The sequence below is a fragment of the Haliaeetus leucocephalus genome, unplaced genomic scaffold, assembly GCF_000737465.1.
Source record: "Haliaeetus leucocephalus isolate CR32 unplaced genomic scaffold, Haliaeetus_leucocephalus-4.0 Scaffold439, whole genome shotgun sequence".
NCBI lineage: Eukaryota > Metazoa > Chordata > Aves > Accipitriformes > Accipitridae > Haliaeetus > Haliaeetus leucocephalus.
The window spans coordinates 4230608-4302696 of NW_010972875.1; the positions used below are offsets into that span (position 1 = coordinate 4230608).

Consider the following 72089-nt stretch of genomic DNA (forward strand, 5'->3'; position numbering starts at 1 on the left):
CCCCTTCATGTCATCACTTATGGTTGAATTGCAGCAAATACCCTTTCTCTTTAATGGTTTCTTTTGTGCGTATGGAACAGTAGGAAAAACGTCCTCTAAACATGCTGATCAAGTTTCCCTTTTTCAGCTGCTCCGGTATCACCAAAGCTTAGGAAACAACAGTGCTCCTCTTGTGCCATATGTTTATTGTAGTGTTTTATGAGTCGTAATCAGTAAGTTGACTGAGCTGCGTTCAGTTGATTTTTCTGGGCTTTTGTCACATTAGCAACAACTAATAGTTAGTAAGAGCTTATCTGACTTTTTTTGGTGAAACTGGTCTTCTGTAAGGTTCGGTTCGCTACATGCACAGGTGCAGATGCTTCGGTACTGTAGAGGACTAAAATAAAAGCAAAGCTGTTCAGACTCTTATGGAATACACAGTCTTATAAAATATTTTCATTTTGTGAGAGGTGCGTTATTCATACATGATTAGTCATACTTTGTATGATTTGATTTACCAGCACTGCTTAATTATTTTTTTTAAATTTATTTATTCTTTTAATGAGTGCTTTCCAAAACAGCCAGTTTGCATGTTGCGTTTCTGGTTGGAGGAGTTATATACCCTCTCTACAGAAGTGTTTATGCTGCCTAAAAGAAACTAGTTGCTAATACAGGTTGGCCTGTACTTCGTACAACTCTACTTTTGTCTAGTTTTTGAAATTGAAGATTGCCTACCCAGGGTGATTTCTCAGTAGGCTTTTTACATACTTATCTTGTAATTTGTCTGTGGTAAATGTTGCAAAAATTTAAGATTCTTCTGTATAAAATGTTTTACACAGCAACATGCGCTTTTCTGTGTAATTTCTGGAGCAAGTTGCTCTTAATGCATAATGCACACAGTTCAAATTTTCTTAATTGGTAGGCTGTGGTTTCTACAGAGTATACACAGAGTGAAATGAAATGGCAACACTGCCTAATAGTTCTGTAGTGGTCTGTATTTGTTCTTTTATCAGTACTTGTTTTTTAAAGATTTTGAGGCGGTATGACTAGAACAGGACTTAATGTGTCAGTAAGTCAATCTTATCAAATAGCTTTGTTTTTTGTTTTGTTTTTGTTTTTTTTTACCACGTTAAGATCATCTAGAGGTCTTTGGAAAAAGTGCATACCGGATTGTACGGGGAAAAAACCCTAATGTTAGAATAAAGTTTAAAAGTGGATGTTTGAAGGGAGGCAGTGAAAGCATGCTGTGTACTCCCATTTTGTAATTCCTAAACATGGGTAAAATAAGCATAAAGCAGTACTTAAAAGCTCACTTTCCATAACTTATGCTGGTATAGCTGGACCGCTTTCCCTTCTTTTTCCTTCCAAAATGGTTGCCTGAAATATCTTTTTTTTTTCCTTCCCCTGTTAGGATGGCAAGGTTCAATGAAAAGTGGGAGTCTGTCTTATATTCTGTCATGCAATCGTCTGCCTGTGCAGTTGATGAGTCAAGTGAGAGTTTATACCTCCAATGGTCAGAAAAAAGATCTTGGATCAGAAGATACAAATGGATCAACGCCTGAAGAAACCCTGCATAAAGTTGGAACAGGTAGTACTAAGCTAAAATAAAGAGTATTTATATAAATGTGATAACTTTGTATTTAACAATTGATAACTTTTTTTTGTCCCAATTATGTGCTATTACGGTTGCAGAATTCTTGGTATTTTTTGCTTGTAGGCATCAATATATAAATTTCAAATGCATAAGTAGGGATGGATGCTGAAATTTATTTCTTTGTCATTCCAGTATTTAAAGGATTGAAGTTTAGAGTAATCAAATTTGAAGTGGTGATAATAAAATGTGGATGTCAGAAGGGATTGGGTGACTTAAGGGATAAGAAATGGAACGTATTACTTGTCTTTAACCACTTTGCTTGCTTACTTGGATTCTTTTTGTAGTATTGTAGGTTTGTTGTGTGAAATGAACTAGTGATAAAGATTGAATGAGTGTGAATACTGAGCACTGTGACTTTTCCAGGTCAGGCTATAGATGACTGGTAAAGAAGGTCGAGCTGTTTCACCTGCTAGAGCGTTCTAATCTGACTGGTGCCAGAACTGCAGCATTCGCATTGAACGCTTGATACAATGGACATAACCTGACCCTCCTTGCTGTTCAATTTGATTCAGTCCTGTGCTAGTTAGGTGCTTGTGAAATTCACAACTGTCTTGTCCTTGCTCCGTTGTAGCGTCCTCTATTTTTTCTGCTTATTAAGTGTAGGACTGCACAGACATATGTTTGGAAGACTACCGTGCTTAAGAGGTAACAAATGCATTTTAAAATGCTCTTCCTGTGTGCGTTTGTCTGAAACTAAGTGGTCTACTAAAGAAAATGTCTTTCTCTTAATTGTCAGGTTAGCAGGTATTTGTTCGTTCTTTAGTAACTTTTAAATTCCTGAGGCTTATAGCAGTCTTTAAAAGCTGGTAACTATGGCCAGCTAAGAGTATTACTTTTCTGATGTTTTGAAGTACAAAAGTGGATCTTAAATGTTGTTCTGAGTGTAACGATTAGATATTGTTTCTTAAGTCTGTGATTGGATTTTAGAAGAGGATAATACTTAAGACCATTTATGTTTCTAGGAAAGTCTTAAGGTGAAGATGGTTGCTAGAGGGTAAGATTCTTGCAGAAGAATGTGTGCTTGAATACGGTGAAAGACTGTAGAGCCAGTTTTAGTTGTTGGTGTTTTCTGGGTTCTTAATGTGCAGTTACTGGTGTTAAACAACAGACATGTGAAAACAGTCTAGTACTACTGCTTTCATGATTGCCTTAAGTTTATATAATTGTTGACTGTTATCAGAAGGGGTGTTTCTGCCTTCTCCTACCCCTGTCTGATTATTCCCTCTCTGGTGCTGGCATTAATTATGTTTAGGCCTGTTTTGTCAAAAAACTAATTGCTTGTTTTGCAGAAGTAGGGTAGAGGTAGGATGGATCAGTAAGCTGATCCTGCTCACTGTCTCTAGAATGGCTGGAGGAGAGATGCTGCCCTCTGTGGCAGTGCAGCCTTGAGTCATAGTAAGCCTTGAGTGGAACTGCGCTATGTGGGCACCATGAGACTTACCTTTTGTTGAGAGTGGGGTCTCACATATGCAAGTGTATATGGAAACTGCAGCCTAGAGATATTGTGCATAGATGAACAATCACTTTGAAGTTTATTTTGCAATTCATGTTGTTATATGCATGCTTCATAAGGGGGGGTATTTTCTGGGGCCTGGTGGGTAGAATGTTCTTATGCATTATGGACATATTACTATTGTTTATTTAAAAAAGCATGAGATTTTGATAGAATTCTGAACAGGTAACATACTACTTGTAAAGATTGCCATACTTTTCCAGAAACTTAAATATTTAGCAAATAACGGATATCTTTTGGACCTCCATTTCTTTGTCAGTAAACTTGGGAAATGCTGTTGTGATATTGAAAATATTAACGTATTCGTCTTGAAAGTTCTATCATATCAACTGCTGCTAGTCTGAAAAACAGTAATTGTGAATTCAAGTATTCTGTATTTTTTTTCTCACTGATGCACTGTGATTTTGTCCATTCTCTAGGCTGAGGTAGTAAACTTTAAAAGGGTACTTGATGTACATAGATCTCTATTCATATATATAAATTCTGATACATCTGTGCCTTTTTCTCCCCCCTCTGAAATCTTATGACTCAATCTTTTGTTAAATAGTGTTGGTGATTTTTCTTTTAATGACATAAATGGTTGCATGCAGTTTCTGAAAAGCAGCTACTGCTCAGTTTTTGCTAAGCAATCTTAGCTGAAGTTTTTTATCATGACTATTGATAGATTGGCTGCCTGATGTTCTAAACCATGTAATAAAAGAAAGGAAAGGAACAGCAAAGGTTTTTTTTTTTCTCTTCCGTTTTCAAGTCAATAACGGATAGGGGTGACTGTTTCAGGAATGCTAGTTATTTGTGGTCCAGCCTTATTTTTTGTGTAATAAGATCAGTTTCATAAATATATAAGTGTTATTTTTCCAAGAAGGTATACTTGGATTGTTATTAGCCTTAGTCCTCTGTTGCTGTTAGGGCAATAACTAATTGCCTGATGAAAAGACAGTTATGTAGTTCAAGCTTCAAGAATATCTGACCTCTGACTAATTTGAGTAGCATGCTAAGCTAGGAGTATCTCATTAATTAACACAAACCTGCTTGAAAAATCTTCACTTTTTTATGTATCACTTTCAATATGGTCAGTTTTAATTTTGTTAATGACTGTGGATGTGTGGCAAACCTCCCATTTTAGAGAGTGTTAGGGCACAAAAGAGTGGGTGTGTTGGTTTGATGCGTTAGTATCATAAGGTTTTTGTTCTGAAAGCTATGTCGAGATGTGTGAGGTAAGGATGCAGTATTTGTGTTTTCAAGGAGTACTTCTGATTTCTAAGTAGAAATCTCACTGAAATTACTAGAATTTATTATTTTCCAAATATTAAGATTCACTTAACAGTACTGTAAATTGTATTTTATTAGCTTTTTCTTGAGTCATATCCTCAAATTTCAAAACTAGCTAAAATACTTTTTCATTCTAGCTCCAGCTTGTGACACAAGAGTTGTGGATTTTAGTTTAAATATTCTGTGTTTTAAGGAGCTTGCTTTTTGTAAGTGAAAAAGCTTCAGTCCCTTAAAATTGAATTACAGCTTGAAAGCTCTATGAGACTGGGCTGATCAGCAGCCATAAGCTATATAGGATTCATTATATTTACTAATCTAAAATTTTGTATAAGACTTGCCCCACACTGTAAGTGCACTGTTAAAATATTTTTAAAAAATTCAAGATACTTTTTGAAGTATGTTGCAAGTTGGTGCTCTTCTGCTAGGTGCTAGGAGTTTATTGATAAGTGCTATATTAAATGTCTTTTTTTTTTTTTTTTTACTGTTTCTGTCTTTTGAGAGTTTTAAATGTTGGAAATCTAGCAAAAATGTTTTTTTAATTGTTAGGGTGGAAAGCAACATTAAGATATATTCTTAATTTATGTCAACCAAACTCTTTACTAAAAAGAAAAGTAGGTACTTTCATATTTACAGTGAGCTTTATTTTTATTTTACAGGACAAGATACGACCAATGCAGGTCAAAAGCAGTCTTTCCTTAAAGAGCCAATCCAAGTAAAAGGTAAAGAAATACTTCCTGTATTGAAACTCTACTGTTGTCTGCTGCTAGTAGGCAAAAAAGATAGGTGTAAGGAAACTGTGGTTCCTCTTCAATAGTGTAACAAGTTATGTGAATAACATTTTAAAACACACTTGTATGTCAGCTTTGTTTGGTATGCAGTTGAAAATGACTCCCAAAAAATCAAATGTAGCAATGTTCCTTCTAATTACTCACTCCTCTGTGTCTGTTTTTAATTGTTTCATTTAAGCTGATGAGTTTGTCAGGAAAAGACTAATTTGTTTTCTCACCTGTTACCACAGTCTATCCTCCTTGCATGTTTTTAGGCATGTCCATTCACCATCTCAGACTTAATGTGGCTAAGCTGAATACTTGATCTTCCCCTGTTCCTTGTTCTAAGTCTTCATCTGTTCCTTCTTATTGCTAAGTTAATCTAATCAGTGTTGCTTCTAAATATATTGAGACCGCATGAACTGCCTAATCTGAATCCTGTAATGTTCCCATTTGTGCCTGTAGTAATGGTGGGTTGACCTTGGCTGGATGGGACCTCAACTGGGCAGGGGAGAGAAAATATAATGAAAGGCTTGTGGGTAGAGATAAGGACAGGGAGAGATCATTCACCAACTACTATCACAGGCAAAACAGACTCGACTTGGGGAAATTAGTTTAATTCATACCAATCAAATCAGAGTAGGGTAATGAGAAATAAAAACTAAATCTTAAAACACCTTCCCCCACCCCTCCCTTCTTCCCGGGCTTAACTTTGCTCCTGATTTTCTCTACCTCCTCCCCCCCAGCAGCACAGGGGGACGGGGAATGGGGGTTGTGGTCAGTCCATCACACGTTGTCTCTGCTGCTCCTTCCTCCTCAGGGGCAGGACTCATCACACTCTTCCCCTGCTCCAGCGTGGGGTCCGTCCTACAAGAGACAGTTCTCCATGAACTTCTCCAACATGAGTCCTTCCCACAGGCTGCAGTCCTTCACGAACTGCTCCAGCGTGGGTCCCTTCCACGGGGTGCAGTCATTCAGGCACAGACTGCTCCAGCGTGGATCCCCCATGGGGTCACAAGTCCTGCCAGAAAACCTGCTCCAGTGTGGGGTCTCTCCACAGATCCGCAGATCCTGCCATGAGCCTGCTCCAGCACGGGCTTCCCACAGGGTCACAGTCTTCTTTGGGCATCCACCTGCTCTGGTGTGGGGTCTTCCTGGGGCTGCAGGTGGATATCTGCTCCACCATGGGCCTCCATGGGCTGCAGGGGGACAGCCTGCCTCACCATGGTCTTCTTCATGGGCTGCAGGGGAATCTTTGCTCTGGCACCTGGAGCACCTCCTCCCCCTCCTTCTTCCCTGACCTTGGTGTCTGCAGGGTTGTTTCTCTCACATATTTTTACTCCTCTCTCCAGCTGAAGTTTCTGTTGAGCAGCAACTTTTTCCCTTCTTAAATCTGTTATCCCAGAGGTGCTACCACCATCGCTGATGGGCTTGGCCTTGGCCAGCGGCAGGTCCGTCTTGGAGCTGGCTGGCATTGGCTCCATTGGACATGGGGGAAACTTCTAGCAGCTTCTCACAGAAGCCACCCCTGTAGCCCTCCTGCTACCAAAACCTTGCCATGGAAACCCAATACAAGTAAATACATCCTTTTATCTTCAGTTACATTGCTTAAAAACATAAGTGGATAAAATAAGGGCGTAACTTTCTTTCATGTTTTTAATTTATCATGACTTGATTTAATTCCATCTTCACTCTGGTAGTTTCTATTTTGTTATTGTGGGAATTACGCTATTAAAAACTTCTGTGCTTTTGATCACTCCTAGCCTTCTATGTATGGAAAGAACTTTATTAAAATAAAACCTGCCATTTCTCTTTAAAGTCTGTTAAAAAAAAATAAAAAATCTCTGGAGTGAAAGTGACTCAGCAGGCTATAAACTGTATCAAAATTCCTTCGTGTCTTTCCCCAAATTTAAATTTGAAACCTCAAATAATAATACTTATTAGTAACAAGGTGAGATCAGTGTCTCTGTATGTGTATTTTCTGTACACTTTTGTCTACATCCTTTATATCAATTTCTTTGGGTCTGTTGTCATTTAGTGTACCTATGCAGAGGGAACATGAGGTGCATAGGAGAAATCAGATAGACTATGAAATTATTGTAAAAATAGATATATCTTGCCTCTGTAGATTATAGACGCACAAGCACGAATGTTTATATTAAAGAATTTGATAGTGTCTAGAAAGTAAATTTTAGTCTTCAGATGCTGCTGTGACTTATAAACTTATTGATCCAAGTATTACTAAGACAATAACATTTTTAAAGTATCACTAGTCTTAAAAATTTGTGCTATTTAAAGTGTTTTATTTACATCATCTTTTATTGGGCTTTGTCCTTCTCTTGGAAATACTAAATTGATTTTTTTTTTCCCCCTCCACGTTTATTGCCAATTTTATGCAGTTATTTGAACTAAGGGTAGGATTGTTGAGATATTCTGCAACATACAATTGGTTATAGTATTTTATTTTAGTGAAATTTACCTGTGTTTCGGAAAGATGGATTAGTAAGTGTTTGATAAATCACAAGTTATCTTTTACTAAGGTTAATACACTTTGGATATATATCTGTTTTAAATAAGAAAAGATGGGAAACATTCTTCTTGTTTAAAAATGTTCATCCTGTTCTAACTTTAGTAAGTGATAGACTGTTTTTAGGAAAGCTCTAATTTTTTTGTCACCTTCGCTCAGGAGCATTGTGGGATGAATATGATTACTCAAGTACTTAAAAAAATCATTTAAGTTCAGACTGGATGACAGAAATCATATTATGGTAAATATTGGTATCTAGTGTTAGTATCTTTCTGTAAGTATCCTGTGACTTAAGGAGAAGTTCTGGACTAACTATAGAAATCGCATCAATCCTACGGTATGCAGGAAGTTTGTGTGTCTTCATGTGAAGATATAAGTCTTCTCACCTGCAGAATTTGGGCTTTTTGTGTTCAGTTGTGTTGTTGAATGTTATATCCTTCAGCAGTTGTAGCTCTTCTTCCACTAAGCATAATGTTTTTAATGGAAGTGAGTGTGTAGTGACTTACATTTGAAAATAAGATGAAGTTGTGAGTGTATAGACAAGCAGGACATAATGGCATAAATTTAAAATTCCATTTATCCTTTTTCTGAATACATGTGGTATTCTTTTCCTTGTGCATGAAAATCTGATGTGATAGGAGTACGTCTTCTAGACATACAAAACAATGTAAAGAATGCATATTTTTAATAGTTATAGATGCCCAATATTAAGTGTGCTAATTTTGAAAGTAATAGTTGAGAAGAACAAAGTATACAGTCTGTCTCAGTTCTCTGTATGGTCTGCAAAGGTGAAAAATCTTATCTCTAGAAGATGGAATTGGTTAAGTATTGGAAAAAAAAAGAAATGTAAGTTTTCTGTCTCACTGACAAGCATTATTTTTCATATCTCCACTTAGAGGTATCATGATACAACACTAGACTGAATTACCTTTTGAAGTTTCTACTGTAGTCTCCACGAGTGACGTGACTTGCTTATCTATTTCTCTTTTTAAGTGAAAGCAGTCCTTAAAAAAAGAGAGTATGGACCAAAATACACACAGAATAACTTCATCACTGGAGTCAGAGCAATAAATGAGTTTTGTCTTAAATCCAGGTATGATGGGTTTGAGTTGAAATTTAAATTGTGAATATTTGTTTGTTCGTATGTGCTTCAAAAGTAATTGTGATTGTAGAGTAATTTTGCACAGCAACTTTTTCTAAATGCTTTTGTGGTATACATAACCACAAGTGACTGAAGTTCTTATTTACTTAGTGTTACAGTGGATTAGAAACTTGCACTTAGTTTGCATGTTTCTGTAGTTGCTTCTTAAAGTAATTTATTTGTACTTATATGGCCATAAATGTAGTTGGGGGGTGTCCACCTCTAAAGCAGCTAGTTACAGGGGGGAATGACAAATAGCTCTTGTTTCAGCATTTTGGGGTCATGATGGTTTCATGTGAACATCTCTAAAAGATCAGTGGAAGCTTCATGTTATGTAATGTACTGTCTGTTATGTCTGTAATTTGGAATAAAATATAATCTGGTTTGTTGTAACCTAACTATTGTTACTTGATTCATATTTACTGCCATTCACTATGTGCCATGCCTGCCAGCAGGTCTTACTGAGTATCGCTATAGTTGAGGTGTCTGTCAGATTTCACGCATATTATATGTGTGACCCATATTAAATCTAAAGGCTTAGCAGCTTTGTTTATAATTTACTATGCTGTCACTGTACCTCCCCTGTTTTTACATATAGTGTATGTCATCAGACTTGGTCTTTGCTGAAAATCCAGTGACAAATTGTGCTTAGTCCTCTGCCATATTTTTATCATAAGTGGCTTGTCATGCAGAGAAATAACTAGCGAAAGTTTTGCTGGATTGACCAAAAGAGGAGGGGAGGAAGAAAAAAGGACTAGATAATTGGGTGGGCTAAAAATGAAATGTTCTGTTGTATTTTAAAAAATAAAATAAGAAAAAAAAAATAATCCCTGATGCTTCTCAATGTAGATGCCCTAATGTGTAGCTCCGCATAGGAAACTTATCTGTTCCCCCAAATAGTTTTGTTATCTCCAACCTTTTATAGCTTGTGCTGGGTATGTAGGTTTTGAAGTTAAATTTCTTGGTTTTTCATGTCATGTGACTTCTGATTTCTGTTTAGAAATGTTAAGCTGTGAAACCTCTTGTTTAGCACTTGTGCATGTTATTAATTACATGCAGATCATTCATTGGATGTTTTATTATTCAATGTTTTATTACTTTGTCTTCCATCTGTAGTATTTCATGGTGTGAGGATATGATTTGGACTTTTGAGTGTGGAAACCACAGTGGTTTTTCAGTAGCATCCAAGAGAACGCTTGCTTCATGTTGTGTTTATGTTCTGTTTGTCTCAAGTAAACAGCTTCAGTTTTTTGTACTGCAAATTAATAATATTAAAATTGTGGAAGACATACAAGTAAAATTAGAATAATATGAACTGTTTCTTGCACTAAACTGTTTGTCCACTTTCCTTAGTGATTTAGACCAGCTGAGGAAAATTAAACGACGAAGCCCTCATGATGACACTGAGACTTTCACTGTGTACCTGAGATCGGATGTAGAGGCAAAGTAAGAACATTTTTATGAAGGAAAATGTTTGGATCATTTAAAATGGATTATATGGGAGAGAGAGGGAAAAAAAACCCGTTACAATGTGAAAGGTTTACAATGTGAAAGGGCAGTAATGTTTTCCATTTTCTATCTGAACACATTTTATACCCTCATCATTGTAGTAATTACATGGTCTGTATAAAATTGGAGGGTGTTTCATGTGTCCAAAGATTAAGTGCTGTCCTCAGCCCCCTCTTGCCCAGCTTTTTATTCTGTAAAGTAGTCTGCATGGCTTCTTATCAGAAAGAATGATGTGATGTTCTGCTTTTAGGAAAGGCATTTGTAATGTAGTCAAATTGAAAAGAAGTTGCATAAATAGAACCATTGTTGAGTTACTTTTACTCTGTGCAGGTCTCTTGAAGTTTGGGGTAGTCCAGAGGCTCTTGCTAGAGAAAGAAAACGACGTAAAGAGGCAGAGATCAAGTACAGAGAAAGTGAGTATAGAGTTTTCAAATACCTTCAGATGTAGACAACAAAGTATGATTGTTAGAAATCCACTAGATGGTGTGTTACTTCATTGAGAACCTACGAATTTGGAATTGGCAATTACTGATAAGGTTTTATAGCATAATGTTAGAGTAACACATTACTATCTATGCAGATATAGTCTGTTACTATCTTACAGTTTATCATCTATGTGATACAGCAAGAATATACATTCAGTTGAGATCTATAGTCATACTTTGATTTTTGGGGGGGCTTTGAGTTTTTTTTATTAGAATTCACATCTTCAGTGGGTTTGGATTTTTTTTTAATTGAGAATTTTGAAAAGACTTAAAACCAATCCAAACCTTGATACCATACTGTTACTCATTTGTTTTTCCTCTGAGATGAATTCAGCTTACCTTTGTGCTTCAGAAGGGGGGGGGGAGGAGACCCCCAAATTGTCTTTTTGCTGAAAATTATTGTTGTTGTCCTTGCCGGTATTATCAATAACAGGTACAGTCAAATCAGTAGTTTGTAATGGATTTCGATCTGTCTAGTCGGTTGAAATACAGGAGAGGCAATATTCAAGGTACTTATTCCAATTATGCACCTTAAAATTAGAGTGGTGGTGGTTTTTTGTTTTGTTTTGTTTTTTTTTTGAAACAGTTCTGCCACTGGAACACCCTCCTAGTAAAAAGGCTAGAGCTGCAGGCACTTGTTAAGGTACCTGTATTTGTACCGAGAGTGCAGTCAGTAGCTTAAAAACTTTTAGTGAGCAACAGAATAATTCTTGGACATAATCAAAAAAAAGAGATTTAAAAAAATACTGCTCAGTTATAATAGCATACTGAAATGTTGTATACTTGAAGTGGTAACACCCCCCCCCCCCCCTTTTTTTTTCATTCTTGTACTCCACTGACTGTTTTAATCTATTTAAATTATTTTGTACAACGTATTTTGTATAACTTTGTAGGGGAGAGTCTAGCATTACAGCTTCTAGATACTGTAGTATACCAATGTTTATTTTGAAGTTACTGAATATCAGTAGTGGATGGAAAAATACTGACATTAAGAGACTTGCTTTGAAACATCCTTCCCCCTCTCCCTCGTGGTTAAGGGACGGGAGGGAGGCAGTAGAATGCCTGGAATTGGTATGGTGTATTTTAATTTTTTTCCCCTCTGTGTATCATCCTTTTTTGTTAGAAATGGCAATGACGTATAGGATCATAACAGATTGTATTTGGCATTTTGCATGAATATATAACAACATGTGTTTCTGATTAACAATACCAGTAGAGGAGTTTTTCACAAAGAAAGATAGACTATGTAGCTCTTACCAGAAGTTGACTGCTGAATAAAACGCACAGACTTCCGTTCCTGAAACTACTGGTTACTAGTATGTATTCACGATAATGATTTTGTATTGCAGATCTATTTAGAAACCAAAGGCTGTTGTGGGAGTACAAGGAGTTCTTTGGAAATACTAAGGTAAGAGATGTTTTAAAGTTTTTGGCTGGAATAATGCTACAACATGTACTGTGACACCTTTTGAAGGAAAGAGTTGTGAAACAGTTGAATAAGCTTAACTATTATTGGAAGTTTTATTTGCACTGTAACATACCTGATCTGTCTCTGATTGTAATGCAGTGGTAAATGTTATGATGCCAGTTTAAATGGGTTCCTACTGTGGCAATGTAATCCACTGGTAAGGTGTGTGGGTGGTTTTTTTTTGTTTGGTTTTTTGTTTGTTTGTTTTTTTTTTAGTCAATTGCCACTTTATTAACAAAATTTCAGCTGTATTTGTGATTTCATCTATAGCCTATAAACATGTGTAATAAATACATTACTAATATAAAGAAATGAAATAGGTTTCTTTAAGGTAAAAAAAAAACAAAACCAAAACAAAACATTAACACTTTGCTCTGTGCCCTACTGGCTCTTCCTCTTTGCTTAAGCAGACCCATTGCCTAGATCCAGGTGCTCTGCTATGGTAGAATGATTTCTTAATCTTTCTGCTGCGCAGCTGGCTCCTGTCCTTATGGTTGCAGTGGCCCCTGCTGGAGTTTTTGTTAGTTGTTTATTCTTTTTATAGCCATCCATTTGTAGAAATGTGTAAGACCCAACTGCAGTTTTGATGAGCATTCAGTAGTAAATTAGTAGGCTTCAAGGACTGTAGTTTCACTTTTGCAATAACAGGGCAATGCAAACTTTTTATTTAATAATTTGTATGGTAGGTCCTTCATGAGGTCAAGATTTGGTTATTTTATTTTAATAATATCTTATTTCTTTATGTAGCCACGCTCCAGTGCAGCAGCTATGTTTTTCAAGGGACCAGGGAAGGTGGTAATGGTAGCTATTTGCATGTAAGTTTAAAAAAATGTTTTGTTTATGCAAATATAAAACAATTAATTTGTATTATCCTGGAAATGACAACAGTCTGTGTATTCAAGCTAAAGGTATCTGTGTCTCTGTAACTGAAGTTAATATTTATTCATTGTTGATGGGAGAGAGTTTAGGTAAATAAATTCATCAATATATAGAGATCAGGGATAGAATATATCTGATCAGAGATGAGCAAATTTTTTGAAGTTGATCAGGCTAAACAGTTTATTAAAGTAAAAGCTAAAATTTTGAAGGACATGGAGAGGCAGGCATTTAAAGTTGTCCTTTCTTCTTGCTCTTTCTCGAGAGGAAGCTTTTCATATGTTTTGAACAATCTTCCATATAACCAACAGAAAAGAATTCACTTTTCTATTTCTGCTGTTACTCAGCTCTTTATCTTTCTAACTGAGAAGGAGATATTTTAGGAGGTTTTTGCCTTTCACATGTCTTACAAGTTTGAATGAAACAAAACTAAATTAATGATCCTGATTTTTGAAGCAAATGAACACAGAGACTATCTGGCATGACATACACAGAAGCGTGTTAAGTTTCTCTCAGAAGATGACGGCTAAAATTTACTTGCCATAAAATCTGTAATTTTTAAAATAAATTTGATTTTATAAAAGGTATTTATTTGCTAAGACACTATGGATATAAGGGAGCAAAATAGAAACATAGGGAAAATGCTTTTTTGGCACATGAAACAACATTTTGAGCAGGAAGTAACTGAGTTTTTCTACAAAACTATATGCTTTTTGCTTGGGGGGAAAAAACCCACAAAGCTTGTTTGACTGAAAACCTCCCCCTTTCTTTATTGAGTATTCTACTAGTAACTACTCAGAGCTTTCCAAGTTAAAAAACATATAAGAACTGCTAGTATGGATGTTTCTAATGGGAAAAAAAAAAGGGGGGGGGGGGGGGGGGGATGGGGGAAATGTTCTATGGTCACTTCTACCTCCTTCACTTTGTTATAATGATCTAGAGAAAACAGACCTTTCCTCCTGCTTTGTAAATAGGGCATTGCTATAAACATTGCACTCTTTATTTCATAAATAGCATTTGGATGATTAGGTATTTTTATAGATGAATGCCTGGCAGCCAGGCCAGCAGAAGTTTGTAGAGCCTGTTGTATTTCTCAGTCATCTTTTTGTGGAGCTTTTTTAGAAGTTAAAGGATCTTGTGGCCCTCAAATACCTGGTGATTTTTCAGAGATTAAGTCAAGGTCACCATCAGTGCTGCTTTGTTGGTGGCTCTGATTTTGTTGACATCAGCATGATTTTTAATGGCTTGTGGTTTTGGGTCAAGAAAGGCCGGTCTGTCTTAACTTCTCCAGTTGGAATGATTTGGTAGACTTTTCACAAACTTCGGGCACCCCCAGTGAGGATGACATGTGGTTCAGTCAAAAGCAGAGTTCTTCACTATGGATCCACTTGGAGGGTATAGACCAGCTGCACTGGCACAGTTGATGTTGTTAATAGAATTCTGTGTGCGAGGAAAAACTTTGAAGCTCTGTTTGAGAAATACAGGAAGGTAATGGTTTTTTTTTATCAAAAAGGGAATAATCTATTATTAGTAAAACATTCTTCAGAGTCTGGTTGAAGTGATTTCATTGTCATGCTAATGCTTTACCTTTTGAACAATACAAAGTTTGCACAGTATATAATATTTAAAAAAAAGTTATAAGAATATTAGTAATGTTACTGCTTCTTTGGAAATAGATGTGATGAAATGTGTTTAGTTCTCAAATATAGAGCCTAAATAGAAGATTTTTTCCATAGATTCATAATGGATCTGAATAATTTCAGTTTGATTTTTTTTTTAATTTTGACTTTTTTAATGTCCTTTCTTCAAAACCCTGAATATTTTATGTAGGTAGACAGGGATGGTTGTGTAAACCAGACCAGGTCCTTTTAGACTATTATCTTATGCTGTAAGGTAGAGTACAAAAAGGGCGATCACATGATGGCACAATTCCCTATATGTATATTTCTCAATTCCCTGTAATTCCTGTTCCCCATATACATCTTGGGGTTTTGAGGTGGTTATCTTTGAAACAAATTTGGAATGGTAGATATGTAAAAGCAAGTATTAATGTCCTTTAATTTTTTTTCAAGTTTACAGTTCAGTCAGGATAGACTTATTTGAATTTGGTTTAATTGTAATTTAAATAGTTAAGTTAGGAACCTTGATTTGAATAATTGATTTTGATCTACTTTTGCATTTGTGTATTTTTGTGAGGTTCTTTTTTTTGTCAGAGAAAGACTGATTCTGTTCATGTATCAGTACATTTTAAAGTTGCCAATTAAATTTAGACTGTACACTAAAATTGACTTCTGACCGCAAGGAAGATGTATATCTGTTTCAACACCACCAACCCCCCCTTACCTCCCCTGCCCCCATTTGGTTGGTGAATGTCTGCCTCCTATGGGGACTTTGGAATACAGTTATGAACAGTTGTGTTGAATGAAACTGCTTATTTTCTAGGTGCAGAAGAGAGGCTTATTAGAAAATGCTGTATAGTAGGAGCTTTAATAAGCAAGAGAATCGTACCTAATGAATCACAGTGTTGGGGTTTTTTTGGTTGGGTTTTTTTTTTGGTATTTCTTGGCATGATGTCCAAAACATTACAATGAAGTCCTTTTCAGACTTTACCTAGCTTTGGTTGGAGTTCTGTTAAGATTTCCTATTGTTTGAAGTCCATGCAGATAAAAATGAGGTAGCTAAATCAGGCAGTTCAGTTCATTTCAGTACAATAGAGAAAATACTTTCTGAATTGGTGGTCACTGATGTAAAAGATAACTTTGGTTCAAACCGATTCAGAGTATTTTAGCTGTTTTCTCAGAATCTGCTGGTTTTGGATTATTTTTCCTCTGCTGTTTAAAAACTTTGTAGTATCTCTTCAACAGAATTTAGGCTTTCATAGGGCTTATTATTTTCAAATGCAGTGGTGAATTTGTTTTTTATAGCAATACATATTTTACTCGCGGTAAAAATCATGACTTCCCCCCCCAACTGACTTTTATCTATTGTCTTATATTAATGTGAACATCTAGTCAGACAGGAAACACCAAATAGCCTTGACGGCTCTGTAGACTCACAAGGTTTTTTGTAATTTCCTATTTAGCACTCTTCATCTTTCTATCCTATGTCTCCAACTTACTGGACATCTTTAACACATTGGTTTTGCTGGGCCTGACATTTGAAAATCTTAGTATGGGTTTCTTTTTAGATTTCTAGGATGTCAAATCCCCCCACAAATTTGGAATTTGTAGGGGTGAAATAAAATACCAGCTGAGTGCCTGTTGTGTCATCTGAACAGGTGGGGGCCCCACAACTGAATTGTACCTTCAGATAAGCTGTCAACTCCATTAATACAACATTGAGAAGAACAATACAAAAGTCAAGAGACTGTGCTCATGAATCCCACTGTAATTTATTTCATTTTCTTTCTATGCTAAAGATGCACTATGCTGTGAGTTGGAAGAACTTGTAATTAACACAAGGAGTTTAAATTATGGTTTAGTGTTACAACAGCCTTACTTTCTTCTTGGGTTATCCACTAACTTATGCATTTTTTTACTTCACACCTATAAATTATGGTGATGCTTCACCACCTCATGAGGTTATGAGACTAAATTAAAAATTCTAAAGCACGTTCAGGTCCTTGGATGTAAGGAGGTATAGAGAACAGTGCTACCTCTTGCTTGAAGAAGTGGATGTACTCTCACAGAAATTCTTTAAGGATGACCTTGGAAATTAATGTTATTTAATCAACTGTATAATTTGGGGTATGGCAAGGGGCTGGACTTGTGCTTCCTCTAACTTAAATACAATTTCTTGGTTGTTCAAAAATGCAACTACAAGATGTTAATACTTAGTTATAACACTTAATTTCATTTTAATACTTTTAAAAATTGCCAATAAGCTAAACTCAAATATATTAAAAAAAGGTAGAGGAGAATGTTATAATCCTCTAGTCTGATTTTCTTTGCAATATGATTGTAACAATTAATCTACTGATTCTGATAATGAATGTTTGAAGTGAGAATGTAGTCTTGGATTTTAGTGCTGGTAGTTACCGTTCTGTGTACAACATAACACAATGTTTACTGAAGTGAGCTTGTAACCTAAAAAAGACTTGACCAGTCACACTGGACATCTTAATAGAGAAGTTCCATAGATTATTTTTACAGCGTAATCTAATGACAGCCTTGTCTTCCTGTCTGTTGTCTTATGTTCATATCCTACTGGGAATTGCCCAAGCTGAGATTGAAGTGGGGAGCCTTGCACTCCAGTATTAGGAGGGGATTTATAGGAGGCAAAGGATTGAAGAAAGAGAGAAGCAAATCGTTAAGGCTTGTATTTTCCCACTGGTAGGCAATTAGTAGTGAATGTGATGGAAGTTTTCAGGAAGTGCAACTTATTCAGGACTGCTTAGAAGTTAACAATTTTTGAAAAATAAATTGTATATCTCTACATATCAAGGTTAGCTGAAAGGGCTTTTTAACAGTAACCCTGCAGAAAATCTGTATGCCTTATCTGCCTGTACAGGTCTGTAATGATTAAACTGATACTTGGTTTCACCACTTACTGGCAGGTAATGCATGATTATACAGCACTTGTGGTTTTGCTGAAAATATTAGAGGAAATATTCTGTTGTTCTTTAGCTTATTTCTTGTCTTTATTTTCAGAAATGGGTTGAATTTTTTCTTTAAGCTACTTGCTTGGGTTTACACGGGTTCTGCAAGTATGTTTTCAGAAGCCATACATTCTTTAGCAGACACATGTAACCAGGTGAGTGTTTTTTCCATTCTGCTTAAGCTAGCACTTGTAATAATTTTTCAGGAATAAAGACATACTTACAGTAAGTAGTTGTATTACACTTGAAAGCAATAATTCAATCTACTAGTGTTCCTTAGTTTGCCTATACTGTCTAAATAGTAAACACCAGAGAAATGAAAGCAGTATTTTCTTTAGGAGGACTATAGCGCATGGCAAAATACTTTGGTTTTCTTTACAAAGTTTGCTCATAGATAATATTGGCATTGTAGAGAGGCCTAGAAGTTCCAAGTTTATTAGCCACAACTGTTATTAAAAATTACTCTTAGATTCTGCTGTGGTGTGTATTTATAGTGCTTTTCCTGTTCAATACCTGTGATCATTTTTGTACTGTTTTGTATGGTTTACATGCTTCCTGGAATTAACAGTAATATATTCTAGTTGGAAAAGAGCTAGTAGTTCATCTAATGACCATTTAAATAATTTTGAGGCAAAACAGTCTTAAAGGTGTTTTTAAAATAAAGTTTGATCTGGGAGAGGGTGGGGTTTTGTTTCACTTCATTATTAAATAATTTCTGGTTTCAGTCATTCAGATTACAAAGCCTGCGCAGAGTGTGACAAGCTCTGTGTGCATGCAGTGGGAGGAAGATGTACTCTTTTCTGTGTGTTATGTAGTATACATGTGTATTTTTTAGCTTCCCAGAGACAAAAGCAAATCTCGCTTACAAAGTAGTGTTAATATTATATACAGTTTTTATCAAACTGTAGGCAGATGAAGGCATATTTTGTCAGAAATTCACATTAACTTTGGGCTTAGTATTTCTAAAGTGTTTCTGCTGTTCCCCAATCTGAGTGCAAAGCTGTTGTTGCTCTGTTGGAAATTTACTTGACAAAACTAGTGGTTTCAACTAGTGGTTTCTGCAGTTTTATCTAGCTGCTGTCTTATTTTTTTTTATATTGATGCCAGTAATCTGATGGAGGGTTTATAAGCTAACAGTAATATAACTGACCGAGTCTTGAAACCTTAAATGCAGAAGGAATCTAGAAAGAGTCACCTGTAATTATAAATAAAATCTGTTTGAATGGTGTTTGGACTAGTATTTCTGCTAATACACTATTATTTGTAGTACATCTACATTATTTCAGACTGCCTGCCCCAATTAGTTCTGTTCTTTTCTAAACCCTTGTTTTTTCATATAATAGCTTGTTCCATACTTTGGTTGCAATTTATTTTCCCTATAACTATCAAGATGGAAGTGCACCAAAAAAGGTTAAACGGGTTATAATATTAGTCAAATATACAAGCATTAGGAAATAAGTCCCAGGACAGGCTTAATTTTGTTTGTCGCAATGCATATGTGGAATGTGACCAGCCTTATCTTTAGGAAGTGGTGTCAGAAGAAAATCTTAGTAATTTGGGTTACATGCTCCTTCCTCTCTGCCTTGCTCCCTGCCCTTCCTGGACAAGAATGATGTGTCGGTCATCTTAAAGGATTATTGAGTGCCTGTCCAGATAATAAAAAAATTAACATTAGGTGTTTTTAATTTTGTATTAATGTAAGAATGCAACAAGTCAGAATGTAGATTCTGAAGTGTTTTTTAGAAATGAGTTGAAAGAGAGGAGTTCTGGTAAGCAGAACTGTGCTCAGCTACTTCATGGATCATAAATGGGACTGGAAACTAAGATGATGTACGAAGTATACCTCTCTCTTATTTTGGTTAAATGTTAACTTGAAATACTTTTCCTGTCAGTTATTGTAATAGAATGACAGACTTTGTTGTTGCTTTGTCATCTCTCAGTAGAATAATGATGAGAATTTGAGCATCTCTGTTTCTTTTTCTATTCCTAGACTGCCTTAGCAGCCTTGCATAACACAAGTAGCCACATACCTGGCACATTTAGTTTGATAGGTGGGGTGGCAGACTCAGAGCTGGGCATGTAACATTAGTGTGCAGGGACAAAATTAATGTTTTTTCCACTATTTTCTTTAGTGTGCTTGAGGCATACATTACGAGACCTTGTAATTTCCCCTTCTCCCATGTAGAAAGAATTTTTCATGTTGCAGTTTTTGATATAGCAAGGCTTTGCAAACAAAAAAAGTACTTAAAGATGAGTGGCTGAAACCCTCCTGCAGCTCAAGCAGGAGTCCTTGGATAGCTTCTGATTCATACAAAAATGCAAGTCTTGCGCTTCTCCAAATTTGAGGAATGTATGGAACCTTAGAGCAGACTTAATGTCTTAAAAAGCATTTTAACGTAATTTTGGCTACCTTTTTGCTTCAGTTGCATCTAGTATGTTCTCTGTCCAGAAGGACTGAGTTGAGGATTCACATTTTGTTTGCTATTTTTCTGTAAATGGTTTTACACAACCTTTCAGCTGTTCCAGCTGTAAAGTGAAGGTGGGGTGCTACTAAATCAGCTGATAATACTTAAAGAAATTTATGGGGAGGCAGCCTTAAAATGTGTGATTTTCACTTGGCCAAGCATGTCAATTATAGGTGAACCAAGTTTGATAGTGGTATTATCTACCACTTAAAGTGGAAGAGCTATTCTGGTTTTTAAATGTGAAAGTTAAATGTTTCACTGGAAATGCAGGGGGGTTTTGCTCAAATATTTGAGTATGTGGTTTTGGGAAAAACGCAGGAGAAACCTTCCTGCCTCAAAGCAGCTTGCTGCTGTGAAGACTAGTCTGTCTAAATTTTAATACTCGTTATTATGTTTCAATAATTCATAGCCTTAAACCAAAGCATGTGCTTTGCAAAATTGAGGTCTAGATTTATAACTTACTGCATCAATAGTTTAATACATGCCTAATTAAATTTATCCCAAATAGACCATTTAGATAGCAAGAGGTTTTTATTTCTTTCTTCAAAATAATTTTTTTCTTTAGTTTGGAGAATACGAAATTCACTACTGAAAGAAGCTGCAGTGTAAAATTATTGCTTTAAACGTAGTATCCTATCACCATAGTCTCTCTATAATTTCTCTTCAAGAAGGATTTATTTAAATAGTTTTGTTTCCTGAACAAGTTCATTCCTTCACATTGAAGCAGAGCAACAACACTTGTGATTGCACGTAATGTTCGTTTTTGGTTGAAATTCTAAAATTATAATTAACAGTAATTATATATATACACTCACTATATAATTGCCCATATATTTTATATAGGTATAATTAACAATTTGGGGGGGGGGGGCAGTAGATTTAGGCGACAGATTTTGAAGTTTATATTCCAACTCTAACAAAATACCAGGGACAAAGTATATGTGCAGATCAGCAAATTGCATGTGCCTTTATCTTTCAAGTTCAGTTGATGTAGAATGTTTCAAAATATATATTTTTTTTTTAACAAGGGTTTTTTCCTTTTATCCTAAATAGGCATTGCTAGCTTTGGGCATCAGTCAGTCTGCAAGGACGCCTGACCCTAGTCATCCGTAAGCTTTTTGAGTAAATAATGATTTTGGTAATTATATGTAGGAGTAAGCTCACTTCTTGTTTGTGCGTCACCTTGTTCTTTTTAATCTTCTGTGTCATATAGTTTCTGAAATGCATAGTTTCTGATTTTACAATAGATAAAATAAAAGGGTTTTCTTCCAAACTGCAGGAGTTGTAGCTTCAGTGGCTTGATGAATGCTGTATTTCATGATTTTTTTTTTTGTGGTCTGCAGGGTTGTTTCTCTTACATGTTGCCATGCCTCTCTCCAGCTGCTGTTTCTCTACCCCCTGCAACTTTTTTTCCTTCTTAAATATGTTATCACAGAGGCGCTACCACTATCGCTGATTGGCTTGGCCTTGGCTGGTGGCGAGGTCCGTCTTGGAGCCGACTGGTATTGGCTCTTTTGGACACAGGGGAAGCTTCTAGCAGCTTCTCACAGAAGCCACACCTGTAACCCCCCTGCTACCAAAACCTTGCCACGCAAACCCAATACAAAGTTGTTCTAGGCTCTTGTACCTCCTCTGATGGATAGATTTACTTTGTTTTTAAACCCTGCTCATGTGAATGGCAAGATTTTTTAAAAAACAAAAAATACTGTCCTCTTCCTGTTTTCAAATAAGTGCTTTTCTGCAAGGCAGCTACTTGTCTCGTAAGGAGATGTGTTTGACTTAAAACTACTCTGGTTTTATCTGAGTAATAGGGATATTATTGGTAAGTTCTTACAACTTCATGAAAGTTAAGCTAATCTCTCCATGATGTTTTCTTGGTGTTGACCTGCTTTACAATTCACACATTTGGGCAAGTCGTTCATGCTGTAAGCACTAGTTCAAAATATGTCTAATTTGCAGAATTAGTTAAGATTTTCTTCATTAAGAGCATCAGGTAATTTGAAAAATATTTTAATCTTACATTTGTCTAAGTATTCATTGTGTCTCCTTCCCCTTTTCCACTTTTTTCCTCTCTTCTTTAATATAGTCTTTTGTACTTTTGGGTTTTAAATGTTGCTAAAGAAATATACTGTTTGTAGTAGCAGTTAATATAAAAAAAAAAGGGAATAAATGTACGCTTTTAATATTGCTTTAGCTTTTCCCACTGCTCTTAAAAACTGCAAGTGTTGAATGTCTGCAGTTAGCTGAACTACTTAAAGATGTCACAAATTTTAATCCCTTTAAATTAGCATTATAAAATACATAGGCTGGCTGCCTACAAGGCTAGAGTTTTCATTTAGAAGTAGCATTTCAAGGAAATGTAAAAGTGACATGAATGTTGGGGGGTTTTTTTGTTTGTTTTGTTTTTGTTTTTTTTACAGTAGTAAAATCCTCAGTCTGTGCACAGGAGCTGTGTAAATAGCTTGTTTAAAATGAATTAGAAAAAGATCTATGCTTGATATCCTTGGCATGTACTAGATATCCTTTTCCAGGTGGCTTTTTTTTGCTTGGGTTGGATTGGATTTGGCAGCTTTGTCTTAAATAGATGTCCAGTCATATGATGATAATTGAAGACATACAAAAATTAATGGAAAAAACTTGTAGATATGTTTGCAGAGATAAAGAATTTTATTTTACTAAATAACTTCCTTTGTTTTCATCTAGGTATGGTTTCACAAACATGCGCTATATTGCCTCCCTTATTAGCGGGGTGGGCATTTTCATGATGGGTGCAGGACTTTCGTGGTATCATGGGATCATAGGTTTACTCCACCCTCATCCTATAGAATCTCTTCTCTGGGTAAGCTAATCTTGTCTGATATTGTATCTAATGCTGGTGACTTAATAGAAAGTAATGGCATGGTCTGAAATTCACTTTCTGAGTCAGTTTGAATCCCGACACAATTAACTCAAATGATCCTAAATGAGAATGTGTTTTAAGAAAAAAAGCATGTTAAACTATAGCTGATCTTATAGCAAAATGAGCTGTTCTTTAAACGCTACATCTTCCCTTCACACCTCCCAAGAGGTCTTCCTTTCCCATTTTGCAATATATTGCATAATTCAAATATTGTTGGTTGCCTTCTGTTTAAGGACGGCTACATGACACAGTGGGTAATGAGGTTCTGGAATGCTGTGTTTGAATAGTCTATGGTGAAGAGATCTGTACGAATATGCATATAACGTAATAATTGAGACTTTTCTTTTATACAGGCATACTGCATTTTAGCAGGGTCATTGGTATCTGAAGGAGGTATGCAGTTTCAAGAAATATTTCTATTTAAGTATTCATAATGTCGAAGAGTACAGTGTAATTACAGTAATAATTGGCACTTGCTTACCCAGTAAAGTTTTGAGCTCTGTTGCAAATATTTGTGTTGTAAACAAACAAACAAAATGTTGGGAAAACTTTTTTTCTTACCTGTCTATATAATAAGAAGTTGAAGAACACATTATTTGGGAAGCATATGTAGAACGCCTTTTTGGTATTCAACTATCAGCGAATATAACTGTTCTGATTTGTATGGGAGATGCATGTAGAAAAGAAGATAACTTTATGCTTTGTCATTACTCAAATTATCAATAATAAGAGCTTTCTTGATGTTGGTATGATATGAAGTTCCATCTTTTCAAAATGGAAACAAGTCTTTTTGCCTCTAAACATTTTCAGCAACTGCTTTGGTGTTGTTTCAGCTACCCTTCTTGTTGCTATAAATGAAATTCGCAGAAGTGCTCGAGCCAAGGGTCTGTCATTTTATCAATATGGTATGTGTCGTTACAGCAATAAGGTATGTGGTTATTTAAAACAGAATCTATTTACCAGTGTTTGCATAACGAGAGAAGCAATTTTGTCTGTTTTCCCTTTCCTCTTGCTCTATTGATCTGTTTTCTATTCTAGTAACAAATACATTCTACAAATTAGATGAAAACCTGTTAAGAAACAATACTTTGATACTTTTACTAAACTACTTGCATTTTTCATGTTAAATGCCCCTTAAAATTTTTCAAACATTTTGGAGAAGCTTCCATAATTGGCACAGGGCTTGTTCTGTGTATTTATGAATGCTTCCAGAAGTGTGCATATGCAAAAATTTGGTTTACGCTTATATACTTACGGAAATTTTTCTTTTAAGTTGCCGGTGTTAATATAGTTTAAGTACTCTGCATAATGTAGTAAAGCTAGCTTTCCAAAGCAATGTTATTTTTTTGTTGTTGTATATGCAGTCGTGCAGAGTCGTGATCCTAGTACAAACGTGGTGTTACTGGAGGATGCTGCAGCAGTTCTGAGTGTGGCTGTAGCTGCTACCTGTATGGGTCTGACTTCTTTAACAGGTAAAATTCTGCCTCAAACTGAGGCAAGCAGGATGTGAATTTCCTCCTGTGCGTGATATGAACACAGAGCACTTAGTTTATATTGGTTGAGTAAAATACATCTCTACTCTTTTTCTGATACTTGTACTGTGTAAGCTTCTGGAGGTTTATACTGTTCTCTGATCTGATTTCTAGTAGTTTGAGTTGAAAATATGTAAAATATGAAAAAACCCATACTTTTTTTAATGTCTTATTATTGGTGGGGTTAAGCTTGAAAGAGTACTCACAAATGGGTCTAACTTCCTTTTGAGCTATTTTGTAATACAGACTAAGGGTTTTTTAACTGAACATGTATTTATTGTAGTCAGTTATGTAAATCCCTTTGTGCCATGGTGGGATTACATAATTTGAGCTTCCTTATTCAGTGGTGTGCAGCTCCATGTGCATGTGGGGAGGATTTAAGGAAGCAGTTCTTTCCTTCTTTTTGATATGTAGTGGTATTAGTGTTATCTTCAGATTACAACAGCTGCTCCTGAACAGTGTGGCAAACCTGACTCACGCAGGTAGGATGATCTATATGGCAACTGATTCAAAGTCTGTCTTTGCTGCACAGTTAAGTTTTCTAAAGAGGAAAGATTATTTATTTGTCCCTTTTTAAGTATTGGCCTTGGCTTTTCAATTGTTTAAAAAAATAAATGTGGTAATTTTGTTTCTTTGTGGCTTCTAATGAGTTAGTTGCAAGTTTCAGTTTTATATAGAAGGCAGTTTTTTATTCCATCTCTAGTTTCTTTCATAAACTTAAAAATACCTTACTGTTTCTACAAATCTGAATATGAATGAATGTGTGTTTAAAAGTCTGAGTACTGTATTCCAGAAATGGTTAATACTTGCAAGTTTCTGAGTTACTGATAAAAGAACACAGACTTTTGTGCTACTACCTGTGTTTAGGTGTATATAATTTTGTATTAATAAAGGTAAATCTGTACACAGAAACCCAAATAGCTGATGAGTTTACCATTTATTAGTCCTGCAGGAGACAGGAGTGGCTGAGGGACAGGAGGGACTTTTGAAACTTTATCTTGAGATAACTTGTTTTCTTCCAGTTTCATCTTGTTCCTCAGTAGGAAAGAATTGCCAGTGCATTAAATAAACCAAACCACCCCAAAACCAAAACAAAAAAAGCCCACCAAAAACCAAAACCCAACACCCCTTCCCCTCCAAAGCCCCCAAAACTATGTACTCTTTACAGTGTGAAATCTGAATTATCTGCTATGTTTTATAAATGCTCTGTGAATCTAATTTGACATGTCTTGTTTAGGAAACCCTTATTATGACAGTGTGGGGTCTCTAGGTGTTGGAACTTTATTAGGAACTGTGTCAGCATTTCTAATCTACACTAACACTGAAGCCCTTCTGGGACGATCCATTCAGCCTGAACAACTGCAGCGCCTCACTGAGTTACTGGAAAGTGATCCTGTAGTAAGGTAAGAATCTTTACAGCTCAGTCTCTACTAAGAACAACAAAAAGCAAAAAAATAACATTTGGAAAAAATAGTTCAAGCACTTTAAATGAGAGAAATCTGGTGAAATTGATTATTTTTAGGGTGGATTCTTCTGTATTGAGATTTTTAGAATCTTAATTATTACTAACTTCTATTTCTGCGATAAAAATTTCGATAAGTGCATACTCGTACCTCTCATATTCCACAGCTGAAATAAAATTGCAAATATGTTCTAACAGTTACACTAATTACAGGAGTTGACAATGACTTAATGAGAAAGCCATCACAAAACTATTTTCAAATGCATGAAATGCAAGTGGTTACATGATACTGTAATGTTGCTTTTATAGTTTATTAGCACTTTAAATATTTAATTCTGTTACTGTTAATATTCAGCGTCTGGAATTCTGTAGCTGTTGGCAGTTGAGTGCTGCAGTATTATGATGTAATAGATTCTGCATGGTAAATGCTTACAAAATGAACTTAATGCTAATTTCTCTTCAGAAATCTGCAATTTGTAGTGAAATAAACTTATTGTAATTATGAAATCTTGTTTAAATGCTTTTTAAGGAGCTATTTTAGCTTTAACCCTGTTAACCTTAATTTAGAAGCAAACCCCTTTTTGTTTTCTTCTTATTCTATATTCAGGAATATATTTCTGTGTAAATCAGCTGGAATATTTTAGTGCTTTTTTTTTTTTATTTATAGTCATTACTGAGCTCTGGAAAAAAAACCCCAAGCTCATTAGTTAACACCAGAATACTTGAAAGAAACAAAGTGCTGCATCATCTCAGTTGCAAGCAACAGGTCTGAACAACATGCCCTTCATTCCAGACGCTAAACAAGATTCCTTTCTTATTTTGGAACAGAATTGTGTTAGAATTTTCATGTGTCAGTAACTAAACTCTGTTAAAGTATTTGTGGTGGCCCTGGATTAGTCTAAATGGAGGAGCATGTGTCAACAGTGCTGTGTTAGACTAGGTGAGTTCACGTGGTTATTTGTACATGACTTCTGTAGTTCTTTTTTCCAAAGTGCACAGTTGGCTTTTGCTTGTCTCAGACTGGAATCATAAAATTTCTCCTATTCCAAGCACCCTTTTATATTATATTCCATTTTGTAGATGGCTATAACCTCTCAACAGAGCAGACTTACTTCATCTCCTTCTTGCTGTAGACATTTTTTAAAAACAAAAGTAACTTTATTCTTCCTGCTTTTTTAAAAATTAAAAAACTGAAGACTTGGTAAAAAAACTGCACGTTTCTCTAAGGTTAGAGGCTGAAACTCATTTAGGTACTTCTCATAACACTGTTTGCAGGACCTTCTGTATGCACTTTTGTCTTGAGTGATCTCTTTCCTACATCCATTACATTATCCACTTGGATTTCTTCTAGCGTACACTTCATCTTTGACCAAGTTCTTGTTGTAACAAGCCTAATATCTTGAGCTTGGTTAACTTACATCTTCTAATAAGGCATTGGGTCTTGATCTCAGAATTCTCTGAGGTGTAAATGTATATTACCGTTGCTTGTAACTAGGCAAAATTTTGGGAAAAAGCTACTCTAAATGTTTTTTTCGTATTCCAACCTTTGGTTAGTTATGTTTTTTGGTTTGTTTGTTTTCAACTTTTTTCTGTGAAATGAGGAAGTCTTTTAGCTTCAAGTATTTCTTCAAAAGGCTACTTGTACATTTTCATCACATAGCTTTGGGCTTGTAAGAGTTTCAGCATTTTCTTGTACATTCAAAATCCCATTTTCTTAAATGGAGTTGTGTAGTAGTATGTCCTACTCTTACATTTTTTTTTTTTCTAGTGACACAAAATGTAAAAGAAAAAGCTCCTGAGGACTGGTCTGCTTCTGAAGCTGTGACTCATATTTGCTCTTTTTATTTCAACCTTTCAGGGTTTTAAGCTATCAAACTATATCTGAGTTCTCAATGCAATCCTTTTTGCAGCTGCTGCTTCCCAGAACAGTCCTCCCTTGCTCTTTCAGGGAGGGTTTGCAATCTTTATTTTCAGATGTGTTCTGCCAAATATGAAGGGGATATATTAGGGAATCATTTAGTATTCACCAGAAGGTATTTTAGATCCAAATTGACCAAAGGGTCCAGAAGGTCTGATTTCCACTCTCCCCTGCCCCTGTCAGCACCACCACCACTTAGCTTACTATTCTAGCAGTAGGTTGCCTGAACATCATGTTCCACTGCTAATTATGAAGTGTTTAATTTATCAGACAATAGTAACTGCTGTGCTACTAAAATAAATCTCTGTGGTGTTGATTTTTTTCCCCAGCTAAATCTTGATTTATTTATTTATTTTTTTTTTCAACAGAGGGCAGTTTGACAAGACCTACATTCCCTAAAACCTTAATGACTGGCATTAATGCTCTTAATATATAATTTTTTTCCCTACCCTTTTCACTGTTTTTCCTTGGGTTGTCAGGTGAAGCTGTCTTTAGTTAAATGGATTGCCTCATTTGCTGTTCTTAAATTTTGGCACAGTGTTGTTAATCTACTCTTGTTTTGAATTCTCATCAGTATTGCAGGATGAAAAATTAATTGGCCTTCACAGTTATTCTTAGTTCTTTTTACTCTTGAATGCAACTTTTGGAGCCTGCTGAATTAGAAGCATTTTCTTCCTTTTAAATATCCAATATGCTTCTCTGCTACTAATAGGGAAATGTTTTGTTGTACTAATACAGTTTTGCTTTTTTAGATCAAGACGACAATGATTATTGCATGTTTCTGCCTAATCTGTATCATCAGTAACAATTTTACCATTTCCATCTAGTAGCAGGCTTGTTTCCAGGTTGTCCTTTGGTGTTGCTATACTTAAAAAATGTTGGTTTGTATCACATACAGTGCCTTTTTTTATGCTTCTCCTATCAGTTTGCTGGACATCATAATTTCTTTCTTAGGCTCATGGCTATTTCCCCTTTCTTTTCATTTTGCTTGGTAATTTCTAGTTGTAGCCCTTATTTCATTTGTGATCCAGAATGGGCTTTCAGTCAGAGTTGTTCTCAGCTGGAAAATTATCTGATTTGGTTTTTTGCTATACAAACATTCCATTCTTAACTCTCATTCCCACCTTTGGTGTCTCTTTCTTGTGTTCAGCTTAACTGAAGTGTAGGAGATTAGGCTTTCAGAACTGTGAAATAAAATATATGATGTGGTACAGACTGTCCTGATTCTGTTCTTATGGAATGTAATCATGGATCCCTAGGCATAAACTATTCTTAGTGACAGTTTCATCTTTTTAATTTTTACTTCATTGTAACAGCTATTGGGTAATGGTGCTACTGTTGTGCTGGAAAATCTGTTATTCTGGTTGGAGGAAAAAAAAAAAAAGTATTACAACTGATGGCTCAAAACCAGTAACTTGATATCCTCTGACAAATCTTCCTTTAATGTGAAACTTGCTCTTTTCCCTAGTTTGAATTGCCTGCTAGCCATCCAGAAGCTTCCATAAGAAAGCTTTGTAGCTTAAGTTGTAGCCTACACATTTGTATTTTTGAATTATTAGTGATTTTTCTCCTCCTGACTCACTGTCTTATCTTTCTTGGACAGATTATAAGCAGTAAGGTAGACATTTTTTCTTCACATTTACAGAATATGCATCATTCAACTGAATTCTATCAGGTTACTGCTTAATGAGAATCTCAAATATCTCTTGCTATCTTATTGCTTAGCTCTGATAGGCACTTGATATTTCTTCAACATTTTTGAATCACATGGATTCAAATTCTCTTCAGTAACCCTCATTGGACCACATCCGTTATCCTAAATACCCTTTGTGTGAGAAGGTAGTTTGCCAGTTAGGTTACTCCAGTTAATACTGTTACGATTTGGTAGCTTCCCACAGAATAGCTGTGTAAATTTAATTGGAGCTGGAAATTCTTTATTGCTACCAGTAAACTGATAGTTCTTTTAATTTGCTTAAATGTTTACTAAGATGTATTTTTTGGTGTTTCTATATTTAGTGCATGTTCTATTTCTTTTTTAATGTGCTTACCTCTCCTCCACCCTGAGTATTACAAGAAATATTCCATAAACATTTCCTGTGACCGTTCATCTTAAATTTCAGCCTCCTGTTCCTTGTCGGCTGTTCACTCTAGCAGGCTACTTCTGAAATATATGCCTTCCACTTTCTTCCTGCACTGCCTGTGAAGTTAGTTCAGATTTGTAAACATTCAGATGAGAAGAAACATTTCTAGTTGGGAAGAGTAAATTTGCTTAAGACAAAGGGCATGCTAAATTTAAAGATGCTTTGAAAATGCACAACTTAGTAAAATGAATGGGGAAAAAAAGTTTAGTAACTTTCCATCAAGTGAGCTTTATTGCTGAATCTAAATTTTGTGTTAGAATTTTAAAAATTATGAAGATTGCATTTTTCTGTTAATAAAACCGAAGTCTTTGGAATATTTTATAGTTGACGTCAGATACTTGTTTTGCTTTGGAAATGTCAGAAGAAATAGTTTCAAAAATTTGAAACTTCTCTGTGATTTATGTCCCGTATTTTAGTATCCACTTTTTTTTCCTGGCCTTGATGGAAAAATGTGGAAACTTACTCTGCAGTGGCTACTTTAAATTCTACTTAGCCTTAAAGATAAACTAAGTTTCTGTTAATCTAATTGGAAAAAAAACCTAGAGTATTTTATTTTGTTATTTTATTTTATATTCATTCCACTGTTGAAATGCACCACAGTATGTCAGGGTCCTGAGTTTGCTTCATATCTTTTTGTCCCTGAAAAATAGAGGGCTTTTTGTTTATTACTTAGATAAACTCCGTGATGTGTGAATATAACAAACTGGAACAAAACTATGCTATGGAAAAACAGAATTTTTCAAAGGACCAAAAGATAAACATATTGCAACATTCATGTTCTTCTATTTATTAGGAACCTTTAAATAAATATCTATGTTCAGCATTTGCAAACAGCTGTATTGTGACTAGTTGTGATCAATAATTCAATACGATCAAAAATGAGTTCCAAACACAGTATCCGTAACTTTCTTATATCAAATATAACTTTGATAGAAAATTCTCCAAAAGGCCATGCCCTTACAAATTGTAGTTATATAGGAAAGGACACTTCTATAGTTGCAATGTGTGCTTTCAGTAATTGACAATAGATTATTGTTCCTTACATGAGAACTGAGGGTACTTAAAGATTGTTACCATGTCCTGTATATGTACATGCACAAAAACTTTTGTATAGTAGCAACTAAGTTGAACTTAAAAGTTTAACTCAGAATAGGGAAGTTCTCACATTCTATTGTGGGATGTTTTTTTGGGTTTTTTTTTGTCTTTTTTTGTTTTTATACTATTGGTCTAGTTCTAAATCTGCAGTGCTTCTTGTAGTCTGTCTTTTATTACAGCGCGCCATTTCTAGATGTTTTGGTGTAGCGGATACCTGTGGAGGTGGTATAACCAGTTAAATATAAATCAGTATTTAATGGAAGTGTGTGGTGGCAAAATGAGGATATGTTAGTCAAAGGCAGTGGCCTTTTAAAATTATAGGATCATTTTACTGTGACGATATTGTTAATATCAAAAGTCGAACTAGCTAGTAGTTTGTTTTATGTTCTACAATTTTTTTAAAAATTATGTGTTTCAGAGCAATTCATGATGTTAAAGCCACAGACATGGGAATGAGCAAAGTGAGATTCAAGGCAGAAGTAGACTTTGATGGACGGGTTGTTACTCGTTCTTACCTGGAAAAACAAGACATTGAACAGCTGCTACAAGTATGTTTAAAAAAAATGATTTTGTAACTTCCAATATTTGATATTTACTTTCCAGTTTCAAGTATGTCTAAACCCAAGATTTTCAAGTAGGTGACATATATTTCACTTATTAATTTTCAAGGATTGCAGATGTTTCTACTTTGTGTTAGTGTGTTAAATATCTGTACATGGAATCATATTATGTGCTGCTGAAATAGAACCACTTCCGGGCTGAGTAGGGCCTGGGTAGGAGGAGGACCAATTTTTTTTTTAAATTCAATTTTTTGTTAGAAAATACAGATTTGTCCAAAATAATTTTGATGAGAACATAGTTATTCCAATAAATTTTTACTGAATTACAAGATCCCTAGTTAAAACTGGAAGCCTGTCACCTGAGAATAAGCATCTGTTTTGGCAGAGCCGTTTGCCTTGGGTGCTGGAGATGCAGTGTTACAGTTTACAGATTCTGCCATTCAGACTAGGCTTGAATATGGATTGCTTGCATCACATGACTTAGCATTTTGACAGCGTTTAACAATTAACCATCCTTAAGTAAGTGTCTGTCTCTGATTTTAGTGTCGTTCAGAGTAGCTTTTCTTAATCCCTCTCTTCAATATAGAAATGCAAAACTGCTTTCAGCTGGATTCTACATGGCAAAGCTATGAAGTAAAGACTAAATTATCTAAATTACAAGGAGAGTTTTAAGTGGGCAAAATGTTTTGCTTGCTTACTCGCTTTCATCAGTAACTTACCTATATACATTTGCTTGTGTACCTACAAGATTTCTTTCTCTGCTGCGCTTTCAAAATGAAAAGTAGATGTCAGATGTCTGCACTCTATGTCTGTCTGTTAAACACTACTTAGAAGTTATCTGAGTTTACATTTAAATTACTGCAATTTTTTAAACCATTAGTCAGTGTCCCAGTTTTTACAAAGTACTGCCCTTTAATGTCAAAATAAGAATGTATGTATATAATATATGTAGTGCAGTAAGTGATCTGTTCATGTGTCGGATTTCAGTTTGATACATTTTTGAGATGAAAAGTGCCATCAGCTTTGTACAACTGAGGCACTGCAGGTTTGCTTGGTTTTATATTGCCAAGTCTCAGTCGCTTTGCCATTGCAGCTATTTAATATGCTGCTTTTCTTTTCAAAGGTTTTGTTAGCTTTTGTTCTTTACCCACTGTTCCCTTTGGCGATTGCATACAGCCTTCCCTGGTTCTTCCAAATAGTATTGTTGGGAAAGTTCTTCCTGATTGTTCCTAGGTTGGCAACTGTTTTCTTACACAGGTCATTGTAGTTTCATGTAGTAACCTCGTGTCAGCTATAAAACCATGGTTGAAAGATAGCCACTTTTAGCAGGACTCAGCCATACGAAGTCAAGAGCAGACATAGTGCTTGCCTTTTGATTTATAGTTTTTCAAATAACTAGCTCATTCAGCTGGCACTGCTATCAACATTACTCTTTCTAAAGTTGTGAAATATTTGTTGAAATTCTGTCATTCAGATTAATCTCATTTCTTTTTCTTGTTAGACTTGCTGTGATCATAGTCATGGATTATTGTGGTTGGAATATCTTTTTAAGCTCTCTCCAATTACATTATTCCTCCTCAGTTTTGGAGTAATGGGGAGGGAGGGAAGAAATTGATCTCGTGTTGTAGTTATATACACAAGAAGAATTAGCTATTTAATAATTACTCTGTTAGCAGTAACCTATTTGTTCTAAACATACTGCAGCTGTATTGCCGATGGCTGAGATACTACAGGGCAAATGGCTTCTGGCCAACTTGGTGCGAGACCTCTAGGGAAAGCTCATGACAATGCTGTAATACCTGCTTTGGTGTTTCTGGTGTCTGTGGTTTTTTTGGAGGGAGGAGCATAGTAGCATCTTGTCTTCCGTAACATCATTCCTTCTGTCTTGTATGCTGTGGGTCTCCTAGTCTGAGTTCCTAACAAGTATCTTGTGAGTTTTTTGTGATATTATGGAGGAGCCGTATTTACAGCAGCATTCATAGTAATCCTTGTGGGTTTTCAGATGAGTTGATAATGTGATGCCAGGAGTAAGCAGTGTAATGGAATAGCAAGAATGTATGAAAATGAGGAAAGAATACACAGGGTACCCTGCTTTGCCTTGCTGTGAGCAAGGGATACCCCAGAAACTTCTAGAAAATGAATGGAATTCTCTAAACTTAGAAAATAAAGCAGGAAATCCATTAAAGATAGAAGGTGATTTTATATCAAGTACAGGAGGAAATCCATTAAAGAGAGAAGGTTTTATATCAAGTGCAGGTGTAATGATAAGCCAGCTGTTTTCATTGAATAGATGCTACTCTTCTGTGTCTATGAGATATAAGAACAGATGACATTTTGAAAGGAAATGGCAAAAGCTGAAAAGTGTTTGGTGTTTGTTTTTTTGGGAGGGTTTTTTTTGTTTGGTTGGTTTTTTTTCCCCACTTGAAATATGTCAGGACCCTCTGTAGTGTTATTCGTTTCTTTTCTTTCCATCATCTCAGCCTCTTAAATTTGATTTCTTCCTAGGAAATTCAACAAGTGAAAACTCTTGAAGAATTAGAAGCCTTCATGCTTAAGCATGGTGAGAATATCATTGACACACTGGGAGCTGAAGTAGACAGACTTGAGAAGGACCTAAAGGTAAAATTGAGCTGCTTATTAGGGAGTCCTTGTTCAGTGATATACTTTAAACAATATGACTGCATCTGCTTTTGGGGATTTTGTTTGTAAATATGGGAGAGGGGAAGAGGTCAATAATCCTAATGCAGATTTTCTTGCTATAGTATAATTAATTAAATTCTGACCAGTAGCAAACCCTTACTTTGCCATTAATCTGTTTGTTATGTATTTTGTTCAATTTTATACCACTATAGGACAATATTTTTGTGAAATGAGACCTGATCGTGTCTTTGTTACTGTATTCTGAGAATGTCAGGTTATTTACGGGCTGTTGAATTCTGTTTTGGTTGTAAAGAAGCAAATTTCAATTTTTTTTTTTTTTTTTAAAATCTGGTACTTAGCATTGTATCAAGTATATCAGTGTGTGATGAGGGCTTTATTCAACATTTTTTTGCTCTTTTTGAAGCAGTACAGTGTTTACTTACTTTTAAGCCCATCATAACTTTCTAATAATTACATTTTTTTTTCATTCTGTGATTTAAAGATCCTTTGGTTGATGCAACAAAGGATTGTTTCCACTTTTAATTTTATAATTATATTGTGTCTGTTAATCTTACCTTTTCTGGCATGAATACAGAACTATAAGTATACTGACTGCCAGACAAATACAGTCCTGTCATGACTGCCTTTTCTGGTCATCAGGAGACAGTGCTCAAGAGCATGTCTGTCCTTGCTTATTGTACTTGATAAACATCCTAGTTTTAGTTTCTGTCCCTAGAGTGGTGCTGCCAACATCGTACCAGAAATACATTATTTGTATCCATGTGCAAAAATGTGTTTGAATATTTTCAATTAAATTTTTTTTTTAAATTTTATTTCAGCAACGGAATCCTGATGTTCGTCATGTGGATTTGGAGATACTATAGCCTTGGCAGAAGAAATCAGGTTGCTACCATTTTGAAAAGAAGTCATGTAAAGGGCTGAAAAGCTTCTGAAATTGCAGTGACCTCAGCACCATACCTTGCTTACTTTTGCTGTAGGCTTCCTGGACTTAGCACTGCTTCTGTTTCTGGAAGCGTGCTAGACTTGCAGACAAAAATTTACATGGCAAAATCAATTTTAAAAAGCTACTTGACTTAAATTACACAGGAGAGTCTGTCAGAGTATATTTACTGCAATTCAGAACTTAAGACTTCAGGCTTAGTTAGGCAAATGTAGCTGCCTGAAAATAAACAACACACTTAGTTTTTCTGTTTGTGTCCCTTTGCAGTCAGTTTGCACTTCTTTAGTTTCTTTCAAGATATCATTAAAGGTTCTTGGGAGATATTAAGATTAGCTAGGAAGAGTTTGTTCCAGTGGAACCTGCCAACCGTAAACTAATTGTAATATTTCAACTGTGTGATTGTTTCACAGTTCTTCTTTTCTATGAGATAAATTCTTTAAAATAGGCGCTGGCCTTCTCTCAAGTACCATGACCTGGAAACCTGCTTTTTGCCACTGTTGTGATTACCAACTGCACTTCAGAAAAATAAGGTTTTTCTCCTCAGTGGAGTCAGCTGTATGTCAGTAGCCAGAGTATGTTAAGTTACTGTGAAGAAATTACTGTGTAGAGATTTCACTGAACTTCCTCTGTTTTAATTTTGTTCTTTTTTTCCCTACTTTGACACTTGTTCTCTTATTTGTAAGTATCTTCAGATGTAATCTGGGAGATATTTATGGTAGTGCTTATTAAAAGTTACCTGGCATTTTTGGCTTTTTATACTTCTGATAGGCTGTGTTGCCAGATATGGTCTTTGCTAGAAGGTGTAAGAAACATAGTTGGAAGTTACAATAGTAAAAAATGTATTAGAACTATTTATAATTAAACAAATGAATACATTGTATTTTTAATTTATTTCTCTCTAGACATTATCTGTTACCTGAATTCTAGACTGCTTACTTTGTGTTTTTTAAGAATTGACCTTGCTTGTTTGGGAAAGTAGACTAATTCTGTCAGTGGTCCTCAGCAGTCCTGAGCTAAGTGTTTAGAGTTTCTACCTTTGAAATGTGCAATTCTAGCACTGTATATAATCAGCCTCAAGGCTTTCTGCAATAGGCACCCAAGTTGTACCAGACCCGGTCGTTATTAATAAGGCCATGAGTACTGAACATGCAAGTTGAAATATAAGTGAAATAACTGCATAAATAACTCTGAGGAAAATCCTTTATGCACTTTAACATATTTCAGTAAAATGAGAATTGTTCATGGGTGAGAGGTGGTAATAAGACCCTCCTAGTGACCCAGCTGCTGAGTAATGACTGACTTGCTAAGAGAAGAAATGATGATATGAAACACAAGTCTTCAAAAATAAATTTAAGATCAAATTATAAGCATTGCAGCAAATAATAATTGTGGAGACCAATATGTCCAGGTATGACTAAAAGCTTTTTAGAATGTTTGGGGTTTTTTTTCATACCAAGTGTATCTTACCAGTGAATTATGAGAATTTAAAATAGCATGCCTTTTGACAACTCCAAAGCACTTTGCATGCTGGTCATTTTAAGTAGAAAAACATTCCAGAGTTTAGTTACAGATGGGACTTCACATACAGTAATTGTGGGTAAAGGGGTCTCTTTAGTACCCTTGTCTATAATCCCTATTCATTGGCGGCTTCTTTGTAACATATTAGCTTATTATGGCTAATCCAAAATAAGGCTTACTTTATCTGGTTTTCTCCTGTTGTAGAACTAGTTAGTATATTTAAGCCTGATGATTTGAAATGCAGTTTAAAGGTAATTTGGAAGTGTACTGTATCAAGTAAATAAGGCATATTTTAGGACACTATAAATCATTACCTTTCTCCTCACCCTTCCATGTAAATTTCATCTCGTCTCAGTATGCAGTCTGCTGATGTTAGTCTTATTCATGAAGAGCACTGGAATCTGATAATGCATAACCTCTTTCCTTCTTCCTAGGATATTTATGTGGATTTTGAATTTGAATAAACACTTTAATAAACCTGTTATTCCAGAAATCTTAAAAACCTGAAGAGAAGTAAAACTGGGAAAATGTTCTTACTGGGGAGGTTAGTGGAGATAGCCAATGTGATCTAAGTGGTTTGTATGCTGGAGCTGCTGATGAATGAGTAGTGTTAATATGCAATTTACAGGGCAGAAATTTCACTGAGAGGTTAGTAAATGTTATCTCAATACTGAAGTGTTCCCATGTCTTGTTTAAGAGGGCTTGAGTTTATATTCCTACAGGGCATCTGCTCCAAAAGCCTATTAAATTTTTTTTTATTTATCAGAGATGAAATTCGTATGAATTCTGATCTTAATTTCCTTATGTGAGTCAGAAGCATACCTTTCACGCACCTTTTGTTTGTATTCCAAGATAAAATTCAGATCCTGGTCTCCCAGTAATGTTATTGATTATAGCATCACAATATGTTAAATTTAAGAAGCCAGAACTTGAATGTTTTTGGGTACATAACAGTTGCATAGTTTGAGGACCCAGTTCCATTTTCAAAAACAACCTGCATGGTGATGTACCACAAAAAGGCAGGCAGACTGGTTTTGGCAATACTTTGTAAGTTTACATGTCTTGCAGTTGAATGAAAATAATGATTCATTGAGCCTGTCAGGTCGGAAAGGAAAAGTAGTTCCAAGCTGTTAAATTTTAATATATATTATAACTTGCAGATTGTTTTTAACAGTTTTGACATTTTTACTGCTTTTTTTTCTTAACTGTATTTATGCTCTACAACTTGAGGTGATGTGGGTCCAGTACTTAGTTTACTTTTGTTTTAGTGGTTTTGGGGAAAATGTTTAGCTAATACATTTACATGATAGAATCCTCAAAATTAAAGAAAACTTATAAAGTGTGGAGGAGTGGATTTTTTTTTAATCACAAATGCTATTACATAATGTTTCCTTTAGATTGATTTTAAGGAAAAGGATTTTAAGGAAAAGGAGTGAGGATTTAGCTAACAATAAAGTTATATTCTAGAATTTTTTCAATTAAGGTGTGGTCTTTTAAAATAATTTATTTTTGTAGACTGGCCTTGCAGGTTCTATTTTTTCAAATTGTGTTCAAACTACTACCGCTCTCTGCTTTGTGAAAGATTGCTTACCTGTTGTGCAATGTCTCGTAATTCTGTAAAACTTGCAATGTTTGGAAAAAATTGTCTTTAATGTTCCAATACACTGAGTGATCTGAATATATTTTAAGTCAAACTTGACTGGACGCTAATAATACATGTTTACCTGGAGAATTTATTTTTCTATAAAGTTCTGAAGTGATCATCTTTCCCCCATGAACCAATTTGAAGTCTAAATTGTCTCCTTTATACACTGTGGAATTCAGTATTTGATGTGGTCCCCCTCTACCCCTCCACTTTCCAAAGCATTTATTAAGCATATTGTAGTAGTAAATACTTTAGTGGACTACTGTATTACAGAGACTGCTTGCTGTGTGTTCTGGTCTAGAAGTAGCAGGGACTTAGGGAACAGGGGAACATATTTTTTTTTTTTTAGGACAATTTGCATCCTTTATCCTCTGTGACTCATACTCAAGCTGAAGGTTTTTTAGCCTCTGCTTTTCTCCTTCCTTGAATTTCCACACAGATTTTACTTTTTTTTTTTTAACTCTTAATTTTAGAGGAGGAAGCCATTATGAGCATCTTATGTTTTTAACAGCAGGGCTAGATAATACTCTTGGTCTCTGGATTTTGCACTGTACTTCATTGTTGATAGTTGACAATAGTGATTGCTTCTTTGAAAGCTACAAGTCATGTTAGCCAAAACTACCAGAGTTTTCTGATTCTGGCAGGTGCAGTTTTTTCAGCTATATCCTGAGACTCGGTTTTTATTGAGAGGTTTTTACTGGCCCCCCTTTGATAAGGGGGAGTATGGGGAAGAGTTTTAGGTATGTTTTGTCTAGGTAATACACTGATGGCAATTCTGTGTTCTCCTTATTTGTTATCATTTTAGCACACATTTTTCCATAACAAAGAAAAAATTATGCATTATGGAAGTACCTCTACTAATGATGAGTGCATTGAATACAGGCTTCCTGCAAAGAGTTTTTAGGTTTTTGTATATTGAAATTGTGGCAATTTTTGAAAATTCTCAATGAAGTAATCCTTTTCCTAAAGTTGATTTAGATGTGTTTCTTACAAAAGAATCCACAGAAGCATATTGTTTAAGATTTGAAAGAAGAGTCGTATGTTCTTAAGGTGTTTTGGCTTGGTAGAATAGAACAATTGATTAATATTGACTCCTGTACAAAAACTGAACTTCTGTGGATGCCTGAAGCTTATGTTGCAGAAGTGAATATAAAATGACAATGTGCTTTTTTTCCTCTAGCTTAAGTATTGTGCTGCTTTTGTTCTTATTGTACTCTCTATTCAGAGCTAACAACTAACATCTCTTTTGCAGTTTACCTGCTTAATGTAAATGAGAAGTTGAGGTGTACCAAAAAGATTTTTTTTTTTGTAGAGGAGTTGCATAGCTTAAATAAGTAATTTTTCATTTCTTGTTAGTGAGACACAAATAATTAAGATCAAAAGTAGACTATATCTTTATTACATATAAAAAGAAATGGGAATCCAGGCTTTAAAGCACAATAGTCAGATTTCTGAAATGCATGTCCTTTGAGGAAAATAAAATGTGCCAGGAGCTCTAAGTGGTTGTATGGACTATAGAAACTGCATTCAGTCAGCCTTTGCTGAAGCAAAAGAAAAGAAACTATAACAAAGTGTGTGGTAAAAAGAAAAGAATACAAGGAAAGAAAAAAACTAAGGTGTTGAGCGCTTGGCAATAGGAAGAGATGAACACAATCTGAAAAATGTGGCCAGAAATAAGAAATGATGATTGGAGAGGAAAAGAACAGAAAGAAATTATATTTGATTGGAAAGCATAAAATGATGTAGTATGACATTCTCTTTCTTTTAGCAATATTAAGATAGTTGGGTGATTCTTCCCTCCCACCCCCAGCAAAAACTCATCTTTTTTTTCATGTAATGAAAAATCAGTGCCTCCATTTAACTGTTTCCTAATACAGTGTTCAGTCTTGCAGTTATAAACCTATTTGCCCTCTGAAAACTTAGTCTTATTGCTAAGGGTGATGGTGTAATCTCAGTCTGGAACTTTGTTCTTGAGGTATATATTTCATGAGTGGAGGGTGAGTAATTTTAAATGTGGAAACAGGAAGCTGGAGTGAGTTAAAGAGAAAATGAATTTATTCTTTCAGCCAGAAAATGATTGAAGCACCATACTGAAAATGTTACGGGGGGAAAAAAAAAACCCAAGTGTGTTCTAAGGTCTACAGAATTCTTGCAATGGACTGTAATCATTGGTGAATATGTTAGTCCGTATTCTTCAAGGTGCTTGAATGTCTGTGGATAAGTAAGGTTTCCAGTTAAATCATCACATTCTGAAAAGGAGTTAAAGAAAACATACAAAGCATTATGTGAAAAGGATGTACATTTTTTAAATACCAGAGACAGATACTATAACAGATTATAGTAGATAGGCAGAACATTTTCTATATTACATGAGGCTCTTGAGGACAATTGCTTTTTTTCCAGTGTAAATCAAAGCCACCAATTAAAATAAAAGGTCTCGATTACTTTTTATAAGCATTATACTAACAGTAAGCCTGGTCAAATTTTTGTATTGCTGGTGTTCATAGGCTGTTACGGGGAGAAGGTGTCTGTTAAAATAGTGGAATACAGCTCCACAGTCTAGCATATGTTTGATTTTTGTAACGTAAATTTAGACTATATTTAAAACTTTTGATGTTGTGATCAGCTGCTTCAGATCTGAAGACAGAAGAAAAAAATATGCAATGTTGTATAAATGATGTAATATAAAGGGATTTTTGTAAGTTTATCTTCAAATTAAAGATGCTGAAGAACTATGTGAGAAGAAGCATTTGAAAAATTCTGAAACCATTTTGGCTATTGTCAAATTGTATTAAACCTGAAAGTCAATGGTGAGAATTTTCACCAGTGGTAGAACTTTCAAAGGGCAATCTCAAAGTTGAAACATGTTTTTCCATGCAGGCTTTTAATCAAACGTATTTGCGCCCCTCCCTGTCCCCTGCCATGCTTTTTGGTGTATTGGCTTTTTCATTCTGTGTCTCGGTTACCCCGTATTAGTATGGGGAAGTCATTTTGGTTTGTGAGGTGTAGATATTTAAATATTTCTCTGCATGTGTTCTTTCTTTTGTAATTACACTTGAGTTCGGTACATCCTGTAAAATGTCTGGAAGTTGTAATTACTCAGTAAAACGTTACATAGCTGGTAAAGGTTGTGTTCTGTTAATTCAAGCAATTGCATATATACAGTAAAGGTAAGCAATAACACTGGCTTTAGGCAGTTGATTTGCTATGTTTCTGAATTCAAAATGCATATAACAGTACTTTATGGAAAACAAAGGTTATATCCATCTATTTGTACTAGTTATTCAATCTGCCTTTGTGATGTTGACGGTACACACTCTGTTAAAATAGCATGCACTTGGTACGTGAGCAACCTGCCTAGGGTAGCCAAGCTGTATTTATGTATACTCCGTACTTCACTGGCAGCTGTGCTTCTCATCCTATTCACCCCCATCCCCAAAGAGTGCACTTACTTTCCCAGTACAGAGTAAGCTCTTTCTGCCTTGCTCAGAGGCCCCGCTGGCACTGTCTCCAGTTTGGACTACCAGTCCTGATCCACATCTAAGGATGATGTGAAGAAAGGTGGTAAGGCAGATGGGTTGCATGTCTGTGTGTAGTCAGGGGTATGGAGAATTTCTTGAAGAGGTTGGGTTTATGTATTAGACTTACATAATAACTGTAGTTTGACAATCGCAGCAAAGCTGTCCAAACCTCTTTAAGAAAAAGCTAGGTATCATTCACTTGAAATTGGTCAGCTCAGAAAGGATTTAACATACTGATTCATTAAAGTGCCACTTTTTGTCACAAACATTGATGAAAACTGGCGATTTATCCAGTTGTGGAAAGAACTACTTTTGATTGGGCTAAAAAAACCCCCTGTATGTGGTTCGAAAGAAGAGACAAAAATGCCAGAAGCCTGGGCAATAAAGTAGAGAAACTTGAAAAACTGTGGAGTTTTTGTCTGTATGGTACTGGATATCAGAAAGCTGCATATATCAAGCAACATATTTCAGGAAAGATTTTGTATATGCAGCATGTGTCCTGATTGCTAAAGATGTTTCATTTCGTACTCAAGAGACTCTCTTTCTCAGGGGATTTTCTTGGAGGGACACTGGGCAGTAATGTGTGGTGTTCAGATTGCAAAAGGCTGTGTGTCACAAACTCATCTCCCACGTTCATCAACATTATTTTTGGGTGGTGATACCATTGCCAACAGTTTTGGTTTGGGTTTTGGTTTTGTTTGTTGTGTTTGTTTGTTGTTTTTTGTTTTTTTGTTTTTTGTTTAATAAACAAAATGGCACAAAATCTGCTTGAGAAGGTAAGTGACAGACTTCAGGGCCTTGTGTGTTTGAGGTCAAGTCCAAATACTGGACTGTCTTTTGGGCTATCTGAATAACCAGGCAGATGGTCTCGGCCACTTTGAAAGAGGGAGAGAGCTCTGTCTTTTTGCATAATGTAACCTGGAATCTTCAAAATCCTTTATTTGCCATTTGTGGCATTTGTTGAAGGGCCATTCTTTAATTGTGTTAAATGGTTGGTAATGGGTTGAAGTGGGACCTTGCAGTCAGCTGGTTGGAGGCAATCTGTTCAAGAATCAGTTTTGTCTGTCTTTCCAAATATTTTATGGAGGACTTTATTAAAAGATCATGGAAAGTAAACCTTCCTTTACCATTTGAGTTAAACTTTTTGAAAACCTTAGCAAAGGGATATAATTTCTCCCTTCACAGCTCAGCCTCTAGTAAATTACCTATATTGACTCACCCAAGTTCTGTACTGTGGGGTTTTGGGGTTGTTTTGTTTTGCTTTTTTAATTTAGACAATTCTTAAGTTCTTCTGGTGCTGAATTGGGGCTTAGTAGGATCTTTTCTAGGTCCTCTTTCCTACAAACAAGGTGGCTTAAATTATTCAGTGTTCTAGCGTAAACTGATATTCAGTGTTAGAGAATTTTTTTTTTCTCCAGAAATATTGATGGAACAGCAGTCTACCATTGAAATAAATCAGGCCACTCTGAATACGCACAGCATTAAGTTTAGGGTTGAAATGTTTTTTCCAAAGCAAGCTGCAGTAATAAAGAAAATGCATCTTGCATTTGATGCACACACAAATACATTCATATGGGAACTTGTGTCTCCGCATGTTATAATTGTATGTAGGTGTCTTTGATTGTAGATTTGTACCTCACCGATGGTCTTTCTCATGAAAGAGAACAGATACCTTAGCAAAAATAAATACTGTGGAAGAAGATTCTAATGAACTTGGACAATTTGGACACCTTGATGAAAAGATGACATTTCAGTGAGGCTGTGGCTTTGAGATGACCAAACTTCCTGTGTTCTGCCCTATGTTTTCATCTGGCTGCTGTCAGAGACAGCATAGAGAGGTTTAACAGACCTGTGCTCTTACGTCTTTAGCCACTCAGACTGATGGACATTAGAGGAAGAAGGTAGGGAAGACTGAGCAATGAAACAGTTAACTTCAGAAGCATATTAAGCAAGACACCTTACAAAGGGGATACCTGAAGTATACCATCGTGTTACTGTGGAAGCTAAAGAAGTTAACAGAAATGGAAGGGATGCTCTTCACAAGAGGGGAAAGTTTGAATAGTTTTATGACAAAGTTTATTGCTTTGATATCCTCAATCTCCAATGTACATAAACAATTTTCAAGTGACTTGGACAGAGATGTATGATTTTTTGACATTCTCTGCTCACTTTTGTTTGCCAATGATGCAGAATTTTGACATCTGTATGCTAAATTAAAGGTATGTCAGTGCTAATCCTTCAGGGCTGAAGTCAGGTGAATTCCTCGGTGGGAGAATACTTTTGGCAGCTCTCAGTTTCTCCTGACAGCCCTTTTTCTAGCCCCACTCCACCTGGACAAAGGATCAAAATGATTTATCCCCAGCAGAGCAAAAGTGAGCAGAGAACAATGAAAATCATATACCTCCCTCTTGCATGGTCATCTTTCAGCCTTAGCTTAAGGTTGAGGCACTGGCAAGGCACCCCAAGTCTAGTCATGGGGACCAGTTTCTCATGGGAGAAGTCTTTTTGCAGCCTTTCATTTCCTTCAGCAGGTATTTGTCTATCAAATACAAGAGCTAAAAATCGGAGAGGGGTGAGAGAGGAGGAGCCACGTTTGTGGTGGTGGTTTGTCTCAATGTTGAATAAGATCTCTGCCTTTTAAGATTTGGTCCCGTGGTGATAGACATGAAATAATATTTGCTTTGGTAATTGTTGAATTTGAATGAGGAAATGTTCCTCTTGCAAGTTATGGTTATGCAAAATTTCCATGATATGCCTACTTATGTCTGTTGCTGGAGTGAAGCTCCTGAATAGATACGCTGTTCACATTTCTTAATTCTCTCCGAGCATAAATATGCAGGCTTTTGTTCTTTCTTCTGCCATTGAAGAAAGCCAAGCTTTCTTAGAACCTAATTGTCCCCAGCTTCTCTAAACAGCTCAGATCTGTTGCTTCCACTAAGAGCTTAGGGTTTGATCAAAGGAAATAAGTAAATACTCGTATCATCTCATCACAGAGAACGTGGCAAAGGACAAGACTGCTACTTTTAGCTAGGCCTATGCAAAGCTTGTGGACTTTGACCTATTCTGCTCTTCGCCCTTTATGCCTTGCACTGATTTCCTTGGTTCTGACCTTCAATATGTAGCTTCAGTCTCCAGGTGGTTGAAAACAAGGGTTTTGGGTGGAGGAGACGAATTCCAAAGTCTGTGTTCCAAGAGCTCCATCTGCTCAGTAGACAACTGAACACTTCTGGATCATTGGGGGAGATGTGCAGCGATGCTCTGGCTAGCGTTTGGTGGGTTTACAAATGTGCCAAGGTTAGTTTCTTTTCTTGGAGATCGGTCTTGCCCTGGAACTGTCTTCCTGATGCTGTGGATAGGAGAGGTAGCCTGGGTGTTTCCTTCACAGTTCTTTTGTCAAGAGACTGTTAGAACTGCTTGCTGCTCTGCTGCTCTGCTGCTCGTTTTGGATTATCCTTTATTAAAAAAATGCATCTTTCCATCAGTTCAATAAATAGTTCAGTTGTTGGCTGTTCAGGTTCACATCCTTTTGCAAGAAGACTTTTCAGTTTTTCACTCGCATTGCTACAAGGCAGTTCTGAATGGTTTAATTAGACTTTGCTGCTGTACTACTGACCCTGTTTCTAAATGGGAGCTAAATTAATATTAACTTTTCTAATGGGAACCTTTGAGTCATTAGCAAACCTGTTTCTTTCCATTTTCCTACGAAGATTGCCTTGGTTGTGGCAATTATATCTGCCATGTGAGTAGGAGAGTTTAAAGTGTTTTTAAGGACAAAAGGTTTTTTAGCTTTTTCCCAACACTGTTATGTAAGTTCATGTCAGATTTTTTTTTCTCTTGTCTCAGGTAATTACTCTGCTGGTGTGTGGTGGGGGTTTTTGGCAGTGTGTTTTGTTTTTTGTTTCTGCCCCCCCCCCCCCTTAACACCATGCAATGGCAGTAGAAGCTGCTTTTATACTTCAGATGTTGAAGTCTTTGGAGGAGGGTTTTTGTATTTATAAGATAAGGTCATATACAGAGATCTGCCAAGTATTCCAAGGGACGCAGGGAGGATTTATCCCTGCAGAGCTGTTCATGTATGAACTTGCTAGGAAATAACCAAGACAGAGCCTTTGATTTAAATAGGCCCCACTCAAGGAGTGCTCAAGTCACATCAGTGGTATTGGTTTGCTGTATCAATAACTAAGATTTATATGGTTGTCACCTGGAGCTGTATTCATGCTTTCCTCCTGCTGAAGAACCTGGGGACCACTGGTAGTCACCTATGGTGCAGATGAGCCAGGTGAGGAAAGAGGAGTTCTTTCTTCCCTGTTCTTTTTGAGATATCTATGTGCATATTTACAAACCAAAGCTAAACTTTGCAAGTCAGCACTCATCTTGTGGTGTTGTCCAAACTGTGAGCTAGTTGATTGCAAATCTATGAGAAGAGAACGTTGTGAAGGCAGTATGTTAAGGTCTCAGATGTTAGGAGAGAGCAAAACTAATGCTGCTGTTTCCCAGTGCCCCAGCTTTCCTGCAGGAGGATGCTGCTCCATCAGCAGTGATTTGGTATTTTGTTTTATCCTCATCATTTGATCTGTGGCCTAGTTTTACGTACTGCATGCACTCAAACAACACTGCAGGCAGGCTTTTTACTGTTTTCAACGGCTTTTTCTCTTGTGCTTAGCACTATAGCTCTGGTTCTTCAGTAGCACTAATCTTCACAAAACCCCTATGAAAGAACTGTGCCCCAAACTGGGATACAGCAGGCTGAAGGTTGAAACATGCTGTGTTCCCTGGGACTCTGATGTTCCAGTCTCCTCACCATGATGGAAGCACTTCTTCTGACACTCCGCCTTCCAATAGCTCCAGTCACAGAGGTGCCTCAGTAGGGGGAAGGTGGCAGAGAAAACAGCAATTCCTGGCTAGCTGAACTCCTGAGGGCTAGATTTTGCAACTTGAGTAGTCTTAATAAAATTAAGATTACAAAGACTTTTATAATGTGAGCTTGCGTATGACCTTGTTCTAAGCAAATGTGGTAAAAAACTAAATTCCTTCATACACGTGAGGTGCAATGGCTGACTTTGACCTTAAAGGTCCCCTACAGGGACATCTTAGTGCTTGAGCAGAGGCATAACTGCCAGCCTGAAGGGACCAGCACTGTGGCAGAGCAGGAGCGTGGTTTAACTATTGCCTTCCCAGTATGTCTAACAGGTATTTAGTGGAAGAGTGATAAAATGCAGCTGAGCTGCCCGTTACCCTTCAGTTATTTCCCAGGCCTGGTTCTCCCCCATCCCAGGACCTCTTCCTTACCCCTTCTCTCTGCCTGTCCAGCCCCAGTTGCTACCTCTCATGCTTATCAGCTTCTTACAGACTCTGCTGTTAGACCTATCTGGGGATCTTTCCAAGCTTCAAAAACCCAGTTGCTGCTTCTGGTTCCGCACCTACACGCTCTCCTTCCCTGCCAGCTTTCCTGGCCAGTTTCCTGCCTGTCCTGCCCTGTCACTCCATCAGTTTCCCCATCCCTGTTCACTCTGGCTTCTGGATCTACCCTCTGACATTTCAAGTAATTGCCCAAATGCCTGGCAAGTCAGAGCTTTCCAAAGAGAAGTTAATTATGATTTTTTTTTCAGAGGGATTAGCACAGGTTTTTTTTACCTATGTTTCTCAGAATCACCTGAAATTATTTTGGTGCGGGTTTCACTACAGATGATCTTCACAAAAAACCCCAGTAGGCTGAAGCCCCTGATCTAGAAAATACCAGCCCAACCCCAGTTAGTTTTACAATGTTACAGGCACCCAAAAGCATTGTTTTATAATGAAAATATTTGGCAGCCATTTCTAATGGATGACAGCAGCCTGAGGTCAGGCCTGTCTTGCTTCACAGCCCAGCAGAAGGGGTTTGCTGTGGTGAATGTTTGTCACTGTAATTGCTCTACAAATTATTTGGAGTCGGGATTTTCTAAAGCGTTTAAGAGAACAGGAGACATTCAGCCATCACTGAATTCTGAATTAAAATGGGATTTAAACTCCACTGCTTGAAAATCCAGGCCTTAAGATTGCACATGGGTACCTTCTCTGAGCAGTCTTTCTATCTAACCAGCGCATAAATATATGTGGTTATATTCTGAGGTGAAAATGACTTATATTCATAGTTGAATTCTTCACAAGCTTTCACTGCGCTTGCCGGTGCTTCATACCAAACAAGCATTTAATGCAAAAGACAGCCCTCTAACCTTTTATAGAAATCCAAGTCTAAAACTTTTAATATATATTTATAGCGAGAACCAGTTGTGATGGCTGTCACACTGACACAACACCACCTATAGAGACAGGGAGACAGGTTAACCAGAGACTAACTTTTATTGTGCATTTTTATGCAACAGAACAAATGGAACTGGAGGTATGTAGTAATAAAACCAATATTCAAATTAGAATTAACACCTGAAATAGTAAACTGTAGGTAACAAATGTCTTTATAATTAAAAAATATTGACTGTTTAAAAAATTCTCTAAGATTTTATATTCTTTAAAAGAAATGTGTATTTCCACATAGAAAACAATTCACACATCCTATAGAAATTGTCACAAAAACCTTACTAGTCTATATTACACTATGCACTTTTTTTTTGTACAATATCTGGTAAAGGTCTATCCCTAACCTGTACTTACTCTACACAGTACAATCATCATTAGAAAGTATTCATAGAATTAACTACACCATAACAATAAAAATATCAGGATTAATGGTTTTTTAATCACAGTTTCTCCACAAATATTTGTCATAGAAAATATAGCGAAGGCATGTTGGCACAGATGGGCGTGCGGTACTGCTACACAGAGTTTGAGAGAAGGCAGATACATAAATGACAGTAAGATTAAAGAGTATGGAAGGATAAGACAAGAATCTCTATCCTCCTGGGACTTTCTGGAGTGACATGATAGATAGCGGTTTCCTTCTGTCGCAAGCCTGCTGTCTACATCCAGAGCTGGGAAGGGATGTGCTGACTTACAAAGCACACTGCTTAAATATGGATATCTCGCTCTGCAAGGGCTTATGCGCTATCTATTATTTCAGGTCCCGTACTATTATACCTAACATCTTGTGGATATTTAGACACTTCAGTGTGTATGAATTTATAATGCTTCACAAAAAAATTAATCGGAATAAGCTGTTGTGAAAGGTTTGAGTTTTTTTTTAAATGAAATGGATGGGTCAAGAGTCAAGTGGCCATGATAGCAAATAAAAAGAGACAACCGATAAAAGTTGTTGTACTCCATTATTTTAAAACCAAACACGAACAAAAAAAGATGAGCTGGTGTCTGCTAATGCCTGTCTGTGACTACGATTCATGTCACTGGCCAGTGCACGCAAGCAACTGAGGGCAAAATTTTGTTCGTAAAGAAAGGTCCAAACCTGCAAAGCCATTTCTAGTGCCAAAGTGGCTTTCAGGATGAAACTATACATTTGGTTATTTTGCACAGTATGAGAGCAGAGAGGATTGTGAGTGGTTCCAGGACGCTGGCTACACTTTTTACACTAAAAATAAAGCTAGGCTTACTAGTTATTTCGGCAAATCTTTAGGTTATTAAGTAAGAGAGGTCTGTCCAGTCCAGTAATTCTGTTCTGTGACTGTTAAAAATGAAGCGTTCCTATTTTTAACCTCATACGATTAAACATTTGGAAGGAAACCATCACAATGTTTACAAAAATACAGCATGATACATATCGCCGTGGACAAATTTACAGTATAATGTTGACTCACACGTTCTGACATGTTTTACCAAGTAGTTCTGGCAAGTGTCACCACATTAAACATAGAGACCAGCAAGACTTACACCATCTGAGCAATGTAACATCTTCTATTACAGTTCTTTTTAAAAAAAAGTGTAAGTTCAACACTGAAAAGCTACTATAGGATATCTGTACCTTGACATTTCTATACACCGAGCTCCTCTTCCCGAGGCACCGCGCACCGCCGATTGCTCAGAGAAAGTCACCTCCTGCCTGCGGTGAGGGATGCTGTCCCAACCCCCCCGGCCTGGTGAGGTCCAGTGTGACTGAACTGCTCGTTCGCTTTCAGAAAATAAATGTTACTCTGGGGCAAGCGAGTGCCTTTCAACCCCTCCTAAAAATCACCCAGAATGAAACGAACTGAGAGGTACTGGACGTTGAAGGGCCGAAAGCGCGTCCCGAGGCGCCCCGCGGGCCGGCCCTGAGGGACCCGTCACCACCGCGGGCGGAGAGGAGGCGGGAAGGAACTATCATGGGGGAGCTGACCTCAAGAGACCGCCTCGGTCCTTCGTCCGCCGGCCGGCCGGAGCTAGAGGAGCGCTGCGCCCCGGAGGGCCCTTCCTGATCTCTGAGGAAGGGGCTGGTGCCTCCTGCCCTCCCCGGCGCGCGGGGAGACGGTGGGGAAGGAGAGGAGAAGGGTAAAAGGAGCAATTAGTAGCTTCTCTCGTGGCTTGCACAAGGTGGGGAGCACGAGATGCGCGTTCAGGAGAGTCAACGCTGATGAGGTAGCACTAAGGATGGTCAAAAGCAAAGCGAACTTTCTTTCCGAAAACCAGTCCCCCGCACCTGCCAGCGGGGAAGCGTTGCCTCAAGGAGAGCTGGTTCAGGCTGTGAAGGATGCCAGCACTGGCCTGAGCGACTGGACGAGGGCAAGGAGATGGAAACACCCTGACGCGGAAAGGAAAGGGTATCGTTTCTTTGGCATTGCGTACTTCTGGAGTGCACCAATTTGGAGGGACGACGGACTCCTAAGCCTTTAAAATTAAAGGTTTTCAGTGGACTGACGTTTTTATGTTTTTAAAGTTGGTATTTGCTTCCGGTGTTGCGCACCGCTGTGAATTCTGCTCTAGCACAGCTCTTTTCTTGCAGCTCTTAGTTAGTCTGGACCCCGTGTTTACTTACAACAGAAGGTTAAACTAGGCTCTTCTTACCCGACCCCTCCCTGAATGCAACACTGAACACCGACTGTTAAGACTAGCACATTGCCTCATCTATTTCAAGGAACGGATATAAACCACAAATGAAAGCAAAACCAAGAAAAGGCAATTTAAAGCCTCTAAAGCTACATAATATGGCTGCAGAATTGGAACAGACAAAGCAAAACTTGTCTTCTGAAATGGCAATTTGTTTTTTGCAATCTTGTTTTAATGAAAACTGTCATGATCAACCCTAATCCCCTAGAAATCTAGATAAATATAGTGTCTATCTGATATACAAAGCAATTTTTATCTATTAGAAGTGCCTGTTATTGTTCTGGGTCTTTGAAGGATTCTGCTGTTGACGAGCACTGCTGTTTTACCTGGGAAGCTTAATTTCCTGGCAGAGTTGGCTAAAGGAAGTCCCTGAATTTTCCATCTTGTGTGGTATTTTAAGGTAGCATTGATAATTATGTTATTTTCTGCTAGGAAATGAGAGACCACTTCTTTTTTTGTTATAAGCGTGCAGACTTGTTCTTACATCTCCTACTCCGGGAAAGCAAATAGTACCCAGCTGTTCTGGGTCCAGACCTGGGCTTGTTATCAATAGGCAGACGAGACAGTAGCTGCTGTTTCTTTTGACATTTTTACAGTTTTTAAACGACCTTTCCTCTAGAACTAGATGAAATGAACTGCAATTTCCCTTTGAGGGTGCTATGAAGGATTTGCAAATAATAGGCACTAAGAAGTTCCATAGAGCAGGTCTTGAAATGGTTTTCTTTCTGTTAACTGGGACATGGTAGGATGGAGAAGCTGAAATGTATGCAGTATGTGTTCAAACATGCTTTGGATTCTTAAATGACAGCAGGGTAAGTGTGTTTAACAAACAGTCTCTCCTAAATTAAGTGGTTGCTACTGTTTTATGAGGTTCTTCTTACTGCCATCAATCGCCAGATCCGTCTTGCATACCTCTGTTGAAGACTTCATCCTGTGATCCTGGATGGTCAGTCCCTTCGTAATATGAGTTCCCATTGTGAAGGAAAGTCCCCACCGCACGCCCTTGGCGAGCATGTCCTACTGCGTCGCTGAATACCTTGTTTATTTGCTCTTCGGATGGCATCCACCAGTCTGGGTTGGAAGTACAATGCATCCTAATGAACTCTGCAGGAAAACATGCAAGGATAAAAAACAACTTGTCTTTGCAGCATCCATTATCGCCCAGGTGTCAAAAGCTCATGGGAAATAAGAAAGGGGGCATTACTGCTCTACTTAAGCAGAAGTAAAGCTTTATGGGGGATGCCATGATAATGCCACTTGGACCCGTTTTATTTCTGTACCAGTGTGTTTCTCCACATGCAGTGTATGTTGTTATACCTGAGCTAATTATGTGACGCATGGGACCTGGAGATAAAATCCCTTCTTGTGGAAATAAAAAGAACTAATTCGAAGTGACGACCGCGATTCAGCATGTGCCATACATGTGAAAGTTAACATGAACCGGGATGTATTTCGTTTGAAACCTGTTGTGTGTTTGTACCTTAAGGCGCTTACTCTCGTGGATCTTTATGATCGCCCTCTGCTGGCTGCTTCAACATCTGCAGGCTGCAGTAGCCCACAACCTGCTTGAAAATGTCACTACCATTATCTCCGTTTGGTGCTCCTTTCTGTTTGGAATATCTTTCATTTTAAGTCCTGCTCCTTCCATCTTCCTGAATCTGACACCTATTTTTCAGAGACTAAACTGGCCTTAGAAATAGCTAAATGAGATTAGAGGGCTAACTTGGGAAGTCTTGCAATAGTTTTCAATGCAGGAGAAAATGAATTGCACTGCATGTAATTTGGCTATTTAAGTAGCTGCTGCTTCCACGTACAGCTATTTGTATGTGATGATTGCATTTTTTATAATTTCTTTTTCAGATTCTTTGACATGCAATATGCTAAACTTGCAGAAGGTGCCTTACCAATTCTGGAGTTTTAACTGCTAGACATAGCTCAAAGAGGTGTATTTGGACTTTGAAACATCCAAAAACGATTTTAAATGTGAGGGCACCTTATTAGATATATTAGATACACTGTACCTCATATGGAAACCGAGCTTCTTATTCATTCTGTAACATTAGTTATTCCCTCATGCAGTATTGCATGTCCTAGGATATTTTTAAATTCTATTTTCTACTGTTGACAAGCCAACAGCACAATAAGTGGCGTAAGGTAACTTCATTACTGTCACCACATCTCAAGACCAGGAAATGCTGTGCTTTTACTGGGTTCCTGTGCCTGCAAGGTATCTCATCTGTTGGACAATTAGGACGTGATTTTTGCATAGCTCCTCCAGCAGTGTGTCTGCAAAAGTGATAGCTATCTCGGTTTTAAATTCATTTCCCTGGAAATCCACACAGGCAACAGTAATTCCTACCCAGTTATGTTCATGTGGGGCTCCACAGACTGGTGTTTTTCTCAGAGAAATTGTTACCACGTAAAGGAGTAATGCTGTAATTTAAGCATGCCAGGCTGTTTTAAAGCTGGTTCCAGACATCAGTCAGGTGTAGGAATATATTAAAAATGTTTATAGATGTTTAAACTACTCTGAGTGCAGACAGAGAAGCAGTTTGTACTTCCTGCTATGGTGGGAAGGCATAATTGGACGTGCTGAGAATTAGTCAGACACTTGTTACCTTGGCTTGCAAACGGGTAGGAGCCAGTGACCAACTCTTGGCACTGGAGAAAGTTGTCACGTTCCCACCCACGCACGAAAGCCCAAAGGGAGAGCTGTCTATTCTGCTTTCTTAATTGGTCCTTAGATACTGAATGTTTTGGCTTCCTTTTCAAGCTTCTGCAAATTAAGGAAATCGGCCTTTCTCTTTCTCTTTCTCCCAAGGAACGCTCCACATGTTCTGTATGTCCAGGACCCCAGAAAGGAGAGTGGCCATAAGCAAAAGTCCATTTACATGTGGATTTACTGTTAGTCTTGGTGGGAGGCAGGGGGAAGAAAGGGGAAGAAAAGAGTATTAACACTCTGCTTGTGCATAAATTATTAGGTGAAATTTAAAGTCATTTAGTAAATGGTTAATGCATTTGTATTCAGCCTTCAGTTTCCAGGAGAACTTCTGGGACCCTGAATCTTGCTCCAGACCTCTGTGCAGCACGGTGTGCAACGGACTTGCCCTTCTATTAAGCTCTGATAGAGTATAAGGTCTGACAGAGTATCATAGAACAGGTTAACAGATTCCTTTGTAGTAAAAAAAGAGCCTCTTTACCTAATTTGGCTGTATGTAAAATTTGAGTTCATTACCTGGTTACATCAATGTACCCCAACTACAGGTCTTATCTACTTGGCCTTGTTGGACTCTTCTACCCTAGATGGGACAAGGCTCCATCTGATGTATATAACCACTTTAGACTCCAGTTGGATGACTAAAGATACTTTTATCACTGATTGACCAAAATATAGCTTCTTACACTGCATTGAGTAGTAAAACATTCTTGAAGTCAGTTCAACCAAAATTTCATGTATGTGCTCACAAAATACTATAAAGTTAACTATGAGTTAATTAAAGAAATTATAAGCATATGCATTTATAAAAATGCAGATGCTGATACTACAAACACGTTTTTAATGTCCTGTTTTGTATTTTTCGTTATAAAGCCCAGTACCAGGCCTTTTGAACAATTTTAGGAAACCAAAGTATGAACTGCCACAACAGATAATTCTTCTCAATCTGGACCCCTTCTCTGTATTGTCCAACATCCTCACTCTCTCACATTGTGAAATGCTTGCAAAACTCCCCCTCCTTTTCAGGCTAAACATGGGGGAAAGTTGTTCCCTAACTTTTTCAGTCAATGTTGCATCAGTACTTTGAAGAAGAAGTTAAATCCTTGACACAGCATTTGTATACATTTTGTATGTAATTAATCTGTAGATGTTCTTGGCCCTACAAAATGTTCAAACCTATTCTGAAACTCTCTTAGCTTTTAACTCCAATGATGCACTGTGGCCTTGAGCGTCATATGCTTACTGCACATTAGGCTATAAATATTCCTTTGGTTAATTTTGCTGTATATCAGTATTAAAGAATGCCCTTTTATTTTATTATAAAAGAGTGTAATCAGGATTGTCTGATTTTCCTTCTTTGTTGTTTCAAGTATATCAGTGTCATGTGCCATTGCATTTGTCTCCTCTCTTAAATAAGCAGTCCTGTTTTTCCCATTCAAAAAAACCCCAACCACATATATAATACATACATACATATATATATGTATGTATAAAAAAAAAAAAAAGCGGAGTGTTTCTGGCTGCTTGTCACCTGCCTGTGAAACCCCTTCTAGTTCTGCAACTGTCAGCCAAATGCTTCTACTGAGCCAGAGCCAATGTGGTGAAATGAGATCACATATGGTGGACACTGAGCGAAAAGATGCAGTACCTCTGAGACATGTTACTTTTACTGGATCCAGAGGACGTCTTTCAGGACCTGTCTCTCCTGACTGCACTGACCTTTTCCTTTTTCCAAGGCCGCATGAGTACTTAAGCTCATCGGTTGTGAAAACAAATCTGATGAGATAGCGAAGGAGCCGTCGTCCATCTTTCTTGGAAGAATTTACAGCCTCATCCCACTGTTTACTAGTGATGTAGACAGGGTAGTTGTTCAGCAACTGCTTGCTCCCCTGAAAAAGTGAAATATTTCCGTTGCTTATTTCACAAGGCAAGTAAGCAAAGATGTCAGCTGCAATAAAAAATACTCTTTTCAACTAGCCGTGATACTGATGGCGAAACACATCCTGAAGTGAACGCGTAATTGCTCTTACTGAGAATGAGTACTTTTAAAATTACATTTCCGTTTTCTAGAACTTGAATTTGGTGAGGTACAAGGAATACATTTTGAGAGGTGGCTATTGATAATTTCCACTTTAACAAGCAGGTTAAAAAGAGTTAAGCATCAGTGACAGGGTATACTATTTAAGTATAACCTTTCTTCTTAATCTGTTAAAATGCATGAAAAGGGTCTTTGAAGAGTGTGATCAAATGGATCACTTCATCGCAGCTGACAGTTTACTTCAGAGGTGACTCTTTTGGTCTATTTTTATAATAAATTTATTACTTCTGTAGAACACACCCGAAACTTGACAGCAGTTATGTTACTGTGAAAAATGTAAAGAAAATAAATAAAGGAACTATGAAAACTAAAAGCTTCATTATTATTAATGAATGCTGTATTAACTCAAATTATAGCTTTACAGAAATGCTACCATGTCAGCTGGAAAGAAATTTTGCTTTTAACCTTCATAATTTGTGTGCTTCAATATTCTCACATTAAATGAACGCTGTGGGACTAATTATGGGCATTCCTGTACTCCACACACATTTATAAGCCCTCTTTAGTCAATTGTACCTAAATCGCATTTAATTCTTGTTGCCCATAAAATGCCATAGTTCAGGATTACGCAATTGACATAAGATGGTACTGTTAATATACCTGAAATAACTGAAGTACACAAAAAAGCAAACCACACCCTCCTAGAGACTCATTCACTTTTACAGCTACACGTCTTTATTAAAACACATAAATATGGAGGCCCAATTAGTAAAATCTTCGTATAGCCTCCAGCTTAGATAGGAGCTCACAGTGAACTACAGAAACATGGGTCTGATGCTCAACAGAGGCAATCAGCCGCATGCTGCACTTGTGGGCAACTGTTGCAAAGTTCTCCTCCTCGCTTCCAGATCTTTGATATCTGAAAAATCTATTTTTAAGGACTACCCTTGCCTCCTTTCATATATTTATTATAGCATCCTGGGAGACAGCGTGGGAGCATCTTTGAAGTTTTTCCTCAGGTATTTGCTTTTAATTTTTTTGCAAGTTTGATAAATATATGGAAGGTTGAATTCAGTGAAGACCATGATGAGGGGGTCATGAGAGATTCTGTACGATTTAGGGTACCACCACCTTCCGGGGGGGGTAGCATCACTGGGAGCTGAGCTTATGTGACACTCGGCTACTTGTTTGCTTTGGTGCAAACTGCTGGCAAAGACAGCTACAGGCAAATCCAACACTCTGCAAAGGAAGCCAAAATATAAAGGAAGAGATGGGGTTTGTCTGTCTGAGGGACCCCTCCCCTCCCCCCAAAACATCTCAACTCTTCATTCCCCCTGTAGCTTGTAAATCCGAGCTTGTAATCCCTAAGAGAAAGACCTATAGTCCAACTCTTGTTACCACTTGAGACTTTCTCTTTGCACTTCACTTGTCTCCTCCCACCACTGCAAAAGGGCCAGGGTCAATTCCTCCCCCTCCAGTCACGATACAAGAAGCTGCTTTAATTTTTGCCAGGTACACAGGCGCCTGGGAAGCCAGCAATATGTGTGAGGAGCTCTGCTGTGGAAAGAACATTACCCTCCACCCAGTCCAGCTCCTCGTCCTCTGCCGACATGGTGAAGGGGCTGGGGAAGGAGGAAGAGTAGGGGCGCAGCACGGAAAGCTCTTTGGGGGTATTGTAGTCTTATGCTGAAGCAACTGTGACCACTCCATCTCAGGGGGAGCTGAGGCTAGCATCTCCTTGGCTTGTTCCACCACAGAGGGAATGCACAGGACCATCTGATCCCCATGGTGGTACTTATTTTTTCAGCAGCTAGCTCCACATCCCTTTTATATAAAGCGAATTATTTTCTTACCTTAGATTTCTGAAACCTAAAACCTGTAACGAAGCAAGGACCTTTCTTACTGATACCAGTGCAAAGTACAAGCTGCAGCTAACTCTGTAGGCACTGCCTTGCTTTTAAGTCCCGGTAGGCAGGAGCAATGCAATGCAAGCCTGTAGTGGCACAGTGTAAGGCTCCAGGCTTGCTCACGTGCGTTAGGGACGGATGCTTCTATGTGGCTTTGCTAAGCAGCAAGCTATCCTAGAAGCCACCTCTGTGCTTAAATGTATTGCACTGATGGAAATAGGGTGCAGAAAGGCCCAACATCTAAATTTCATGAGAGCTCACATTACTATTAACTGAGGAGAAGGCAATAAATTTTGCGTAATTTCCTCAGCCCCAATTTTATTTTACTTCTCTCCTATTCCCTCTGAAATTTAGGATATTTTTCCTCATTCTTCTCCAAAGGCATGATATAGTGTTATGCTACCCTGTTAAACAATTGCTGGGTTCCTGCTACAGATATACTTTCATTACTTCCTCTGAAAGTAAAGCACTTCTGGGCAAAAGATTCTCGGTAAATATATGATGCAGTTTGGTGTGTCCAGCAGTCATTACACTAAAACAAACAGAAAACCTTCCAGAAATGAAATAAGCAGACCCTGAAGGAAGAACCAAAGTACAAATGCGTTCATGCTTGTATTTGTACATGATTAAGCTTATGAATAAAAGATTAGCATCTATGTGTTTAATTGAATAAAAAATTCTGTCACATCACGACAAGTTATTCCATGTGGGACATTACAGAACAGCCTCAGTTTTTACAGTGCTTGAAAATTTTAGGTATGCCAAAGAGCATTAAAAAAAGCAAAATGAATCCTTGGAATATATTTCAGTGATAACAGCTAATGATATATATAAATATAAATTTATATATGTATATATCAATTCACACAGGAAAAAACTGAATGGAGGAGCAGTGATGCGCACCCTGAACGGCTGCAAAGCATCTTCACTGAAACTACACTAAGTTGGACTACGTGAGGTTTGCACTACATATCACTGATGTGCAAAGGGAGGTCAGACTTGACCTAAGTCTTCCCTCTCCTCAGTTTGTTTCCATGAATAATGGGTAGTGACACGTATACACTACATACACAAAAGCATGCATAGCAAGAGCCTCAAATACAGACAGTCTAAACTAGAACAGTCTCAACAAAACCACTTCATTTGAGGCATTTTTACAAGCCTGGATAGAAACACACTGGAGCAAAATTCACGTGAGTTACACTAGAGCTGACAGCTAAATCTATACATCTATCTTCTAGAGAAGGGGAAGACACGAAATTTCCTGCTTTTTCACTGCAGCGCTTTTAAACAGAACATAATTACAAAAATCCCCAAACTCTGTATCAAGTATAAAATTGTCAACACTCAACATTTTGTTTGGGATGCCTTCTGAAAAGCAAGAGCACTCCAAAGCCTTGCCGAAGTCTATATTTGGGTCTGTCTGCAAAATGAAGGAAACGTATATTTTAGTGTTAACCATCTCAGGGCTGCATTAGAGCTATACTACCTGTGTAGGCATGCCTGCCTGCGTCCATACACACGACATGCTGGTACTCCCCACGCACGGGCTGCAGCCCCTGCGCACCAGCAGCTGCCAGGGTGGCCGCTGTCAATCGCTCAGCTGCAGTTCTCACCAGGCTAGCCCTAGCCTAAGTTCTACCCACAAAAATGAGGTTTCTGAGGAAAGGTGAGAGAAAAATTGCCCAAAGCAAGGCAAGCGCAGCTGGTGCCGATGGAGGGAGTTACGTGCTGCTCAGTAAAGTCATCCTAGATTATACTAGTGATGAATCTCCTCCATTTGGGGGATTACTGTACCTAAGAATGACAGTTTAATAATAGATTTTACATACTTTTACTACTAAATATATTCTTCCAGCGCCTACTGATTTATTTGCCTACATGTTTTCAATGAATTGTCAAACATAAAGAGATATAGGTTGTCTTCACTGTATACTACCTCAGTCGGATGGTCTGTTGGCTGTGGTACCATAAGCTGGTTGTGATGCTGAAGCACAGTCTTCAGATAATCTAAAACAGTCTGGCAGGGCACTGCATAAAACAAATTGCAATTACTGTATATTAGCTATCTAGCACAAAATAGAACAACAACATTAAATCAAGCAGTGTTCCTCAGGATCTGTTTTGTACGTCTGTGAGATTTATTTCAAATAGGAAATACTACTCATTTTGATTTGTGCAGATATTTCATTCAATAAATATACGATGGATGTTGTATTTCCTATGTTGAGATCTCTGATATCGCTTTTATTTTCGGCCCACTATTTTCAAAGTTTTTTTTTTCCTAGTTTGAAATTATAATTATTACAAATACAAATTAGGCCAGCAGTAATGATAATAAGAAAAAAAATCTGTAAATACTATAAGCAACCCAAACCATACAAAGGAGAAAACACTTCCTGGACTTAAATCATGCACTGATTAACATGTAAATATGCTCAAATGTTTTTGAAACTACAGTCTGATTAACTATACTGAGCAGATTTAATGATTCATATACTTTAATTCCTTTTCCCTCCCTCCTCCCAAATTTGTTATAAAACTAGGTGTTAGGCAAATTGCTTTATTTCTCTTGCCCTCATCCTCCCCCTCCCCCTTTCCATTCCCATCACTCTCATCCATTTCAGTAGTGGTACCAACATCCTATTCCCTTCTGCTGAGGTGATAGGTTAATTAGGGATGATTCAATTATGGGTCTCTCTTAAGCAGATGCTGCCACATCCCTGATTAACTCTGGAGTATTTTTGAGATACAGTGCTTTTCTCCTGAGCCTGAAACACCATAGGAGAATTAAACAGATATTAACCCAACATTAAAACTGATTTGTGCAAGACTAAATATGCATCATTTTTAAGGTACCTTATCACTCACATTTCATATGGGTTGTTTTTGTAAAATATTCAGAGATAATCTTAGCTTCAGCTAAAAATCCAGAAAAAAATACTTGTGTTCTTTCTTTTTTTTTTTTTTTAATTATTTCTTGGCATTCAGCCTTTACACCTGGAAAAATGTGATGTTTTGGGCTTTATCTTAAGCTGGCAATCTGAAAGCAAGCACTGAAATCACGGAGAATGTCTCAAGGTAGGATTTACAGGTATTTTGCACTTTCCTGGGCATTCACACTGCGCAGCAACTGTTCCCCTGTCTAGGCAGACAGGGTGCAAACCACCTTTACTCTCTACAAAACAGACTCTTTCCTAAGGGCTAAGCGGTGTTCCATCCAGCAGCCCACATACAGAAGTCATGCAAAGTGCCTGATATGAATAATAAATTCCTAAGTCATTTTACCCCACGCCAACTTCTCCGTAAAGACGACCCATCAGTGTATTTATTTACTCCTGTTTCATTTGATATATCACATCTTGCCATAGGAGGTTAAGAGGTTATGCTTCAGGCAAAAGTTAGCATTTCAAGTGACTTGTACATGTTTTATTTCTCCAGTGACTTCACTCCTTATTGCTAGACCAGGGCAGTGTCTCTAAGTAGTGTAGCTGCCACACAGTGACACTGCCATATAAGCAAGAGAGCCTGGATGCTTTTTTTTTGTAGGAAACAAAGCACTTTTAAGTATCATCGGGTGGTTTCAGAAATGTTTCAATTCTGAAAAAGTCAGAAGGGCAGTCAAACTTAATAGTCCCACCAACATGTTCTGTGGCCTTCCTGTAATTGAAGCTGTGTATTTAGTGTATAGCAGCAATCAAAAAATTCAATACAAGTTCTTATGTGGAATAAAGGACAAAAAATAACCACCGGTAACGTTTTAGTACACTGGATATTCGTAAGAAGTTGTGGCAAAAAACCAGTTTGGCTCCCCCCCCCCGTTTTTATATACAGGAAAGCACATGTGGGAAAAAGAAAAGATTTTTTTTTTTTTTTATTATTTTCCATGTGTATGGGCTGAAGGATAAGACTGTATTTCAAGACTCTTTTCTTACACTCTGTATGTGTTTGCTGTCTGGCATATCCAAAATGAAGATTAAACTAGGAACGCCCATGCACAGCTTACTCTCTGATTAAGTAGGTGTCCAAGAAAGAGGCACAAGGATCTCAAAGGCTCGCTGCCCTGGGCAGCGTCAGAAACCCTGTGACAAAGTCAGCAAAACCTCCCACCCAGGTGGAAATACTGCGGGCCACCAGCATCTCCTGTGAGATCCCGGCATCTCCTGCGAGGTGACAGTAAGGATGAAGAGGCTATGATGGGTGATCGTACTAGTGCCTGAAAGGGGCCTGATACTTGGACTTGGAGGAGAGTTCAGCGATACCTGGGAAATCGGAGATACTTGTGAAGTATCCTTTTCCTGCCCTCTCTAAACGTGTCGCTTTTTGTTTAGCAAGCTCACTGAAGACATAGTTGCCAAAGCATCAGCAGTACCTGGAAGCTTTCGACTTCTTTTGTCCCCCTGAAGCTGTGTTCAAAACAGTCTGTGAGATTTGCACTTGCTTTTCTGGTTATCTCTATTAGCAAAAGTCCCTGGTGATCACCTGATGGCTCTCAGCCATACTTGGTACTATTACCTGTAATTATGTGGAACAACGTGGGGCCTGAAAGGGAACAGAATATAATGCATCAAAAATTTCTAATTTTGGGGAGCTGATCTCACAGCAGGATGGTATTTTACCCACAGTAAGTAATTTCACCGCAGACTATCCAGACATGTATTTAGCTATGTTCTTCCAAAGGGATGGGGCACAAGCGAGAAGACAAGAGGAAACTATTTAACCCGTTGTGTCCCCAGCAGCTGAAGCACAGCTCTACTTTGATGGTATTCTGCTGATAAAATGCTTTCTCATTACCGGTGAGAAATACGAAGGTACTAAAAGCTGGCTGAAGCTTATAAATACTTCTACATTCACAAAAGCAGTAACGTTTCGAGCACAAAATTGTATGATTTTGTTCTCATTCCAGTGACCAGAGGACTCTGAGCACTTTTGACTTGTAAAGCCACCGTACATCACAGTTTGCTGCTGGTACAAATAACCTCAGCCTTTCAAACACCAGATGCTACTTGCAAAGCCAGGCTTCTTGGGCTGCCATATTAACCGAAGCCTAAAGGAAGCCACAAAGAGAATCGCACAAGGCTGAGAGTCAAAGCTTCAGTTTTGCTTCTGTGTCCCTCATAGTTCTGCAAATATTCTCTTTGCCAAGAGATAAGAGGAATCGTTTCCTCCAAATCCTGCTGCAAATGTAACTTTTTAAGAGCCTGCGGCTCCCAACTACGAGGATGAAAAATCATTTAAACCTGCTAGCTTATTTATTTCATATTTCTTTGACTTTGATGTGGTCTCTAGAGAGTTAACAAGATCATAACCGCCAGAGCAGATTCTCTGCAGGCTTATGCACGTTTCCACTACCACTGACGACACCAGCAGCGATCGGTGCCTACAGTAACCAATGGGAAAGATGCTAATGTCGAAATAACACTTGCTTGTTATGATTTAGCAGAAAGCTTGCGGGGAGGCAGTAATTTTCCTGCCCACTACGAAGAAGTTTCCATGGCCTTTACTTTCTGCAAGCGCCAGTGCCACTGGAAGTGGGAAAGCGACCTGGCCTGCAGCGAGTGGAAGACAAGTGAGATCTTTGCGGGAGCTAAAGGGTGAGGAGGAGGTGGTGCAGGGGACTGACTGAGCATGCTGGGGAAGGCTGGTCCTGCTAAGATGCTAGGCGGTGACTAAGCAGGACACACGTAAGAGGTGGCAGGTCTTCGTTGTTTATTGATCCCAGTTACAAGGCTTCGTTGTTATTCTAGGCATCTGTACGCTGTAACAAGTGCTGCTTCAGCATGGCTTGTCACAGCTTTCTCTGCGGAGTATCCTGATTTCTAATAAATAGTTGAATGGCGTGGTGGCCACCGACTGTGCCGATGACAAAAGCTGGGGTGTGATCTCTCAGTCTGACCCGCCACACAGCGCAGCAACTGCCCCAGACTAAATCCTCTTTGCACTACACAGTATCAGCAGGTAAAACACAGTACAACTCAAGTCGTCATCTCCTAGCGATGCAGTTTCTAGCCTTGGCTCGTTGTTACAGTGTGTGCTATTTCACCCTCAGAAACATACACCTTATTTCAAGTCTGCATTTTGTTTTCCTTCAACTGGGTTTTACAAAATCTCTGGAAAAGAAACGGAAAATGCCTGTCACCTGTCAGGAACTTATAGTTAGTGGTGAAGTCATTTCTCTGTCTTCTCTTTGCTAAGCTCAACACTGACCTTCCCGAGATGCTGGGTTCAAGCTAAAAGCAGAGTCCCTACACCTACTTACGTGTCTGTACATCCAAAGACCATGCCAACCCTTTTGGCCACGCTGTGCATCAATACTTGGCCAGAAAGCCACCACATCTTCCAAGAGCCTTTCTCAGTGTCCATTTCCCAGGGGCTGAAACCAAGCAGAGCGATGTTCTCTGTGCCTCAACACATGGTAATGCTGCACCGTGTTTGGCCAAGTCTGTCACCTCTCATCTTCCTCACTCACTGCTACCTCTGCGCTGCTTGCAAGCTGTGAGCAATGATTGTATGCTTTCTTTCATCGATGGAAGTATTAAAAACATGGGTTGTGAACAGTTTCACAAAGAATCCCTCCAGAAATTCAACTGCATCGTGGCAGTTTCCTGAATACAAACATATTTGCATTTTTAAAATCACTTTTTGTAATATAATGTTATGTAACACCCTGAGTATCTGCAGTACCCTCCATCAACCAAACGTTTCACCTCATCAAAACCATAATTTGGCAAGATGTTGCCTGGTACTAACTCCATTATTCTCTTTTAGTACTCTATTAATTGAAGCCGCCATCAGCTGTGCAATCGGTTTGTCTGGGCTCAGTATCAGGCCAATGAACCTACAATGATCCGGGACATCTCATGTGTCCTTTTAAAAAAAATAATGATACAGTATTTGCATCTTTCAGTCTTCTGGAGCATCCCAAATATTCAAAAACATAAAGAAAATCATCGTCAGCATCCTCTTTGTCCACCTTCATTTTTGTTTTAGCTCCTGAAATGAGCTGTCCAAATCTCATGATTTGAAAACATCATGCTTTGGTAGCAGCTGCCTAATGCTTTTGGCAATAAGCTGATGTGCACTTGTGGATGAAAAGCTGGTGTGCCCAAGCAGTTACTGCTCCCGGTGGCCTGCGCTGCGGCTCTCCTGGCGATGCCGGTCTCTGAAAGAGGGACTCCTGACTCCGCTCTTGAACCACTCTGCCTTACAACCTGGGCTGCTATCAGCATCTCTTTATGGTTTCCAAGAAGCCTGGCAAACCTGGCGCTGACCAACAAGCTCTTCAGTTGTCCTGACGCTGGGAGGGAGTTGCGGCAGACAGCTGAGGTTGCAGTCCCACCTGAAGCCGCTGCTGAATGTGTGCTGACACACAGAGTTATGGTGGAAACAGAAAATATTTCTACCTGCTTACCATCATCATCATATTGGTGCGACTGCATCATTTTACTCTTCACAAGTACCAGAACAGAAATACTCAATGAGCAGTTCCGTATTATTGACAAAATCTACCATTTCCATCTAATAATCATCCGATACTGTTATTAGGATGCCATATTTCTCCTTTAATTTGTCAGGGAAAGAATGCCTCCTCAACAGAGTGCTCCAGGTTTAATCTTAATTATTAATTTTCCACTGATCCTAACCTCTGCTTTTTACTCATCACCATCAACCTCCCTTCTACACCATTTGTTATGTTTCGAACTGTTCCTTCGCTTTCCCTCTAAGCTGGTTAGTTTTGTAACCAGCATGAAACTTTTCCTCCTAGATAGTCCTTTTGGGCATTGAACAACATGCTTTTCATGTTTCTCAATTACCACCCACTCTTTTTTTTCTTTTTTTTTAACCTTTGGCTCTAATAGTTCTTTCCAACTTTTTACCAAATGCCAAGAACATCTCTTATTATTGGTTTGGGCTGGGTTTTTGCTTATTATAAATGTTATTGGGCCACAATCACTTGTATTGGTATCTGTCGAAATGAGGGCTCTCACTTATCCTCCCCCAAACGTGGCCTGCAGTGTAACACACTCCAGGGCTGTTCATATTGCCAAAGCACAGCGCTATGAAGAGATACTTGGGCTTGCTGTAAATAAGGCATATCTCCAAGGTAAATAAGGTATATCTCCAACCTCTCCTGCTGCACCAGACAGCCCTAGCGAGAAGGGATGCCTCAACCCCAGCTCGGCCACGTGTCTCCCCACAGTGGCCTCAGCCCCATAAGCAGACAGTAAGAAATCTGGTTATTCTGTTCATTAATGAAATTCTGTGCTCTGTAGCCGACACTGGCTAGTGTTCCTCCCGGTGTTTTGCACAACAGAAGACAAATCCCTTAGCACTCAAGACCATTTACTTCCGACTCGCCAGTGGGGAGGAGAATTGGGAAGGGTGTACACCTACACGCACCCCGCTCAGACTGGCAGCTGTTAGTTAAGACTGGCTCAGCATTGCAACGCGTCCTCCTTTGCTTGACCTTGAGCGATGCTTCACTCCGAGTTCATTGCAGGGCATTTCTAAATTGATGCTCGACTGTCAAAAAGATGTAACAAATGATAGGGAACCTGCTGACGAACTACATGGCAGTATGAATTTCTTATAACATCAACGGAGATGCTTTCTCTGCCTGAGATTTGGACAAGTGTGCAATATAACATGGCTTGGATTATTTTAGCTCATACGCTCATTTATTTCAATAGTCAGCTGAAAGCCAGTGAAAGCTGCGTGGGCAGGCTGTGAAGACAAGTTGTTGGGGTGCGATGAGCTGGAAAAAGAGCGAGGGGCAAGGGGAGATGGGGGTTAGTAAAGAGGAACTGATCTCGATACTCAAGACCCTACAAATTTGGATGTTTGTAACTGGATGGTAAAATAAAACCAGCACCCATCTGTAGTGAGAGCAGCCAGCAGAAATCAGAAGTGACACTACACGCAGAAGGGTGTTAAGGACTGGCTAAACTGACCTATGTGCCTGCCAAAAGCAGGAAAGGGAGTAAAAATTATAGCAAATATCCCGTTACTTTTAAAATCCCTCTCAGTTGTGTTTTCCAGGTGGAGTGGAAAACCGTCTTACTTCTGTTAAGCTGCACCTCAAAAGCCATTGTATTCCTTTTCATTTTCTTTTGCAAAAATATTTCTTCCCGAAAGAAGAAAGAATGTGCCCCTTCCATACGCCCCTGGGATGTACACCTCTGCCAAAACAACAGAAGAAAAGACATAAGGCATCTGTGCATCTCTCATTTAAGCGATGCTGCCACATGCTCCTGTGGCTTTTATTTTTTGTCTGTGCTCCCTCACTTTCCTTCTACTTAATAGAAGGTACCTCTTCTTGGCCTCCCTTTCAGCCATGAAGTCTTCAGGCAGGGACCTCCCCTGTAAACCCCTCTACACACTTATACCGCTGATAACTAACAGGGAAACCAAGGAGCCCTTGGTGAGGGAGACAGCAGTTTGTGTCACTAAAATGCCAAATACTGACTTGCAAAACGCAAACCAAAGTTGAGACCGGGGAGTTCAGCCTCGCCAGGCTGAACCGCAGCTCCCTGCAAAACTTCCACCAGCTTTTGCTCTCCAAGGTAGGCTAAGAAACCTGACCCCCCAAATTCTCACGTTTTTACCTGGAAGCATCGAGGAAACAGATTAATAAAGCCCTGGTCTGCTGCAGTTACATGTTTCAGTAAGTTTTTGTACTCAGGCTGGTTTTGCAAACTAAGCTGGCACCCCCAAGCTGCAAAAGCAAAGCCATGCTGCAAATCCAAAGGGGTTCTCGTGCCAAACACTGGGCAACCGCGCTCGAGGCTCTGTCTTCCCGAAGTAACTTCACGCTTTGAAGCTGAACAGCAGAACGAGGCCAGAGATCAGACCAAAACATCCAGAACATCAAGGGAAACCAAAGAAGTGGTTAAATGTGAACATCAAGAAAAAGGACAAAAAAAAAAAAAAGACATGAAAAAGTGTTCGTCATCACCCTTGATGGCTGCTTTATCTACGCTGCTGCTGTGGTAGGCTCTTTGGAAACGCAATGCTCTGAAAGTATAAAGGAGACAGGATTTGTAGGGAAAAGTAATATCTTTTATTAGATCATCCGATATAGTCAGGAAAAAGAGTCAAGCCTTGGGCACACAAAACCTTCTGGAAAACTTGTCTGACTTTTTCAATTACATTGATATTAACTCTACCTGCAAATCCTGCTTTACTTTGGCTACTTCCAGCCACCACGAGCGTTGTCTCTGTAGGTGACCACCTCTCTACATTTGAGGGTTTTTTTCACCCTCATTCTCCCGCAGGTTGCTGGAGTATTTTTTGCTGCTGGGCCAACAAGGTAAGAATAATTACTGTATTTATCACACACTGCTTCCCCTTACTTATTTGTACCTTTTCACTACTTTCAGGCTGTTTTGCCCAAAACCATGAAGCAAAGCTCAGAGCACCCGGAGGCAAACCCTCACTCATGACTCCTGGCCTTTGCTTTAACCACCTGGAAATATTTTCTCCCTTTTAGGCTGAAAGCTGTGAGAAAATGCTGCTGACAATAGCGAAGGAGAACTGCTTAATATCCCTATATATTAGAGGGTCTAAATCCAGGTCTTACATGCAGTCTCACAAATAAGTCTTTAATTTTACTATTGGGAATGTATCACAGCCCTAATAATTTTTATACAGAGGAAAGAGATTAGGAGACATTTTTCTCCTCATATAGATGGATTACTTTGCTCTGTTCTTGACAGTCTCAAAACCTTAAAGAGCCAATGACAAGTTTGCCAAACTCCTTCCAGGAATTATCTAATCTTTAAGTATTTTTCAAAACAAGACAAAATAACACACTGAATGAAAATGTTTCTCTTTTTTTCAGTTGAACTGAAGACTGAAAATGTTCAGTTAATGTTTTTGCCTTAAAAAAAAAATACTGGGGAAAACTGCGCAAATTGCAAGACGTCACATTGCTTCAAAACCAAAGCACTGAAATAGGAATTTTTCTTCATTTATTCCATAGCTGAAACAATTAAGATTTCACACAAATTCTAAGTATTGTTTCAGTCAAATCAAATGGGTATTTTCTGAGAAAAAAAGTCCCAGCAACCAAAACATATGCAATATTTCACCCATGTAATTGCTTTTCTCCAGCGGTGATCTGCCAAAGAGTGATGCTAGGCTATGGGCAAAAAGATCCTACAGGACTGGAGGGCTTCTACAGCAACAGGGCAGAGTCCTGAAAACAGAAAAATCTTATTTTCTGTGTCCAAAAGCTACAAAAGGATATGTTTTGTATAATATTCGTGAAAAAAAAAAGTCGTTGCCTTTACATCTGCTGAGAAAACACTCTTCTTCCTGGTAGTCTCTTTGTGAGCCATGCAAATGGTGCTTTGCAGAGCTAGAGGCAGAGATGTACGGCGGTAACTATTTTTAGACTGCAAACTCTCATGGATTTTAAAAGGGCTTTTGCATATGGAAAGTCAAAAAAAAAAAAGGCAAAGTATTTCAGGAAAAGAATAAAATGATTCATAGACGGTTAGGGAGCAGAAGGGAGGGGTTGGTGCCTTTATCTCCTGTTGACAGGGCTGCTAGCGGGAGCCTCAGCACCCACGGGGAGGGCTCGGTGCACGCCTCCCACCGACCCACGGGGTCCCCTGCCAGCCTCACCGAACAGCTCCAGCCCACCTCCCTCAAGGAGGAGAGGGAAACCCACTACCTCAAAAAACCTGCTCCGTCAGCGGCTTGATGGGACAGTATGGCAGCCTCCGCGCTCATCGAGCTGCCTCCACAGTTGCTCCGCCGCTGCACTCATCGCCTCGCCTGGCCCGTCGGACGCCCGGCGTCAGGCGTATGAATGCGCAAGGAAGAAAGTTTGTGCTCCGAGATGACTCTGATGTGATGACAGATAGTGGCAAACGACACACAAACCCTCTGCAGAGGGCTTTCTGGCTCCCTGCCAAGGCACGCGACGTCTTGATGGGCAAAAAAATCGTGCTCAGAGAACGAGCGTTGAACCCGTTTACATGCAGAGTTGGGCATTTCAAGTCACAGAAAAATTTCTGCGAGCTTCTTTGGTGGCAGAAGCTCAGTGGAGCAAAATCAGCACTGGAGACAAAGATAATCAGACATTGCCTTTAGCTGGTTTTTGATTAACCTTGCTCAGTAGTGGCTGTGGGACTGCCTGGGGAGCTCAGACCTCTGTCCTACCACGTAGCAAAATCTGAGGGCACCTTCTGGAGCTCTTAACACTTCCTCAAACACCCGGGTCACTTTAGACCTATCTGTATACATCACCCAGACAGCAGCAGAGGCATCTGATGACGATTTTATGTTGGCTGATGAAGTCATACATCCTTGCACACTTATTTTACATTTGTCTGCTTCCTCTGAACCACTGTTAACAAGGTGTTTCATTACTCCTGGGGGGTGGAAAATTCCTATGCTTATGTATGTTTATCTCTCTTTTAAAGGGAGATGAAGGGTAACTGTGATGACCCAGGTAAATACTGGCTGCTTAGCCTGGCATTAATCCTAGCAAAATACAGGCAATCGCAACGGAATTCAATTGACTAAGAGCTAAAGAATATGAATATAATTAATGCCAGTCAAAACAGTCTTATGGAAAGTGGATCTTGTCAGACTAACCTGATTGTCATTCTTTGATGAGATTATAGGTTCGCTTGAAAAAGTTGGGTTGAACAGATGTAATATACCTAGACTCCTGAAGGGCATTTAACTTAGTACCGTGAGTGATCTGATTGCAAAAGCAGCAACACACATCAGTAGACTGGAGCATACACGGATTAAGAACCTGCTACCGACATCTCAAGTATTTGTCATTGGGGGAATCATCATCAATAGATGTGTTTCTAGCAAGGCTCGACAGGGACTGACAGCAGCCTCAATACCATTTGACATTTCCAACCAGGATCACGAAGTTAATTTAAAAACAATCAAAAAAATTCTGGATGATACAGAAATTGGTGAACCAGCAAACAGTGGGCAAACAGGACAGCCAAAGCAATCCGGATCACTTAGTAAATGAACACAGCCAAATACAAAGTATGCATGTCTAGGAAGAAATGCGCACAGAATGAACAGCTCAGCTGCACAACCGATCGCCAAATGACCAGGGCAACCGCGGGTGGGAACAAAGAGACCTATTCACCTTCGCTCAGGCAGACAGGAACACATTGCACTTATTTCCAGTGCCCAGATTTTAAAGAAATGAGCAGAAGGGGAGAAAAGAACTGCAAAGAAGAATTCAACTCATTTGAGGAGTTTTAAACAGCCGTTTGCTTAGTTTACCTAAGATGGAAATCAAGTCACCTTTCAATCTGTAAGTACCTTCAACGAGAAAAAGCACCAAGTCCTATACAGCACTTCATTTAGTGGAGCAAAGCATAAAAGTCAATGGCTAGAAGCTGATTTCAGATAGTCAGGCAGGGAATAAAGCACACATGTTCACCAGTGTAATTAACCATGGGAGTCAAGTGTCAGGGTAAGAGGTAGAGCCACTGCCCACCAGAGTCGCCAACTCAGGACTGGAGACCTTCTGAGATATTACTTGAGTCAAATGTAAGTTATGCTTTAGTCAAAGTCAAAAAGATTACTGGGTTCAATATAGGTGATTGAATGAAAGCTGTAGGTTAGCTTATAGACTCTGATGATCATTTTCGGTCTTATACACCTGAAGCTAGGACTCAGCAGGAGTTGAAGTCCACACGATTCCCTTTGTCACACAGTGCTTCCACATGACGTATGAACCACTACTGAATCTAGTGAGAGTGCACGAGTTATGGTAACTCCGGATTTTGGGAGGGGTGGGGGAAGTATTCCAAATTTTGGGATTTCTCTGCACTGAACAATGATGCTTACAGGATTTGCTGGTACCCCTAGGGACCAATGCACAAAAGAAAAACACAATGTAATACGAATAATGGATAATACATCACTGATAGCTGGGGAGAAGAATTATGGAGACTGCTGCTTGCTTTTTGCTCAGATACTGCAACTGCACCTACGTACTGGGGCAGTAGTTGGTTACTGCCTTCTTCCTTCCTGCATAGTCAGCAGAGCTTTGAAGTATTTTGTCTCTTGCAGCTCATGCTAAATTATCTGTGCTTTTCTGCCATTTCAGGATTAGTTCAATTTACTTTGCATGGATCTAGCCTAAGCACCTCAAACTTTAGCTAGCAAAGGGGCAGCTCCCTAGTGTTTATACATGTCAGAAGCATGTTGTATACTTATTTACTTTACTAATTCCAATTTGCTTTTCTATTATTATTTGAGCTGTATTTTTGCCTGTGCTTAAAGTTTAGAGGATATGGGTCCAAGATACTTTGTTCTTATCCAATACCA

The 72089-nt window shown here is 38.1% G+C and overlaps 2 protein-coding genes across 5 annotated transcripts in view; one reads left to right on the plus strand and one right to left on the minus strand.

Annotated features, from left to right (window-relative positions):
* Nucleotides 1-1371: 1371 nt before the first annotated feature.
* On the plus strand, nt 1372-36321 carry SLC30A9 (solute carrier family 30 (zinc transporter), member 9). Of its 4 annotated transcripts, XM_010574474.1 has the most exons (17): nt 1372-1567; nt 5072-5134; nt 8703-8802; nt 10204-10296; nt 10690-10772; nt 12194-12252; nt 13060-13127; nt 17838-17940; nt 21304-21359; nt 22954-23089; nt 23503-23542; nt 23983-24054; nt 24514-24621; nt 25919-26084; nt 31716-31845; nt 34363-34476; nt 35337-36321. In XM_010574474.1, the coding sequence occupies exons 1-17, from the start codon at nt 1405-1407 to the stop codon at nt 35379-35381; spliced, it is 1599 nt and encodes a 532-aa protein (XP_010572776.1). In that variant the 5' UTR covers nt 1372-1404; the 3' UTR covers nt 35382-36321. The 4 variants fall into 4 exon arrangements, 3 of the variants coding, with proteins under 3 accessions (XP_010572776.1, XP_010572774.1, XP_010572775.1); XR_774808.1 differs by lacking the exons at nt 34363-34476; nt 35337-36321 and adding an exon at nt 26811-27083 and having other exon boundaries at nt 1394-1567; nt 31716-31790; XM_010574472.1 differs by lacking the exons at nt 34363-34476; nt 35337-36321 and adding an exon at nt 30619-30703 and having other exon boundaries at nt 1394-1567; nt 31716-31816.
* Nucleotides 36322-51495: 15174 nt separating this feature from the next.
* BEND4 (BEN domain containing 4) overlaps nt 51496-72089 on the minus strand; it is a 23712-nt gene continuing 3118 nt past the window's right edge. The window contains exons 3-5 of the mRNA XM_010574549.1: nt 59707-59798; nt 55471-55711; nt 51496-52210 (exon numbers count right to left, since the gene is read on the minus strand). Coding sequence (XP_010572851.1) covers nt 51993-52210; nt 55471-55711; nt 59707-59798 — 551 coding nt within the window. The 3' untranslated portion in view covers nt 51496-51992. The remainder of the gene's footprint in view (nt 52211-55470; nt 55712-59706; nt 59799-72089) is intronic.

Coding starts and splice junctions, on each gene's coding strand:
- SLC30A9 (XM_010574474.1), top strand. CDS start 1,405: ATGAAAAGTGGGAGTCTGTCTTATATTCTGTCATGCAATCGTCTGCCT. Junction 21,360..22,953: donor ACGCCTGACCCTAGTCATCC/GTAAGCTTTTTG, acceptor GTTTTCATCTAG/GTATGGTTTCACAAACATGC. Junction 34,477..35,336: donor GACTTGAGAAGGACCTAAAG/GTAAAATTGAGC, acceptor ATTTTATTTCAG/CAACGGAATCCTGATGTTCG.